Genomic DNA, 72,089 nt, shown 5'->3' with positions numbered 1-72,089 from the left:
AACACTATAGAGGCCACAATTATTGTCCAATCTTTATGAAACCTGGTCAGAAGATTCATCCCAATAATATATTGGACGAGTTCGAAAATGATGCTAGTTGGTTGAAAAACATGGCTGCCAGTGGACGTTTTTTTCCTTATATGGCTATAGTAAAACATTGTTAACACTCTAGAGGCCACATTTATTTTCCAAGCATCATAAAACTTGGTCTGAAGATTTGTCCCAATGATATATTGGACATGTTTGAAAATGGTTATGGTTGCTTAAAAAACATAGCCACCAGAGGGCGGGGCATTTTTCCTTATATGGCTGTATATGGCTATAGTAAAATCTTGTTAACACTCTACAGGCCACATTTATTGTCCAATCTTCATGAAACTTGGTTAGAAGATTAATCCCAATGCTATCTTGGATGAGTTCGAAAATGGTTTCGGTTGCACTAAAAACATGGCCGCCAGGTGGCGGGGCATTTTTCCTTATATGGCTATATATGGCTTAAGTAAAACCTTGTTAACACTATAGGAGTCACATTTATTGTCCAATCTTCATGAAATTTGATCAGAAGATTGGTCCCAATGATAGCTTGGATGAGCTTGAAAATGGTTACGTTTGCTTGAAAAACAGGGCTGCCAAGGGGCGGGGCATTTTTCCCTATATGGCTATATATGGCTATAGTAAAATCGTGTTAACATTCTAGAGGCCACATTTATTGTCAGATCTTCATGAAACTTGGTCAGATGATTCATCCAAATGATATCTTGGATGCGTTCGAAAATGGTTCAAGTTGGTGGGAAAACATGGCCGCCAAGGGTGCGTGGCATTTTTCCTTATATAGCTATTGTAAAACCTTGTTAACACTCTAGAAGCAACATTTATTTTCCGATCATCATGAAACTTGCTCAGAAGATTTGTCCCAATGATATATTGGACAATTTCGAAAATGGTTTCAGTTGCTTGAAATACATGGCCACCAGGGGGCGGTGCATTTTTCCTTATGTCTTCATGAATCTTCATGAAACTTTGTCAGAATATTTGTTTAAATGATATCTTGGATGTGTATTAAAATTGTTCAGGTCTGTTGAACAAAGTGGCTAAGAGGGTGTTCACTAGTCATGAAAGTTGGTAAGAACATGTGTTCTAATGACATCTATTGCTTCAAAGAACAGGTCAGTTCCTTTGAATCTCAGGTTAGCGACTTTGGGACTTCCAGGCCCTCTTGTTTTCTAAATGCTTGCAGATATTTACTTTATTTTAAATCTGTGAGTCTATGTACATGTCTCACACATCAAGTGTTAGTTTCGCTCCGGTTGAATGATTTTTACGAAGTTACGGCAATGGCCTTATTAATTTTCTTTAGAATATTTTTTTGCCTGGAAGTTTTGCCAAACACATTTAGATAGTTGGCTTATTTTGGGTGTGTGTGTGTCTACCTTCATGGCCTACAAATCAAGTTCGATTATTTGTTACGGTGCATTGATTTTTGATGAAGTAACTAGCCATGGACTTAACCAATTTAAAAAAAAAAAAAATGCTTTTCCGATTTTTTGGCGAAACGCTTTCAGATATTTACCTGATTTTGGTGGTTTATTATACCTTCTTGACTTTCAGAACTAGATTGATTTATTATACGTATATTGAGTTTGAAACAAAAGTTGACTAGGGGGGAGGGCGTCTGTGCCCAATGGACACATATCTTGTTCATATTTATATAATATACTTTACATGTGCTTTGCCCCTAGTGCTTTGTTTTAACTATACAATCTGTTTCGTTTTTATACATGTTTTTTTTACCAGTGCTTACTTTTCTTGAAATCTTTTAGTTTTACTTTTCATTTTCTTGATGTATTTATTAATGAAATGTATATGGTATTTTTATCACTCAAATCTTTTGATTAGTCATTTTTTATAGTTTAACATTTAACTTATATCCATTGCATTCATGTGTATAGAATATTGTTTCTTTGTTATCCGTTGAAAGATTGGCTATTATCAAGGTTGATGTAGTTAAATGATTGTCCTAATTATGTATGTTGTATCTAATTTCTTTCTATTTTCAATTACGTATTCTATGCATTATATTGGTGTTATTTGAAACACAGCCTTCTGACCATGGGATACAAGTAATTGTTTATATACATTCCATCCCTCATGACTTGCAACTTCAAAACAACTGTGCCTTAACATGACTAGATCGGAAATGATCGTCTATTTAGCGCTCTCATAAAAAATGCAAAAAAAGTGTTTAAGTGCATATTTTCATTCGCAGTGACGGAATAGTTTATGGGTTATTAAGATATATTGCCATACAGTCAGGGAAATAAGCTGATAGAGCGTTATAGTGGAACTAGTGCGGTGTGACGAACAAAGGCAAACAGTGTAATAGTGAAATAAATTTCTGTTTTGTTTTGCTCACACTATTTTTGCTCACCAAAGTTCAAGTGAAGGATATGTATTTTTGTTTAAAACGCTTAGCATCTTTCATTGTTTTAATTGTTAGTTCAACTTGATTGAAATTATATATTCCATCTGCATCCGACGCGGAAGCGCTCCGAATACGCTTATATCGGCATTCACCATGGAATATTGAAGTATTTTTGTATAGTGACATATTGATGTTGAACAAATATTTTGTTTACATATTAAGTTTACATATATATATTCTATATTGTGATAAGAAAATATGTTTTTGATATGCAACATTTATTTACGTAATATACTGTGATGGTTTTGGGTACAATTTGTTTTGTGTTAAACAAATTGTGCATGCATGTTCCATAGTTGAACACATTTTATTCATGGAGATCCAGTTAATTTTACTGAACACGACTTTGTATGGATTGTGGGTTAATCGACATTTATCCATGCAAGTTCTTGAACTTTTTCAATAATATATATAAATAAATTACCAAATAATTGAATAATTATATACGTTTTACGTTATACAGGCTTGTTTTCCTTACTAACATTAAGAAATCAATGCTATCGATGCGACATTCAAGTAAAAGCGAATTAAAATGAAATGTGATATTATGCAACGTATATGTGTAGATCGTAGTAAAAATGACTACGGCTGAAGTGTGTGTATATGTGGTAATTTTCCCCTTAAAGGGACCGTCAAACGCGAATGACGAAAAAAGAAAAGTTCTCACGACTGATATTTTAATCAATATAGACTAATAATTGTAAAAAATACGGTATTTTAGAACTTTTCTTTTTTCGTCATTCGTGGTTGACGTTCCCTTTAAAGTGAAATTGTGGGCATTTTTCACTGTTGAATTGAGCTGAAAAGAATGAACATGCAAACGAGTTAGTTAAAATGTGGTTACTGACCAATTATCTGCAACTCATCTTGCTACCAGTTGTTTATAAAAAATATATATTATATTCGATATTTTCATGACCGTCCCAGTCCTCTAAGCCGAGCGGAACTGTCTTTTTATTAAGATCGGAGTTAGTGTTCGTGTGTCGTATGAATATATATCGTTGCATGAAAGCTAACCATTTCTGTCTTCAGTTGTCAAACGAAAGTACGTTTGATATTCAAATGCATTATATTTCTCTTTCTGCGAAATTGTTTTAGTATGTTAATGCTGCATTAACAAATATATTTAAAGTGTTTATGAAGTGAAAACGCCAAAAAATAAACATCGGTTGCGATAGACACCTATAAACATAGCATATTCTGTTAGATGCGTCTAATGTCACTTTAATTAAAAGATTGTGGTAATTATGGATTAAGAAATTGCTAATAGCCACAAGACAACTAATTATATATGATTTATAGATTGGTTTGGAGTGACATGTTTTTATGATATATGATTTAGTTTGCAAAGATAATGCCTAACATTAGTCTTGTTTGAACTAATAATTTCTTAAATTGCATGTTGGTTTGACAGGCGCTCATTTGACTTCAAGTCAATTACTTCAACATTGCCGCCAGGAGTCGATGCAGTTTTCCTTATGTGGCTATAACAAAACATTGTTTTCACACTTGCAGTCGTACTTATGGTCCACTCTTCATGAAACGTGTTCAGAACATTTGTTCTTATGATATCTGGATAGAGCTCGAACATTGTTCCGGTCCTTTGAAAAACTTGACCGTCAGGAGGCGGGGCAGTTTTCCTTTTATTGCTAAAGTGAGACCTTGCCATATTGTTTGGCCAATCTTAATGAAACTTGGTAAGAACACTTGTCCCAATTAAATCTCGGCTGAGACAGAAACATGGTCATATGAGCTTAAAAACTAGGTCACCAGATCAAATAAAAACGCATTATTACACGTTGAAAGTCTTTTTTTATTTGATAAAAATGCATAAAAATTAAATATTTATATTTTTTCCAAAGTACTGTGTCCCCATTCTTAAAGACATAATAAAATATAATCGTTACGACGCTTGATTGCCAATGGAAATGAACATGTTGCATGACGTTTAAAGTGTTAATCATTAAATCATGAGTACTTGTGCTTAGTGTTTGTTAATAATTATGCTCTGTTTGTTGCTTATTGTGTCTAAAACATATTACATCTTTGTATCAAATTGTTTGTTTTGTTTAATCGGATTATATTTTATCAAAGATGATGACTTTCTTGTTGATTCCGAGTATGACCTTCCTCCAAATATTGATTTAATATAGCCCGCTGGCGTGATATAAATAATTATACCAGGCACCTTTATATAATTATCAATGTTGTTGTATGATAACAGATATTTTGTATCAAAAGTCTGGATAAATCGGTTTAATGCAAACACTATTTTATGGTTTAAGATTCGCGGCAAAATGAAAATGTTAAAATGATAGGAACGCATGTTAGACCCCAGCAATTAACCCATAATTTAAAAAAAGAAAGAGTTAAACAGAGTAAAACCTTTATGTGCGACGTTTGTATGATATAATAAGTTTCCCTGAACTTGTATTCCGTTTCGTTTATCATAAGCCCTTTTTATACGCCCGGTTTAAAAACGGGACGTATTATAAGATCACTCTTGGCGGGCGGCGGCGTCCACAGCAGTGTCCGCCCTCTAATTCAAATCGTTTTCATCCGATCTTCACCAAACTTGGTCAGAAGTTGTATCTAGACAATATATAGGTCAAGTTCGAATATGGGTCATGCCGGGTCAAAAACTAGGTCACAGGGTCACTTAGTGAATTTCAAACATTTGGCATCGTGTCCGATCTCTAATTGAAGTAGTTTTCATCCGATCTTCACCAAACTTGGTCAGAAGTTGTTTCTAGACAATATCTAGGTCAAGTTCGAATATGGGTCATGCCGGGTCAAAAACTAGATCACGGGGTCACTTAGTGCATTTCCATGATTTAGCATGGTGTCCACTGTCTAATTGAAGTAGTTTTCATCCGATCTTACCAAATTTGGTTAAAAGATGTGTCTAAATGATATCTAGGTCAAGTTGAAATATGAGTCATGCCGGGTCGAAAACTAGGTCACGAGGTCACTTAGTGCATTTCAAACAATTAGCATTGTGTCCGATCTCTTATTGAAGTAGCTTTTATCCGATCTTCACCAAATTTGGTCAGAAGTTGTGTCTAAGTGATATGTAGGTCAATTTCAAATATGGGTCATGCCGGGTCAAAAACTAGGTCACGAGGTCACTTGGTGCCTTTCAAGCATTTAGCATGGTGTCCGCTCTCTTATTGAAGTAGTTTTCATCCGATCTTCACCAAATGGGGTCAGAAGTTTAGTCAAGATGATATAAAGGTCAAGTTCAAGTTCAAATCATGCAGGGTCAAAAAATTATAATCGAAGATTTCAATGTGGATTTCATGACACAGACATCACAACAGACAGCACTTAAAAAATTTGCTGAAGAACACTCCTACCATCAACATATCAGTGAACCAACAACGGACTATAAGTCCACATAAGAACTGATATTCAGTAACTGCACAGATGTACAGACTGGTGTGCTCGAAGTGTACTTTTCTGACCACAAGGCTGTCTGGATCGGGATATAGTTTGTATGGTTAGTTATTCAGTTAAATTGTTTGTTATGTACTTGTTGCTTAATTTTCAAAAATATATCACTTTGCCTCTAAAATGTTTAGTTTTGACATACAAATATATAATTTTACCACTCAAATGGTAAAGTTATGTGTTGCTTAATTTTCAAAAATATATCATTTTCCACTCAAATGGTTAAGTTATCAAGTTGTCCGAAACCTTCAAACGGACGTATCTTGTGACAGTTTGGCACTATTATTCGGTTTAAATGAGGTACTTTACTTTCCTATGAAAACAACAACAAAAAAACAGCGGTAACTGTCTTTTAAAATCGAAAGTCTAATTTTCTTCTGATGTATACGATGGGATAAATTATCAGGAACCTATAAGTCACAAAACGGATCGCGTTGACACTCTTGTTGTTTTGAGTGTATGCTCAATATAGAATTCTTCTATTGTTGTCTATTCTTTTCTAAAGATCTGTATTTGGTTTTAAAAGCGTGACTTAAAAACATGCTCTCAAGTGAAATTATTCTGTATCTTTCTTTCACATATCGTAACTCATTGTATGCTGTAGGACATTAATATGCATATTGTTTCCTTCGTGATTGTGTGTTAAACGACATCAGTATCAATGTCTTAATAGGAATTTCCTGTTGCAAAGGAAACACATGTTTATAAGAATATACGAAAATCTATATCAGAAAATTCGAATTATATATTTTTTGTAGTTTTCATAGTCACAAAATGTATATGGTTAATTGGCTAATATGTAGTTTGTTCATTAGTTTTAATTTTGATTACATTTTGGGTAAGTAACCTTTTGAATAAAAAAATACATCACTTAAAGTAACCAATGATAAGTTTTGAAAATTGAAACATCGATACAATGTATTATACGTTTTTTATTCGTGCATAAAAAATGAATACTATAATATAAAACAAAAAATATACTAAATTGATACCTGAATTTTGTTTTAGGTCAGAGGCCAATCATACGTTTGAAACAAGAGGAATTACTTGCGCGGACAAACTCGGAGTTACTTTGTTCAAATCTAAGTATGGGAACAATACATTTTTTTCAAAATGAAACACCTCGTGCAGAAATATGGTATACAGGTAGAAGATGCAACATAAAACCAGATAATCTGCAATCAAACTTAAAATGCGAATGTAAAGATGTATCAACAGCTGCCTGCAATATTTCTGTTGAATTCTACGATAATAAATGCACAATGTGGAAGTGCGGATCTATACAACATGGTGAAATGACATACAGTGATTATGTGAACGTCTGTTACCAAGGTGTGTATGAAAACCTCTCTGTTCTGTAGTGGCTATTATTGTTAGTTTACTTATTCCGGACTTTTACGATTAACATAGTTTGATTTAAAATAAAATATTTCCCCATAATGCTACATTTTAAATAATAACTCAGGTTCGGACGGTAGTTAACATTATATTGTTTACGTGTATCAAGCTCATGTATCACTTTACCTAATTAACGTTTTCAAAGTCTAATCGTCATTGAACATGGACTACAAACATGACACGTCATCTATTAGCGATGCCATACACATTCTATATTGTTTAACTTAATTAATAATACAAACATATATTAAACGCATGTGATGACATATTGTTTAACTTTCATTATGAATATCAGTTAGCACCAGGTCTTTGACAACACCAAATCCTCACAGGAATTGCTCTTCTGTTTCTGCAACCGATGACATAGTACATTGGTCTGTAGATGGTGTCTCATTACAAAGTAACAATGCGCGTTTCATCGAACTGAGGGAATACAATGCAAAGAATATAAGTTTGCTTACGCAATCATTTTACAAAGAAGCAGATGGTTCGTTAGTTACATGTAAAGTTGAAGAACCACGAGGAAATGAATGGGCCATTAAGATACTGTGTTAGTATTTTTAATATATTTAATGAAAACTTCCCGGTACGGTTATTATTTATTCACGTTTCTATTCTGTATTAAATGATTCAGACGCTATGCTAGTATGAAAAAAATGACAGAACAATGATTGTTGTTAACTCATAACTTGTAACGTTTGTACGTATCATAAATTTCAGTTACAACTTTAAATATTATTCTTACTACTGTGTAAATTAACTTCTTTAAAATTTAAAAAATCTTTGCTATGTGAATTTTAACTAATATCAATTATATAATTGTCAAATGCATTTTCGTATATTGTAGATCCACCTTTAGTATGCAATCGTACAATGTTACAACTAGATGAATACACGACCTCTAGTGAAACATGTAAACTAAAGCACGGTAATCCAAACGTCACGGCCATAATAGTTCCAGCTTCAACTTGTCAACCAATTACAACAGTTTCCAAACCAAAAGTATATTTATCCCTATGTGAGGCCGTCAACAGAGTAGACTTAGGCGCTAGGCAATATGTCGGCAATGCGACAGGGCTATTCAAAGTAGAGGTTCTATGTAAGTTTTCGTAATAGAGACACGTGCATGTGCAAATAGAAAATGATGTCTTACCTTACAGAAGATAATGAAATACCGATTTAAATTAAAAACAAAGAGTTTTTTTTTATATTTTTAAAGTTTTTTTAATACAAACAATTTCCAAACAAGGTCACATACTAGTTAGTGATGCGTTTTACTTTCAAACATAGACATAAAATGACGTTTTCGAAACTAAATATCATTTTTAATTACATGTGAAGTTTGTAATGTATTAGAATTTGTGCTCAAAAGGTGTGTATATATTTGAAAAAAGTATAAATATATTTTTTTCAGTTTATTTTGTTTCAATTTTTGAATTTTAACAGAAAACATTCATTCTTATTTATCAGACCCTGCATTTATACGTGAATATTTCCTAAAAGACGTACAAGAGAACTCGTGGAACGCTACGTCCGACAAGGAACGTTATATTATGTTACATTGCTTTGGCGACGGCAACCCACCGCCAGTCATGACGTTACTAAAAGAGAAGACAGTTGTTTTTTCCTCAAGTGGATCTTTTCAACATACAATACCTTTTACAGGAAGGAAAGAATCGGGTGTATATACATGTATTGCTTCAAATGAACTTGGCAGTGATAATAAATCTATAGGTGTTAACCCTCAGAACATAGGTAAATATAACTTATATTTACACGAATACTTTATTTATACTACTATTATTATTTCTACTAATGTGACCATTATTATTATTATTATTATCCTTATTATTAATGTTCGTTGCCGTTGTCGTCGTCGTAGTAGTAGTAGAAGTAGTGGTAGTAGTAGTATCAGTAGAAGTAGTAGTAGTAATGGTGGTGGTGGTGGTGATGGTGGTGGTGGTGATGGTGGTTGTGGTGATGGTGGTGGTGGTTGTGGTGATGGTGATGGTGGTGGTGGTAGTGGTGGTGGTGGTGGTGGTGATGGTGGTGGTGGCAGTGGTGGTGGTGGTGGTGGTAGAAGAAGTAATAGAAGTAGTAGAAGTAGTAGTAGTAGTAGTAGTAGTAGTAGTAGAAGTAGTAGTAGATGTAGTAGTAGTAGTAGTAGTAGTAGTAGTAGTAGTAGTAGTAGTAGTAGTAGTAGTAGTAGTAGTAGTAGTAGTAGTAGTAGTAGTAGTAGTAGTAGTAGTCGTAGTAGCAGTAGTAGTAGTAGTAGTGGTAGTTGTAGTTGTGTAGTAGTAGTAGTAGTAGTAGTAGTAGTAGTAAAGGTAACAGTCGAAGAGTAGTAGTTACAGTACCACAAGTAGACGTAGTAGTATTTAAATTGGTATTAATATCTTTTTTTGTATAAATATATTATAATTTTTTATCTTAAGAATCGCACCCAGAAGACTTTCCGTTTGAGCCCAATCTGGTCGTCTACGTTGTCAGCGGGGTTGCCACCCTAGCACTCTTTACTCTTGGTGTACAATGCCTCTGTAGAATTGTGAGACGCTGGAGACCTTTACATCCTAATGGTTAGTTTTTAAATGATTTAAACAAAAGAGGCTTCACTTTGAGTATTGTACAGATGTGTATGTAAGGGGTCATGTCAAATGAATTGATGTTAGTTGTCAAAGAGCTAACTGTACTTTTTTTAAATACTTTATTTATGTATTGCTTGCTAGCCTATCAATCAAATATGAGTAGTAAACACATTAAAAAATAAGACTGAGAATAAAACAAGACACGTTGAAAAAAAGAAATGTAAATTGTTTTTTTTTTCCAGAAATAGTGAGCGTTCCGATGGAAATTCATAACGTATTAGATCCTGAGCTAATTGATCACAATATTCAGACGACAGCGGAAGAAACACCAGCCAGAAGAGCCAACAGCGTTCATGTTTACGAAAGCATTCCACCTTCCCCTATTGCAGATATATCGTTTAGTGGATTTGCTGATGATACTGGTAATATAAACGTTTCTGTGGGATACCGGGATTACATGATATTTAATTTACGATTGTGTTTGTCTGTTCATAGGACACTTACTTGATTTTACATCTAGCATAATTTGATAACTGTTGTATTGATATATTTTCAGAGTTTGATGCGGTTACAGATGAACCAATGTAAGATGATTAAATGTTAATCCTTTTTATACCAATATCAACAAAAAATCAACAAAAAATCAACATAAAATCAACACAAAATAAAAATTGATAAACATTTTGCGACCACTATCCCATATTCTGTTGATACATAATTAACTTTGTTCAATGCTGCTTGCAATTGATCTTCTGTATTACTAATTTAAAACAGAAATGTATTATGCACGTAATATTTACAGTGATGAAACGGAAATGTATTATGCACGTAATATTTACAGTGAGGACGCAGGTCGCTATGAAAATCTTGATCAAAACACTCGTGAAGGAATGGCATATAACATCAACTTTTTAGATCAAAACACTCGTGAAGACGTGATGAATACTATTTACTCGCATGGTCAACACACTGAAGATACAACACATTACATCAATTTGAACCTGTGACACAAATACTTCGAAAGACATGAAATCCAATGTTTAATTTTAAATACTCGAGAAGTCGTGATACATTATGTCAAAATTCAGATCAGATAGATGTACTCAGAAAGTTTTGTCTAATTTTCAATATCGACATATTCTGAACGTTATGACATCGTACATAAATGTGTTTATCTAAGCTAAGTAAGTGACTTATTATTTAGAGTATAACTGAATCGCTCAACGTTTGGTAGTTATGTATAAGCTAATCTAGTTAAAACAAACATCGACATGCATCACTTGTATTGGGTTTTCATTAATTCGTCGGCACTAGAGAGTGTGGACAAATCAACGCAGAATTTCAAGAACATTTATGAATACACAGAACACGGGCGATATAACTGTGTTAGTTTGAAGATCGGATAGAGCTTTTTGGACATAGATACAAACCTATATCAATGAGACGATCTGATTGGATATAATCGGGTGTATATATCAATGTTTAGGTATGATTGGAATATTTGTGAATATATGATAACGAAACCCCGTCAGGATTCATGTTCCCGCGGTAAATTTTAATCAATTTGAAGATCTGATCAAGGTAATGATACTCGTGAAGAAGCTTAAACTGACATTATTTTGAAGAATGGTCTGAATACTCATAAAGATACGACTTCCTTCAATTTTTGAAGATTTTATCTATATATATGTATTAAGTGAGAATCGATATACCTGCCATCGATTTGTAGATTTGATCAAAATACTCGAGACGATATGGCTTAATACATGTATATCGATTGGCAGATGTTGTAAGTTACTAAGTGATTACATCTCGTCTCTATATACTTTAGTTTTATAATTAATCGTTCCAAGCTTCCGTATATCAAAGAATACAACTTGGCGACAAACTACATATAGAATTGTTGCATTTAAAACATTACCCTTAGTTGAAGACAATTCATGTGTATAATAAGGCGTCGTTACCATCGGCTTATATAAAACAATTTTTGCATATTATTATACTTTTTTAACGTCTGTGAAAAAAGAAATGCAATAAACCGTATCGGGAAAAATAAGGAAGCTGTTATAAATGTAAGACATAATGGCCGTATGCTTGGCATTTATATTCCAAATATAATAAGCCGAAAAATACTTTTTTATTTTATACAATTTACGTTCATATGCAAACTTATTAATGAATGAGTGGTCATATAATGGGACACATTCAGATAAAAAAAAAATACAGTGGAGCCTCTCTAAACCGAACGCTCTTGTGAGCGCGGGTTATAATATCGATACAATATCGATGTACAGAATGTCAAGTATACAGTTCAACATATCTTTGAGTTTATCAATAATGATTTCCGTTTGCATTACACAGGAATAATTAAATGTCAATTTATTTGTCAAAACGAAAGCTTTTGTTGTATGAGTATTAAAGCAATATCGAACAATCGTTAGGATTTTTTTTATAACTTTGATTTGTCTAGCTGAGGCAATACATGCAGAATTAAAACTTGACTTTAAATACTTAAAACATCCCTACTTATACAGCCCTAAATTAGAAATTAATAAATAAAAGCGGAAATAAGCAGATTTGCGTAATTAATAATTAACATGGTTCTTTTCACAAAAAGTAAAACATACGAATATTAGTTTATAAGTGAAGGCGTGTTATGAGTAAACATGGTCAGAATTAGCACTTCAATTGACGGATAAATAACAAAGTATTTACTCTGGATCAGAAGACGATTTATTGCAAAAATCAATCTCTAGTATAATGATCGTCATTTTTAATGAAATACGTGTCTTCAGAGAAGATCTTGAGAACTCTCATCAAGTCCAGTGGACATCAAACGTCTTTTGATAGCTTACGGCAGACACCATATTACATATGCCAACACAACTTTTTTTATAATAAATGCACATAATAACTGATGATTCTGTAAAATTTACTTAGTGTCTTATTTACCACAAGAACACGTGTAACTTACATTTTGATACTGTCATCTGCATAAAACATGGTGTAAATACATGTGCTTCCAGCTAGCTCAATAACTGTCATTTAATTACAGTAACTATAATGTGTGTAAACCCTACAACACAAAAACGTATTGAACAATTCAAATCAACGTGCAATTCCGATTGTTTTTGTGAATTATAGGTTTTCAATTGAAATATGAAATCAGTCATGAAGTTCACTAAAGAATTATACAATTATGGGTCACACTATCAATGAGAAATTAAAAAAACAAACACCATTTCATCTCAAAATGATTCCAGCGAGTCACATTATAATGTGATTTTTACTGCCATTTTTACTAGGATATTATTTTTACATTGTATACAGAACTTGTATTTAAATCGAGCAACTCGCTTTGGACTGTCATTGGTGTTTCATAAGATGCGTTGATCTTGAACAAATTGCTCTTCCCTCTGTTAATGGTGAGGCTCATTCTTGCTAATTTACGGTGGCATGGAGGTGACATTCACTTCACTTTTTCATTCCTCTTTTTTTCTATCTCGTGGCCTCGACTTAGTAACTCGTGGTCACGAGTTAGCTATGGCATGGCCTCGAGTTACTAAGTCGAGGCCACGATATAGAAAAAAGAGGAATGTAAAACTAAATAAAAGAGGAGTGCAATGAAAAAAAGAGCGGTGCAGTAAATAAAGGAGGGGTGGATTAAACAAAACAGGGGAGAATTTTAGCTATCTCGAGGGAACGATTTAGTCAGCCAATCGAATTTTGCGTAACATGTGCAAATATTCTGTATATATATATATATATATATATATATATATATATATATATATATATATATATATATATATATAGCAGGCCAAAACGGGCTTTTATTGTGATGATTACAAATGACCGAAGAAGTGTTATTTGAACTATACATGCAGCAATATTCCAAGATCTATATATCGATTTGTGTAATTATAGAATTATGCACACCCATACATATATATATATGTTTATTATAATTGGTTCATACTTATATTATAAATACTTTTTATAACATTACGGTTGAAGCATTTCTAGCTTATAATAGGTTCCCAATTTTAGTAAGATTAAGCGACTTCCTATTGACGATAAACCGGTTTTCACGCAATTGATAACGAACAAATTAGGCACAAATAAAGCTCGCATTTCAACCAGTCTGGCATCAAGCAGCAGTTTTATCCAGCTGTTATTTGTTTTTGTTTTTAAGCGAGTTGCATAACGTAGCGTCATCAAACGGATATTATCAGATAAACCCACATGGAATCAAAGTGTGTTCCCATTTACAAAAATATGTATTTTATTATATATTGCCATATACAGTACAGATGGCTAAAATAAATTAAATTGATATCATGTTTTTATGGAGACTGTGGACGTTGATTCGGTGCTTTCACGAGGAAATGCACTGTTTCCTTGCCGGCTTCTTTTGGTATTAACTTTTACGCATCTCTGCTTAAAACTCAGCTCGAGCTCCACGCCACGCTGAAAATCTCCCTCAAATTGGAAAAGCATCACTGTAGAGACGAATTTTTTCTATGAATCGTTATTAGAAAGGTATACGGCAGAATGTAAGGACATCCAGCATAAATTATCTGTCTTCACGTGCGCGCGAACGATTCGCGTTGTACCAAAGTGCGTAAAATACACCTTTTGTTATGGAAAAATAAACAAATGTATAATTTTTACATAAAAATAACACATTTAAAAGACGGTTTTAGAGTTATGTGGACTGTTAATTTTTTTAAAAATCAATCTACATTTGTGAAATTGTCATTTAAAATTGTAAATGTCGCATTTTATTGTAATATACGACTTTTTTACTACTGATTGAGTTCATATGATTAGTAACAATGTATATTGACTGAAAAGTTGAAAAAAAAGTTTATTAAAAAAAGAGGCCTCTTGTTGCAGATAGGTGTGACATTAAAATTATAATGTTGTGAATGTTGTTTTAGGTAATAAACGTAAACGTATAAATACATTAAACATGCAAGTTTAGGTTCAGTATTTTATTCACTGCACCCTCAGATTCGTTTCTGATGTTTTTAATTACTGGATTTAACCTGGGAGTATATAACAAAAATCGTCGGTATTTTCTCATAAAAGAATTGTTTAATGATGCAGATGCTGAGATTTGTAGCAACCGTCCTTAGGATTTCTTGCTGAGACTAAATATGACAGTGGGCGACAAATGGAGCGCAACGTGGGGCCTTGGCACGAGAAATTATCCATATACGTTGCCAGTGGATTCGTCGAGATCGGGTTTACGATGTTCAATACTACTCTATATCCAAGTAAGGAATTTATTGGATAAACATTACAGAATTTCAGAGCACAGAGGATTCGAGGATACAATTCTAACTTGACTGAGGGAAATATGCGGTGCCGAAAGCAGTTATCAAAGATGTTCAAGCAGCAAGTAAAGCTCTCAGTCAATAGATCTGTGAGACTTGGGTTTGAACCCCGTTTCGAGGTCAGCTTATGGCTGATTAGCAAGCCCCCCTCCAACGCACAATAAATGAAATGCGTCCATGTATCATCATGCAGAGTGGTATGTCAACGTTTAGTTTTGAGTTGTGCTTGAAGAATAAGGGAATAAACAAAAATTAATCCTACCTTACAGGGTCCGTAAGCATTATACCCCGGACAATTTCGTTCTCTCTTCACCACCAGGCGACAGTGATATTGTTACACCATTAATATACAAATTTCAAGAAATATGAACCCATATTGATTGGTGGTGTTCCTAAATTGTAAAAGATGTTTCATGTTAGAATCATTTATATGCTATGAACAATATTTTGATGTTTTAAACATCACAATATTAACAATATTTTGAACATCCATTTATTAACTGATAAAAAATCGTATTCTTATTATATTGGCAATTTTGTTGTCTTCAAACTGTTGATTATTAATGATGCCGCATTGACCTCTCAATGCAATATCCCTTATATCTATAAAATATGTCCATCTCTTTGTTCATCTGATCACAATTGTCGAATAATTAATATCAAGTGGAATTAGTCCATTCTTCGGACTTTCTAATTTGTCGTAAAGTAAGCAACTTTTCAAATCTGTTCTTAAATAAACATTTCGTGCGAATACTCAATTGTATCTTCTCTTAATTTTGTTGCATAAATTAAGATACCAGAAAATAATCATAACACTTTAAATGTTGAAACTGTGCCATGATGGATTTATTATTATGTCACTATTTATTATTCTCTTTTTTCTTATTTTGTGCATTATCTTTTTTATGCAATAATTAAATCTAATAAATGTTTTGTTGTAATCATTTATGGTGTAAATAAATCGATTGATTATTATGTGTTTACGTTCCATTTGTCAAAACCTGTTTCAAAATGGTATCATATATAGGTGACTTGATGCAACAAAGGATTATCGTCTGATGATTCGTTGTAGCTTCAGACAAATTACTGTTTTTTCTGGTATTCTGGTATAATAAAAGGGAAAAATTGTTTTCAACTGTTTTGCTGTACGTTCTGTGCAAATTAACAGCTATTTCTGGAAGCTAAATTATCCGGACAGTACATCGGAGTTATTTACACGCCTTATTTCTTATTTAGAATACACATTTGCTGACGATTTGTCATCGGCCGAAAGCTCGTTTGTTAGCATATGATACTTGAACTAAGCAATACGTGTTTGTGAAGACAAACTTGATTGAAATACAAGGGTTAAAATTGGATATGTTGGAAAATGACTAGAACGAGGATGCATTATGCCATTGAATACTATAATTTGATTACCTGTCAGGTTTTACCATGGATAAGTTTACTTATCATTCACACTGAAATACCCGGGCTCAAGAACACTTTTGTTAAAAATGAATCATTTTTAAGTTTCATTAAAACCTGATCCGACATTAATTTGAGCTCGATTTAATTAAAATGGAACCGAGAAGTGTTACTAGTATACAAAAATGTTGTTTACATGTCTAATTCTTGTGTTTTATACGCATATCGCCATTAAGATATCAAAGCATATTGTAAATAGTATAGCTGAATCATGTTAAGTTATATGTTTTTATACATATCGTTGGCATAACAGTGTCCGTTTAATCTTTTTTATTGTCGTGCCCAAAATTGTCAACGTCCTGCTGAAAATGGAAACAATTGGGAGAGCAAAATTATACGGGCGTTCGCAAGCTTTCGGCAATTAGACTTTGGAAAGTTGAAGGTAAAAAACGAACGCTTATGAATATTATATTTGGAAAAAGGCCTATCCGTTAACACGATTCTTTGGAGTTTCTTTTAATTTTAAAGACTACCGGTTCTTTTTCTAAAAAGTGTGACAAGTTAACGCTATGTAACAACACTGCAGTTGCAGTCACATCATGGAGTCGAAGTCCAATCTGATATGGGCAATTCATTTTTTTAGTCACCATACTAAAACAAACGTATTTTAATACCTTTCTGATATGAATTTAACACCTACGGAGATGCGCAAATATCGCTAAAATAAGACTGATTTGGACATGGCGCATGTTCGATTTTACTTTCTTTTGTAAACTCAGATTGATATCGTTAATAGGGCAGAATAATTGCTGCGGATCGAATTGTTATATATATATATATACATATGTCTATTGATTTATACAGGTTTATACAGGTTTATGTAAAGGTATGTTCGTGCCATGTGCTCGTATAGCAAATTTTAAAAGCCAACGGGCACATTTTGCCAAAGGTGTGCATATACGGACCCATGACCCACCGACCCATTTTTTTTCTTATTCCATATTCTGATAGTAGTAAGTTTGATAATAACGTTGTCGCAAATTGCATACTAACAGTGTGGTAGTTTAAATAAAAAAACTATATAGTATTTGCGTTGTCAACTATATCTATATCAACTGGAAAGCAGCGTTATATATCCATAAAACGTAAACTGCATTATGCAGGCTGTATACGTATTTCAAAGTTAATGAAATCCTTCCGCGCCTGAGGCTACATTATATGCGGACCTGGAGTGTGTCCCAGCAGTCCTACCTAATTAACGTGCTAGTCTCACGAAATGTGAAACGAAAGGAATTTTAACTACCGGTATTTAATTGATGAACGATATTCAGTTTTAGTTTGGCTTTGTGCTGGGGGGGGGGGCGGAGGAAACCCCACTGGTTCGATATGGTGACCAACAGCCAAACCCAGATTGTCAATTTTGGTTTGGTATTGTGTTGTGATGTGTTGCCCGGGGTGCCCAGGGGAAATCACACCTGTCCGATATGGTCACCTACCAAGATCACATTGTTTTTTGTTTGTCTTTTGTTTGCAATTTTTGTCTTATGTTCCTAATTGTGCTTTAAATCAGTCATATCTATGTGCTTAAATTGTTCGTTTCTTGTGTGCTTTAAAATGTTTTAAACATGTATAAATGTGCTATATAGTTGCTATTCGTGGGCTTTAATATGCTTTTAAACATGCATTTATGTGCTTACTTGCTTTAATATATTAATTTTATTATAGGTCTGCTATGCTTTGTTTTAAGTGTTGTTTTAAGTGTTTAAATGTGTATAATATATGTGTTTATATTGAACCATGCAAGATAACTTTAATGTAGTTTTAGGTATATTACCCTTTTTCTTATATTTATGTGTTTGTAAACATGCAAAATATTATGCGCTTAATGTACATTTGTACTTAATTTGTGTTTTATGTGCTTTAACTATGTCTTTGTACTTTAAATGCTTAATCTTTCTTTTAGCTCATTTATACTTGTTATACCATACACATTTGTTTGTCGGGATATAGCTCATGAGATAATGTTTATTGTTGTTCATATCCGACGTAAAATAAAGATGCTTGCATCTTGTACATGCGGGTATCGAAACCGGGTCATCTAGGTGAGAAGTTCGTGTTACTGTACCAACCATTGCGCTAACCGGACGACCTGCATATTGTGTAGGTTGTGGGTATGTGTGTTTCGAATTTTATGAGGTCCTTCCGCTGCATATTTTGAGTCCCCAGAGTGTTTCCTATAGTCCATTCCTTATAAATTAAGTACAATCGCGAAGATTGGGACGTATTTCGAATTATAGCTGCAATTTCCATCTAAATCTTTTTTACTTTAATATTTTACTTTTTGTGTGGTCTTGTGCTGTGGTGGGGGTAGACCGAGTACCCGGAGGAAACCTACTTGGACAATATCACAGTGTATAAACCATTTGTATCATAACAGGATGTTGCGATGTGATTGCAATGTCGTAACGGCAATATTTACATAACTGTCTTAATTTTAATACAAAACAATGGATTAATACTGCAAAAAGTAAGTAAACTCTGAACTTTAGATGTCGTGGAGAATTAAGTTTCCCTTGAGAACGTATAAATCCGCTTCGAAAAAGTAGTTGTTTATGAAATCATTGAAAATCATCTAAGAAAACTGGAAAACACACGTGGCTCTATGCCCAAAATCCTTTTTTGTATAAAATCTGTTTCGAAATATACATATTTTTGTATGCAATATATTGCAATTGAAGTCAAATAACTGCAGTTAGCTAGGCCTAAATCGAAGGGCGCCGCGCCCTGCCCTACCGAACCTCCGCCCTGCCCCCCCCCCCGAACCTCCGCCCTGCCCCCCCCCCAAAAAAAAAACAATTTTTTTTTTTACATATGATTATTCATAAATCTCTTATTACATTGTAATTACTTTAATCCGCATTGTATACATTATATTTGAATGGTTTAATAATAATGGGAATAATACAATTATTTATAACATATAAATTAACATGCAATAGGAAGCATTCCAGAAACACCCGCGCGCTCATACGTGCCCTTTTCTCAAAATACTGCGCGTCGAAAGTGCCCTTTTGACAAAATACTGCGCGTCGAAAGTGCCCTTTTGAATAATAAGCCCCCCTGCCCTTTTCAAATCCTAGCTGGAGCACTGAACTGTTATGATACATACAATCTATCGGCATTTTGAATATACTTAGATATTGATTAAAATACACAAGATGTTTTTTAAAAAGACTGTATCATATATTGCATTGATGCTGTATCATTGACTGCGATTACATTATATGCATTCTGTATCAAATATTGCGATAAATCTATGCCGATTTTGCAGATTTTGTACCATTTATTGTGACTAACAATAATTGATTAAGTCTTGTATTGTGTCTGTTTTAGGCAAAACAGAAGCAATGCATTTATTTTGATTTTTTAACAAGCGTTTTCGGACAAACAATTTATCACTGCATATCAAAACCTGAAAGTAAAAACCTGAAAATAAAAATCTCAAAATACTGTGCTACCAACAAACAATTATTATCATATTCCAAAGACTTTCAAATCATACCAAAAGAGTTAAAATCTTCAAGTATTATTGCAAATAATGAAACAAAAACAATACGAATTTCAAAATGTAAACAAGAATCACCACTGAAAAAAATTCCAAAGCCAACAACACAAGTTAAATATGTGCACAAACCGCTTGAAGAAAATAGTGAAATTGGAGGCAATGATGAAGCTGATCTTAATGTTTACTTTGAAGACATGTCATTATTGGAAACATCGACTGCAGTGCAAACAGAAACATGTTTTGTGATTAAGACCGATGCAATTGAAGAACGTGACATTGAAACAGAATATTTATCCGGCGAAATTCCAGCGGTGTTGGAATACCTTAAATCAGAAAATCAAGTTGAAATATACGTGAAATTTACAACCATACTAGCTGAACGTAAGTTACCGTTGTCGAACATTGCATTTTTACTGTTCGTTGATGTTGTGGAATGGTTTTCATTAGAAAGCACCCGCGATATGCGATATTCCGAAGATGTGAAGCAGTTTGGGCGGATAGGACTTCAGCTTTTCAAAGGGAAATTTCTCAGGTTTATGTCTGGTTGGAAAAACTTAATATTAAAAGGGTCACCTTGATTTTGGATGATCTCGAATTTGCATTATTGTTCCAAAACATAGGCGCAGTTATATAATGTACCCATACGTGACTGAAATCCCGTATTACTATAGGCCATGCAACAGTGGCTTTATCATGAATGCATATTAATATATATTCTATAATCAAAGTTTCAGCTTAAATAAATTTGAAATATATAACGGACAGAAATACCTGCATATTATATTCCTTAAACCGAAAAGAGTATTACAAAATCTCCACAGTCTCTTCACTTTTATTAACCAACACATGTACGTATGCATGTGTGTGCCAGCTATCTATTTATAGATAACACATTATAACGTTGTTTCTTATCGAAACTAACCGCCAGTGTTAAAATAGGTAATCAATGAAATGAATGAAACTGTTTCGTAGGTGTATAAAACATTTAGGAGGACGAAATAATGTCATGTTAACTTCAATCACATATTTAAAATTCCAATAATTGATACATAATAATCGCTATAATCATACAAATGATTGAGTCAGTTTATGTAATAATTGATACAGAAGTAGAAGCACACGTGTGTAGTATTAAATGCATATATCTGATGTAAGAAAGAATCCCTAATAAAATACGTTGTACTGATCGAAAGTGCACATTCTTTATCTAACATCTGATGTATAAATAGTTCTTGTTATGTGTTAAAACGCCAGTACAACAAAGATTTCTAAACTAGATCATGACAATTTTACGAGATGTTCGGTGATCAGTAACGCATTTCATCCTTATTTCAATGTATAAAATGCATAACAGCATGCCCGAGAAATCTGCATTCACATCTGAATATTAATTACTGTTTGAATACCATCATAATGACAAAAATGGAAAATAGTTCACCTTTCTAGCAAAGCACATTTGCTAAATATCGGTTTCGCCAGTGCAATCACATCGCAACATCCTGTTATGATACAAATGGTTTATACACTGTGAATATAATAACTAACAACCAAGCAAACATTGTTCTAACCGGACAGGCCATAATGCAGGCTGCGTTAAAAGCCGCGCTTTAAACGTATCCCTCATCATGTGACAAAACGCATCGGGGAGATCACTTGTATGAACATTACTAGATGATGTTCTTTTTAGACTATACCTTTGTTTTAATTGCAATATAGAGGTAAAACAATATTGTGGTAGCCAGACTATCGTATTCCTTAGTCATTTGGAACAGTTTTTTTGTACATAACACGGACATTTAAGACTAAACAATTATATTGGGTTTTATGCGTTTGTTTCGGATTGTATAAAATTCGGAAGTTGATTCGATTAGAAATAGAAGTGTATTCATAATTGATTATTGGTGTTATTGTTAATCGATATTTGTAAATATATTTCAGGATACTTGATTGGACGTATATCACCACAGAAAATGGTGTTTTGCTACAATAATACCCACATTATTCATTGCATGTGCATAACAGCATTTACCTCACTTTGTTACGAAAATGTAAAGATGTTAAGAAGATCGATCATAAGTCGATGGTTTTGTTATTTAATCAGCTTGGATATTTAGAGGGCAACTGTACTAAAGCAGGGCACCATATAAGGTTCGTTTTAAGGATTTGCAACAGCATGCGACAGAAAACAATTTAAAATAAAAAATCAAAGACCAAATGTCCCGTGGACTTTAAATACTTTTGGGAATGCCTGTCATGTTTTCTTTAAAGTGCTTGGGTCAGACATTTTTAATATTGTTTAATTTCTTTGAATGGCACACCACCTTATTTATTTTGATTATATTTTTGGAGATTTACTTTTTATTGCTGAGTTTATTTGATTGTTTTAAAGAAATGATTTGGACAGTGCTTCTTATTTACCCTAATTTATAGGTTTTTGTATCTTAAATTCCAATTATTTAAAATGATATCAACTTCATGGATTGTTTCATTTGATGATGTATCAGATCTTTGTTGATTCATGTTTGATTTAATGTAATTGCTATCTCTCCAATTTACTGCCCAATTTGATAATAGATCAGATGAAGGACAGTGGTGTTGTGTTTATTGTTATTATTATAAAGGGTAAAATGTATGGTTTGTCATTGTACAAAAGTAATTCTGAAGTGAAGTAAAGTGAACTCAAATATGATTGTCTATTTAATATTGTATCCAATATATAAACATAGTGTTTAGATGCGAATGATAATTCTTTAGTGTTGCAAGAATACATGATTTCAGGCTGCTATTTTAAAGTCTGCCGTGTCACAACTTATAAAGGTTCTCATGACTCCAAATGGGTTGTGATTGCTGAACATTTGTGGGTGAATTTTTTTATTTGCTGAATCTCACTATAGAGAGAACGCTCGATCATGGTATATTGCAGAATGCTGTATGAGTTGTGTGACTTGTGTCCCTTTACAGGTTATTAGGTTAGTTGTAAGCTCTTGCACAAGCTATTAATAGGTACATTTGGAATACTTCCAAAGCTATTGCTGTGAGCGAACATGTACACTGTTTAAATGTAACAGCAAAAGTTAACAAGAACTGACAGACACTATTTAAGATAGATAAAAAATTATGTTAACATTATACCTCTGAAATACAATTTAACAAACATTCCTGCCACTATTTCAGGACGCCTCAATAAGCTCATTGCAAGCATGAAGTGTTGCAAATATGGAATCTCCCCTAGATACCACACAGTTGTGACATTCAGAGGGAAACTGTTATGGTCACTTCTACTCAATGCTACACTTGGAGTCATGATGCAAGGATTTAACTGGCGGATTACTACAGAGCCTTGTTGATTTATGGTGACAAGAACATGGTACGTAAACAAATTGGCTTTAACAGCATATTAAAGTATGTCATGACATCTGACATCCAACAAACCTCACATGAGACTGGTTATTGAACCCGTGTCCTATAAGTAAGTAGCCTTTATTATGAGCCTTATACAAACAGATTTATCAAAATAATCCACAAAAAGATTGTCTCAGTAAAATATTAACCTTTAAAAAAACTCACAACAATAAAGCAATAAAGACTCAATTGTTGTTTTAAAGCTGTTGTTTTAGTTTTATAAAATAATATCTTTTCTGTTTTTGGCACTTGGCAGATGATGAGAATAATAATATTCCCGAATAGCAATTAAAAATACTATTTGTTTTGCTTTTTATGCAGCCACTTTTTGACAGGAAATATTATAAGAACATCCTTGGTGGATGGATTGTCAGACGGCTTTCCGTTCTCTAAGTCTTACAGGTTTTATTGAACCTTCATTAAACTTACCCAAAATATGCTATTCACCTATAACTTGTATACATGTATATCCTAACAACCTATTGGGGTTTGGTGATTTCTAGTTTGATTGATTGTCTGTTCAATAAAGAATTTTGTTAAGGTTGATGCCACACATCCAGTTAACAAGTCTAAAAGATGAGCAGTTGCCAGTAATAAAAAATAATCGGTAACGTAAAATTCCATTTTATGTTAGTATTAATACACATCCTACAATTTGTGGAACATTCCTTTTGCATAGATTTTCCTATTTAAACATGAACACAAGCAAATCCCTTTTCCTTCGTTTTCAAGATGGGCCAGTATACAGCCTGCATGCCATGGGTTTCATTTTTAAGAAGGGATTATGATTCTGTCGATAACTGTGATTTACTAGTTCCAGCATTATTCTTTAAGTTACATTTGTGAAGAAGAAAATAACTTTGAGTGTTGTGTTTAACAAGAGGTATAAATGTTGTTTCCAGGCAGTAACATGCTTGGTCAGCAAATTTGCAGAAAGTTTTTTCTTTCAACAAGTACCTGTAAATACTTTGAATTGATAATGAATATTACATGACTGTGGTGTTCCAATTGTTTGTATAGCGCACGTTTATGGTGTCAGGATACAAACATTGTAACACCACAACAATAAAATATTCCATTTATTATGTACCTTCTTTGATGAAACACATTTAAACTAATCACTGCAACAAATGAGGTACATATTCTGAATGTAAAGCAAGCACTAAATTTTGTTACATGGTCTTGTTTATTTTATACCAAAATAACATAATGATTTCAGTAAAATTTTCTAGAGGTATAAACTAAATTGTTTTTTGCAGTAGTTCTCATGTGTTTGTAGCCAGTAATGCCTTGGTGAGCCTCTCAACTGAAGATGAGTTTATAATGTTCTCATGTGTTTACAGCCAGTAATGCCTTGGTGAGCCTTGCAACTGAAGACGAGTTTATAATGTTCTCATGTGTTTACAGCCAGTAATGCCCTGGTGAGCCTCCAAACTGAAGATGAGTTTATAATGTTCTCATGTGTTTACAGCCAGTAATGCCTTGGTGAGCCTTGCAACTGAAGACGAGTTTATAATGTTCTCATGTGTTTACAGCCAGTAATGCCTTGGTGAGTCTCGCAACTGAAGATAAGTTTATAATGTTCTCATGTGTTTACAGCCAGTAATGCCTTGGTGAGCCTTGCAACTGAAGATAAGTTTATAATGTTCTCATGTGTTTACAGCCAGTAATGCCTTGGTGAGCATCACAACTGAAGATGAGTTTATTATGTTCTCATGTGTTTACAGCTAGTAATGCCCTGGTGAGCCTTGCAACTGAAGATGAGTTTATAATGTTCTCATGTGTTTACAGCCAGTAATGCCCTGGTGAGTCTCGCAACTGAAGACAAGTTTATAATGTTCTCATGTGTTTACAGCCAGTAATGCCTTTGTGAACCTTGCAACTGAAGATGAGTTTATAATGTTCTCATGTGTTTACAGCCGCCAGTAATGCCTTGGTGAGCCTTGCAACTGAAGACGAGTTTGTAATGTTCTCATGTGTTTACAGGCAGTAATGCCTTGGTGAGTCTCGCAACTGAAGACAAATTTATAATGTTTTCATATGTTTACAGCCAGTAATGCCCTGTTGAGCCTTGCAACTGAAGATGAGTTTATAATGTTCTCATGTGTTTACAGCCAGTATTGCCCTTGTGAGCCTCGCAACTGAAGACGAGTTTATAATGTTCTCATGTGTTTACAGCCAGTAATGCCCTGGTGAGTCTTGCATCTGAAGACAAGTTTATAATGTTCTCATGTGTTTACAGCCAGTAATGCCCTGGTGAGCCTTGCAACTGAAGATGAGTTTATAATGTTCTCATGTATTTACTGGTGAGCCTTGCAACTGAAGATGAGTTTATAATGTTCTCATGTGTTAACAGCCAGTAATGCCCTGGTGAGCCTTGCAACTGAAGATGAGTTTATAATGTTCTCATGTGTTTACAGCCAGTAATGCCCTGGTGAGCCTTGCAACTGAAGATGAGTTTATAATGTTCTCATGTGTTAACAGCCAGTAATGCCCTGGTGAGCCTTGCAACTGAAGACGAGTTTATAATGTTCTCATGTGTTTACAGGCAGTAATGCCCTGGTGAGTCTCGCAACTGAAGACAAGTTTATAATGTTCTCATGTGTTTACAGCCAGTAATGCCTTGAAGAGCCTCGCAACTGAAGACGAGTTTATAATGTTCTCATGTGTTTACAGCCAGTTATGCCCTGGTGAGTCTCACAACTGAAGATGAGTTTATTATGTTCTCATGTGTTTACAGCCAGTAATGCCCTGGTGAGCCGCGCAACTGAAGTCAAGTTTATAATGTTCTCATGTGTTTACAGCCAGTAATGCCTTGGGGATCCCCGCAACTGAAGATGAATGTATAATGTTCTCATATGTTTACAGCCAGTAATGCCCTGGTGAGCCTCGCAACTGAAGACGAGTTTATAGATCATGGGAAGGAACTCTCACCAGATGAGGCGGAAATACAGAAGGCTGTATTATTTGGTATAATCAACACATAAGGAAAATATTTTTAATGTTTTATTAATAGTTTTAAATCCTTTTCATTTGCATCTCATGATATTTAAGATAATGGGGTATATCAGTTTGTTTATATTTATTTATTTAACAGTTAGAGGACAACTTATTTTTCTTTGATTCAGAACTTTCATGATAATTTATAAGCAAAGTATTATTAAAAACATATTCAGTGCTATTGTCTTCTTATCAAATGATTTGCATTGGAATTACATCTACTAAATGGCAGAGTTTTTGATCACCATATTGTTACCAATATCAATCACCCTGGCATTGATGATCAACAGTGCGTTCTTGTCAACCACTTAGATCCATTAATTGACTAAAAAAAGCTACACTTGAAAAGTGTGATTAGATTAACAGACTGCCGTGGTATGACTGAAGTACCACAATAGTGTTTGATTCTTTACCTGTGAATTGGTAGTATGTAAATAATTTTGCTCTTTAAATCTATGTATCCATTCTACAGCAGGTCCCTTAATGAACATCCACCTTTGTGAAGATCTGCGAATCTCTGCGACAACATGTTCGACTCAGGAAACATCTACTATGTTGACAAAAACAGCTCCTACCAGTTTGCATCAGCAAATCTTCAAGACATTTCAAAACAAGAGCTTCAGAAAGACCTCAAATGACAGGTTTTCAGCCCTTCAAAAGGGATACTCTTCGGATGAAAACTGGCATGATTTGTCTCCCTTGGGTACAAGTTTGCCATCGCCAGCTGCTGCAGAGAATCATGGGAAGGTAATAATGGGAAAGATTATCTTTCGCAAATGTCAGCAGTATCAGATGTTTCCATAACTACTGTAATCAGGACCCAAAATAAGAATTGGGCTCACTCTTTTGTGTTCTATTGTCCATTTTTAGTCGATTGGTGCATTCGTCCATACTTAAAAACAGGAATGCATTTTTATTCAGATCATCTGATTATGGATTAACCTGTTTTCAAAGTTATTCAAAGTGTTCTAGAGACTTATTTCATATTTTCCTATGCAAAATCCAACAGGAGTCCACACCTTGTTTGAAACGACTTAATAAATAGCAAAATGACTCCTCTTCTAATGAATAAGCCTAGGAGCTAAGCCTGGAACATAATTATGTAACATAATAAAGATTGTTCATTATAACCTTTGGTGTCAAATTAGAATTTCAGGAACTACTGAAAAAATCTCCACGCACAAACTAGAGATGATTACGATTGGCTGTAATACATAGAATATTGGCTTTTCACAAATTGTTCATAGTATAATGGCTCTGTGATTTAAACAAATATTTTCATTACTCATAAAGACAGATCGCAACATGATTTTGACAAAATTCTCCCCTGGCAAAAGCACAACCCCACAGCTTTGTATGCTATGTCACATCTTAAAAGAGAATTTCCACTTATTCCTATATGGTCAAATCTAGTCTATTACTTAAGTGTCGTATTCCTGTTATATTTCATGTCATATCAGGTCAGCATTGTTGGTTTTCTATATCCTCTTGTTTGCTGACCTATTGAATTATGATCATGTTGTGTGACATCAAAAAGTTTTGTTCAGAGACCTTTAAAAAACATTCTACGAAAATTATGACAAAAAGAGCCGTAGGCAATTGAGTACGATATTTTTTGGAGATACTCGGACAGTAACACATAACTAAAATCGTTTTAATACTATATGATTCAGTTTTTATTAATTTATTTGGTAGCTAATATCCTACATTTTCACCATTGGAATTTCACTCCTCACTAAGCTGCTTACAAGTTATAAATAAGAAACATTTGATACTTTTCTTTTATTATTGTTTAATTGATTTGCAATGCTATGAGGTTAAATTTTGTTTACACTTATATGTATCATGAATATTGCGGGGCCAAGTGTGAGGTTGAGCGTTTTAAACCAGTTTAAACCCCCAATCAATGCATTGCATCGACTGTTCCAATGCGACCCAGCTTTATTCTTCTACGTGTGTACATTGTTTCGTATTGTGCTGTTTTGGCAATTAGTCACGTGCCTTAATAAAGGACCAACAAATTGTATATAATTAATATGCAATACTGCTCCAGCAGCTGAAATTTCACTTCTTTATATTCTATTAACTATGTTGTTCACTACTATGTGTTAGTAAATTAAGTATTGTGTTAAAAACTTTTTATTTCTTACAATGTATTAATGTTGAATTGTGATGCATTCACCTCCTAATATTTGGTCCTCTTGTTTTGACACTACTTTCAAGTGAACTATAATATATTGCACTGGAAAGTAGTTTCAAAACAATATGTTTTTCCTAATGAAATGTCAATGTGAAATATAATAACACAACTGTCACATGAATCCTGTTTTTTTCTTTGTCATATAAATGGTATTTATCTGTTTATTATGTGCTTTGTATCTGTTAATGTTTTACTCACTTTTGATATTTATTCCTCTTTTTTAAGCATTTTGTTCAAGTTTTATTGGAAAATAATACTTATCGGATAGTGTAAGGAATAAATGTCGAATTATTGTTTTATGAAATAGGTATAGTGGGTTTTTGTTTGTGATAATTGTATATGCATTATGCTTTTAGTGACATTGCGTTATAACATGTTAGTTTTCTTCATTAGAATTGAGCATTATGTGCTTGGAAATTGTCTACATTATTTGAGCATAAGTTGCTCTGCCAATTTTAGGAATTATTGAGTGCAATATTGTATCACTTATGACGATTTTAGGGTCATTAATTCTAATAGAGCTTTTTAGATCCAATGATAACATTTATTAATATAAAGCATTTAATGACAAACTTCAAAACATGCCAAAATCTGTTGCAACGCTTCATAGTTTTCAGGTTTTTAAATCATCAAAAGATGCATATAATGGGTATTTTAGAGCATGATAAAGGTTCAGTATTACTGTTTCCTCACAAATATCATAACTAAAACGAAAACGTGCGAATCTGAAAGAACTTTTTTCAATTTTGTCAATTTACCCAAACGTGAAAAGGACCCTTTAATGTCAAATTAACAATTCTTGACTGAAAACCTATTTTATTGAGTGAGATGACAACATACTTATAATAAGTTAAACTTGTTATTTTGGCTTGTAAATATATGCCTAAGATTTAAGAATGTTTCTCATGCCTAGCCAGAATATACCAGGTTGTATTTATTTATTTAACATTGGTTTATAAAGTGATACATGATATTGTTTTACTGAAAGTTAAACTAAATGAGATAACGCTGCAAGTACATTACACATTTAAGATTTGTTTAATTATTATGTTCAAAGAAATCAGTGCAATGTGCATAAACTGAATTTGAATAAAAACTTATTTAGAGTATTTCAGCTGCTTAGGTATTAATTTCCTACAATGTTCAGGTAGAATTTGGAAATTAATATACATAATCATCCGAACTAAGTTTCAATTTATGTACAATGTACTTAGATTAAATGAATAGCATTACTAAGAAAATGGTTTAGAATATTTAATCTTCAAACAACTTGTCACTTCCACTAGGACTTGAACCTAGATCTTCCACTAAATCAGTGGACATGTTAGCCAGTTACACAATGGAAGTTAGACAGTCATATAACAGATTTACCCTTAATAAACAGTTTAATATGTATTATACAAACAGCTAGGTAAGTGAATAAATGTAAAGAAATTAATTAAATGGAAAGCATTACTCAGAAAGACATGTTGAAACATTCAAACTGCAAACAACTTGTCACGTCCACTAGGATTTGAACCTAGATCTTCCACTGAATCAGTGGACATGTTAGCCAGTTACAACTTGGAAGTTAGACAGTCATATAACAGATTTACCGTTAAGAAAAGTCAGACACGTATTTTACAATATATAACAATGATCAGATTAAGAAACCATTAACATTGATGGAAAAATACAACGGAAACAACTCTATTGATTAACTGTGATGTGTTGAAAAACCCAATTATTTGAGTGGGTTGTTAAACACAACTAATTGAGGTGCTTTGTTGACTTGCAAAGAGTTAAATTTTCCAAAAATAAATAAATACACCCAGCTGCAACTTTCTTTATTGCAGGGGGGGGGGATTTTTTTCAGAAGCAAATACAGAAATTTGGGGGGAAAGTAACATTTATAACTTTATAAAGAAGCAACAAATCACTGATATGTACAACAGGCAACTGATTAATGCTTAAATAGAGGAGACCACAAACTACACGAATTGAACAATGTGGCTTTTGCAGACCAAAATTGCATGTTCACAAGGCAAAATGTAATCATGAAAAATACACCTTCCAGGGTTGAAAGTTTTAACCTTCCAGGGTTGAAAGTTTTAACTGGAAGCCGCTTTGACCCCCAGGTGAGTCAAGGGAAAAGTCTATGTGATTTTTTATAGCTCACCTGATTGCTCAGGTGAGCTTTTGTGACCGGTCTTTGTCCGTCGTATGTCCGTCCGTCTTTCTGTCCGTCCATCCGTCCGTTAATATTTGCTCGTAAACACTCTAGAGGCCACATTTCTTGTCCCATCTTCATGAAACTTGGTCAGGAGCTTTGTCCCTATGAAATCTCGGCCAAGTTCGAAAGTGGGTTGTGCCGGGTCAAAAACTTGTTCACTAGGTAAAAAAAAGAAAAAACGTATAAACACTTTAGAAGTCACATTTCATGCCCAATCTTCATGTTTACTTTGTCAAAATGTTTGTCTTAATGATATCTTGGTTGAGTTCAAAAGTGGTTCCGTTCCGTTGAAAAACATGGCCGCCAGTGGGCTGAGCAGTTTTCCTTATTTGGCTATAGAGAAACCTTGTAAACACTCTAGAAGTCACAATTTTTGCCCAATCATCATGAAAGTTAGTCAAAACATTGGTTCAATTGATGTCTCGGACGAGTTCGAAAATGGTCGAGATCGGTGAAAAAACAAGGCCGCCTGTGGGCGGGGCATTTTTCTTTATATGTATATAGTGGTAGTTTTCCCTATTTGGCTATAGAGAAACCTTGTAAACACTCTAGAAGTCACAATTTTTGCCCATTCATCATTAAAGTTGGTCAAAACATTGGTTTTTTTATATCTCGGACGGGTTTGAAAATGGTCGGGATCGGTGAAAAAACATGGCCGCCAGTGGGCAGGGCATTTTTCTCTATATGTATATAGTGAAAACATGTGAACACAGTAGAAGTCACATTTTTGGCCCAATTTTCATGAAATTTGCTCAGAACATTTGTTTCCTTGATACAAGAGTTGAGTTCAAAAATGGTTCCGGTCAGTTGAATAACATGGCTGCTGGGAGGGGGAAGTTTTCTCATTATGCCCCCCCCCCTTTCGAAAAAGAGGGGGTATATTGTTTTGCTCATGTCGGTCCGTCCGTCCACCATATGGTTTCCGGATGATAACTCAAGAGCGCTTATGCCAAGGATCATGAAACTTCATAGGTATATTGATCATGACTCGCAGATGACCCCTATTGATTTTCAGGTCAAAGGTCAAGGTCTTGATGACCCGAAATAGTAAAATGGTTTCCGGATGATAACTAAAGAACGCTTATGCCTAGGATCATGAAACTTCATAGATATATTGATCATGACTCGCAGATGACCCCTATTGATTTTCAGGTCACTAGGTCAAAGGTCAAGGTCACAGTGACCCAAAGCAGTAAAATGGTTTCCGGAAGATATCTAAAGAACGCTTATGCCTAGGATCATGAAACTTCATAGATACATTGATCATGACTCGCAGATGACCCCTAATGATTTTCAGGTCACTAGGTCAAAGGTCAAGGTCACGATGACCGAAAATAGTAAAATGGTTTCCGGATGATAACTCAAGAAAGGTTAGGCCTAGGATCATGAAACTTCATAGGTACATTGATCATGACTCGCAGATGACCCCTTTTGATTTTCAGGTCACTAGGTCAAAGGTCACGGTGACCCGAAATAGTAAAATGGTTTTCAGATGATAACTCAAGAACGCTTATGCCTAGGATCATGAAACTTCATAGGTACATTGATCATGACTCGAAGATGACCTCTATTGATTTTCAGGTCACTAGGTCGAAGGTCAAGGTGACCTGAAATAGTAAAATGGTTTATGGATGATAACTCAAGAAAGCTTATGCCTAGGATAATGAAACCTCATAGGTACAATGATCATGACTCGCAGATGACCACTATTGATTTTCAGGTTACTAGGTCAAAGGTCACGGTGACCTGAAATAGTAAAATGGTTTCTGGATGATAGCTCAAGAAAGCTTATGTCTAGGTTCATGAAACTTCATAGGTATATTGATATTGACTCGCAGATGACCCCTATTGATTATCAGGTCACTAGATCAAAGGTCAAGGTCACAGTGCCATAAAACGTATTCACACAATGGCTGTAAAGGTCACGGTGACTAAACTTAGAAAAATGGTTTCCGGATGATAACTCAAGAATGCTTACGCCTAGGATCATGAAACTTCATAGGTACATTGATCATGACACGCAGATGAAATAATGATGAAACTTGACCAGGATGTTTGTCTGGACAATATCTAGGTCATGTTTGACATTTGGTAAAGATTGAATGAACCGACTCCTCTCAGGTGAGCGAACTAGGACCATCTTGGCCCTCTTGTTTCACAATAAAACTACTATAAACACAAATGTTAAGAAGAACACTTTTTTGCATGTGATAATCATCAAGGTACAATACTGAAATTGTGATAACAATAAACAAGAAGGCCATGATGGCCCTGTATCTCTCCACTGTTTTTTATGCGAAAAAAGAATGCAATGTGCATGGGTTGAAATGTACTCAAGCATGTGACTTTCTCTTTCTATCCCTCGTCCCACTGGGTGCTTAAAGTTGGAAGGGTGAGCATTTTTATATATGGACAACGTTACTACAGTGTTAACTAAACAGACTTAAAAGCCCGGGAATTGTCACACAGGTCCTTTGCTTATAACATAGGTACATTTATCTCTCCAAAAGATATTGTTGTTCTTTCTGTTTCACATATTTTTAGATGCTGAAGATCAAATTAACGCATGTTCTACAAGATTAATGAAAGTTCCTTCATTCAATCATGGTAGAGAACTATAAGATGTTACTACATACCAAATTTGGTAGCCCTAGGCCCAATGGTTATGGACAGGATTATTTTTAAAGTTTGCACAAAAGAGGCTTTATATAAGCATATGTTCAGTTTTGTGATCCCCAGGGCAGGGTAAAATTTGGGCCCAGGGGAATAATGTGAATAAATTTGGTAGAGGACTATTAGATGTCACTACATACCAAATTTATTAGGCCTAGGCTCTATAATTATGACCAAGATTTTTAAAGTTTGCACAAAATAGGCCAAATTTAAGCATATGTTCATTTGTGTGACCCCAGGGGCAGGGTCAAATTTGACCCCAGGGGCATAATTTGACCATAACTTGGTAGAGAACTTTAAGATTTTAATACATACCAAATTTGGTAGAAATAGGCCCAATGGTTATGGACAACAAGATTTTTAAAGTTTGCACAAAATAGGCCCGATATAAGCATATGTTCATTTCTGTGACCCTTGGGGAACTGTCAAATTTGATCCCAGGGGCTTTATTTGAACAAACTTGGAAGTTGACTATTAGATGTCACTACATACCAAATTTGGTAGCCCTATGCCATACGGTTATGGACAGCAAGACTTAGATTTGAACCAAATAGGCTTAATATAAGCATATGTTCATTTCGTGACCCCTGGGCAGGGTCAAATTTGACCCCAGGGGCATAATTTGAACAAAGAAGAGAACTATTAAATGTCACTACATACCAAATGTGGTAGCACTAGGCCCAATGGTTATGGACAAAAAAGATTTTTAAAGTTTGCACAAAATAGGCTTTATATAAGCATATGTTCAATTTATTGACCCCCGGGGCAGGGTCAAATTTGACCCCAGGGGCATAATTTGAACAAATTTGAAATAGTTTCACCCCAGGAACATTTGTGAGATGTTTTATCAGAATTGGACTTTTAGTTTAGGAGAAAAAGATGTTTAAAGAAAAAGTGAACGCACGCACGACGAACACAGGACCATGACATAAGCCCCGCTGGCCAGAGAGGCCAGCAGAGCTAAAAACAAGACAAATGCAATCTTACTGACAACATTGTTAATGTTATAAACGTTTACTTAATTTAAATAAATGATATTCAATAACAGCAAGCATGAAACAAGAGGGCCAAGATCATGATGGTCCTAGTTCGCTCACCTTTTTTTTACAAGGCCTTGCTCATTGCTTAATTGAAAATTAAGTAATCTAAAGCATATTAGATTGGTTCTCTTCTGTTTACGTTTGCAGTGTGAGCATCTGATTAATTCTGATTGAGTACTGTGTATTTGCATGTTTTTTTGCATGCAAACATTTGCAAGTAATGCTAGTTCTACATGTGTTTACAAGGTTTTTGTAAGTTTTGGACCTCCTGACCAAGATTTTGACCCCACATGACAAAATGCAAAGTTTATCAAGAAAAACATCCTGGTCAAGTATCATCATTATTGGACCAAAACTATGGCCTCTAGTGTGTTTACAAGGTATCATTAGGACAAATTTTCTGACCAAGTTTCTATAAGGTTGGACAAGAAATGTGCCCTCTAGTGTTTACAATGTATCTCTATAGCCAAATAAGGCAAACTGTCCCGCTCACTGGCGACCATGTTTTTCAACGGACCGGAACCACTTTTGAACTCAACCAAGATATCATTAGGACAAACATTTTGACAAAGTTATATAAAGATTGGGCATGAAATGTAACTTCTACAGTGTTTACAAGGTTTTTCTTTGTTTGTTTGACCTAGTGACCTAGCTTTTGACCCGGCACGACCCAGTTTCGAACTCGAACAAGATTTCATTGGGACAAAGCTTCTGACCAAGTTTCATGAAGATCGGACAAGAAATGTGGCCTGTAGAGTGTTTACAAACAAATGTGGACGGACGGACCGATCACAAAAGCTTACCTGAGCAATCAGGTGAGCTAAAAACAAACCAAACAAGAGATGTGTTCGTCAGAAACACAATGCCCCCTACTGTGCCGCTTTGAAATAATTTTTTTTTTACCTTTGACCTTGAACTTCCACCACTCAAAATGTGCATCTTCATGAGAGACACATGCATGCCAAATATCAAGTTGCTATCTTTAATATTTCAAAAGTTATGGCCAATGTTAAAGTGTTTTTTTCGGACGGACGGACAGACTGACTGACAGTTCAACTGCTATATGCCACCCTACCGGGGGTATAAAAACAGACTCGTCAGTATTTCTCGGACAAAAATAGTTATTTGATTTAAATACTGTGAAACCATTTATTTTCGTCGGCACAAAATTTCGCCCTTTTCATAAAAATGACTATTTCGTCCGCTCTTAAATTCGTCCATTTCTGGTTTTGAAAAAACAAAACAAAAAACGTCCGATTTGTTTGTAATACATGTAATACGCGGTTGCGAAAACATTGTGCTGGGGAAAGAGAGGTGCAGCACTTGGTAGTCACTTGCAGGAGGTGGGCCTTGTTTGGCATATGCCAATTAGCAAGTCTGTTATTTTAGGTGATAGTAACTGTCCCTTATCATTTTATGTCATTGACATGTTCTTTGTTATGATTAGCGGATAAGTTGGACTGAATAATCGTTAACAAGTGTTTTAAAAAACGAAGCCAATTGCCAATTAGTCTTTTTCCATTACTATCACGGTCAAACTGATTACAATCTTACCTTTATCGGCGCCAATTAGAGAAGGTGCGAACATTATGGGTTATAATTAGCGTAAGCAAATTATTTTGGTCATATTTCATTAAAGTTTCAAGCGTTTTGCATCGTAAATATTTGAAACCAAACAACCAAACACAAATCAAAATGTTCTTTATTAGTTTGTAACAAAGCGCATAATATATTTCACACATCGTCATATTTTAATTGCGTTTAATAGTATTGTCTTTAATCCGGATTCGCCGCGTGTAGGCTGTATAATCTGCAACACCCCTGAAAAACACAATACACACAATGGGTAATAAAGTTGTTAAAAATTAGCGCTAATCAACACTATTATACCTAAACGAAGTCGACGCATTCGATACAGCCTTATTGCATTCGCGTTTTACAGGAAATGTCAGTTGTCAGTACACTGTATAATGAACACCCCTTTGTGTCAAAACCGGATTTAACTTGAGTGTGAATAGTCGACTGTTTCATGTTCTTTGTATCAATACCATCTGTGTATCTGTATTATAAGTATACCAGTCAACAAACAAGTTGCGCGCATATGGGTATTCGGACGTTCAAAAAATTGACCTACGGTTTAGCGTTCACGCCGTCGAACGCATTAAAGCAATATAACTCGTTTTTTTTCACTATTTCTTTATATGCAAAAAATACTAGTGGCTTATAACTTACCTTGCAATCTTTTTTTCTCGCATTTTGCGAGTGTGCGAGTGTTAATTTCGAGCCGTGTGTATATGCGTGGATTACGCTGGATTTAAATGCCTCATGCCTATGGTAATTCAGTCTTATTTGTTTCAAATATGGGACATGATTGTTCGTTAGGATCTTGAATTCGTCCATCGGTCGAAGGACGAAAAACGCGAAAAAGAATGTCGGACGAATAATAATGGTTTCACAGTACTTCCTTAATGAAAATCAAGAAAGATGTATATCAACTGCAACGATGCAAGTGCACGTGCAACTTTTTCTGCAAATCTAGAGCAATAAAAAGTAGTTTTTTTGTAAACAAATCAAACTAATGTGTTTACACTAGTGAAGTCGTCTGCTTCACTTAGAAATTTTTGTGGAAATTTAATTGAGAGAACCAATAAAATGTATGGAATACAGATAAATTTGGAATATTTTAGTTTAAGTAGGATTTTGAAATGTGTGGTGTTTATACCGGTTAGCTCTTTGTGGGTTTCGTCTACCATTACTGCAACTGCTAGCAAAGACACTACATAAGGTACTCACATAGGCATCGACAGGATGGCACAAATCGTCTTAGACGCTTTAGAGGTAAAGGTGTTGTCTCAATGGTTACACGGAATGGCGTTACTCTTTCCGTGAATACACCTCCAGACAAGCGTGTATTCACATACAGTCACAGGCTAACATATAGTTACAAATCTTTCTGGTAATATTAATACTTACCTAAGGCAAACACGTCACTTCTATCAACAGCCTGTGCAAGAAGAGAACAAAGGACAAAAATTGTCACAAAACCAGGTTTTCAATGTGAAAAAAGTCAGATAAAGGGAGACAACTCAAACTGAACTGATTATTTATAATTAACCCCCTTTGAATCAAAATAAATCTATTTTTAGTTGTGGCGACCTTGATCTTGGAGATATTGATGTAATCTTTCATGTGACACACCATCCCATGATGGTGAACAAATATGGCAAATGATTTTATAATCTCACAATGAATGACATAGTTATGGCCCGGACAAGCTCATTTATGGCCATTTTTGACCTTTGAACTCAAAGTGTGACCTTGACCTTGGAAATATTGACGTAATTCTTTCGCGCGACAAACTGTCTAATGATGGTGAACAAATGTGTTAAATGATTTTAAAATCTCACAATGAACGACAAAGTTATGGCCCGGACAAGCTTGTTCTGCCCGACATTCGCCGATCTAATAACCAGTATTTTACTTTGGAAAACCTGGTTAACAAAAGAACTCGTGCTCTTTTCTGATTGGCCGCTGGTTCCCTATCCTGAGGCATATGCGTGTTTCCTAGGCAGGTCACCAGCACTACAAATGCAATTATACTTCATTTTTCATCATTTTGGTTTTGTTTGTTTATATTTTCAAGCGTAATATGTACATGAACTAAATACTCGGAGCGCATGGGAATGACATCATTAGGAGTGCCTCGTTCTTAATGTACAAAAAATGCTCGATTTGAGTAACAAAGACAGGCCAAATTTTCTCTTTCATTAAACTATCAAGTGTTATACATCATCGGAAAGGGTGTTTTTTTAGAAAAGTAATACTGTTCAAATTAGACTGTATCTTACCTCAGCAACAATATTTAGGATTGATTAAGATGTGGTCACCATTTTAGTGAAGTCAAATCTGATCCCTAAAATTTCACAGATGTAGAAAAAAATATAATTTTTGTATGTTTGCCATAAAATGCAACATTACTTTAATAAAATTATTTTTTTATGGTATTATAAATATTTAGCTACACCTTAATGTAATACAAGGTGGCGCTTTTTGCCACCAGTAAAACAAGGTGGTTTGGATATGACATCACATTTTTAGGCTACTTGGGAATATGCTGACATTGTTATTACGAGGGAAGCATACAATTATACTAACTTTATAGATTAGAATTTAGATAAGATGTAAATATTCTTTATGTCAAATTCAATTTCACACAACCAGCCATATCCCTGTTAATTTTAAGCATTTCATTCTCAGGGCCCTCAATCTATCAAATCTGCGGCCGAATTTCGGCCGCAGTCCCTCACCTGAAAAGTATACTTTTTTTTCCTTTTGGGGGGAAAAATTCCCCCTGAAATTAAACATGAGGGCCTGAAAGGCCCAAAGTCGCTCACCTGAGATAACAAGATAGTATTGGGACAAATCTTCTGACCAACTTTCATGAAGATCGGGAAATAAATTTGCCTCTAGAGTGTTAACAAGGTTTTACTATAGCCATATAAGGAAAAATGTCCCATCCCCTGGCGGCCATGTTTTCAACCAACCGGCATCATTTTCGAACTCGTCCAAGATATTATTGGGATGAATCTTCTGACCAAGTTTCATGAAGATTGGACAATAAATGTTGCCTCTAGAGTGTTAACAAGATTTTACTATCGCCATATAAGGAAAAATGCCCGCCCCTTGGCAGCCATGTTTTTCTACCAACCGGCATCATTTTCGAACTCATCCAAGATATTATTGGGATGAATCTTCTGACCAAGTTTCATGAAGATCAGACAATAAATGTGGTCTCTGGAGTGTTAACAGAATTTTACTATATCCATATTTAGCCATAAAAGGAAATATGCCCCGCCCCTTGGCAGCCATGCTTTTCAAGCAAACGTAACCATTTTTGAACTCTTCCAAGATATCATTGTGACCAATCTTCTGACCAAATTTCATGAAGATTGGACAATAAATGTGGCCTCTAGAGAGTTAACAAAGCAAATGTTGACGGCGCACGACGGACAAAAAGCAATCACAAAAGCTCACCATGAGCACGTTGTGCTCAGGTGAGCTATAAAAAAAAATCTATTTCAATTTAATCTTGTCAAACATACTAAATTACGAAAAAATAAATAAATATAGTGCAAACATGTACAAATGTAATAATGAGAGAATAAGTAACAAAATCCCCCCAAAAGCGAAACGCTGCGAAAATTCCCCCTCAGGAGGGTAGCGACCCGCTTCACCTAAAATGGATTGAGGGCCCTGAAATTCTCATTAATTTCTTCCATAAAAAGTAGCGTTTAACAGGACTTTGTATATTGCATTACAATAAATAAATTGCTCAACTCATCCAATGTTGTCAAATTTGTAAACGGTTTAAATGGGCCGCGAAAATATATGAAAAACAAGAGCACCGCCTTGCGGGTGCAGACCGCTCATCTATTTTCTTTTTAAATGTGAAGGGACTCTCAATTTCAATCACAAAGGAGGGAGGGGTGGAGTGAAGAGGGGTGTATAGTGTGGGGGTGTGGACATTTATTACATTATCTTCCAAAATTGCGAAAAAAATCGGGGGGGGGGGTGGGGGGGAGGTGATTCTTGGGTGCGATGGTTGGACGGTATTTCAAAAATAAAATAATCAAAATAAATAGTTTTGTTTTTTAACCGTTTCAAAAAAAAAATTGGGAGGGTGGGGGGGGGGGTAAAGTGTCAGGGTGTGGTGGTCATTTGTGAGATGATCTTAAAAAAAAATAGAGGGGGGGGGGAGGATTCGGTGGGGAGGGCACGGGGGATGGTTTGGGTGGAGTCTATTGTGGTATGTCAGGTAAGAGTAGTTTTGTCAAAGTATCAATCAAATCTAATCATAAATAAAGAAGTTATAACAATTTTAGCAAAATTTAATAATTTGACCTTGAGAGTCAAGGTCATTCAAAGGTCAAGGTAAAATTCAACTTGCCAGGTACAGTAACCTCATGATAGCATGAAAGAATTTGAAGTTTGAACGCAATAGCCTTGATACTTTACAAGTAAAGTGGATCAAAACACAAAATTTAACCATATATTGAAAGTTACTAAGTCAAAAAAGGGCCATAATTCCGTAAAAAGGACAACCAGAGTAATGCAACTTGTCCTTTTACTGTACCCTTATGATAGTTTGCGAGTGTTCCAAGTATGAAAGCAATATCTATGATACTTTAGGGGTAAAGTGGACCAAAACACAAAACTTAACCAAATTTTCAATTTTCTAAGTATAAAGGGCCCATAATTCCGTCCAAATGCCAGTCAGAGTTACATAACTTTGCCTGCACAGTCCCCTTATGATAGTTAATAAGTGTTGCAAGTATGAAAGCAATAGCTTTGATACTGTAGGAATAAAGTGGACCTAAACACAAAACTTAACCAAATTTTCAATTTTCTAAGTATAAAAAGGGCACATAATTCTGTCAAAATGCCAGTCAGAGTTACATAACTTTGCCTGCACAGTCCCCTTATGATAGTTAGTAAGTGTTGCAAGTATGAAAGCAATAGCTTTGATACTTAAGGAATAAAATGGACCTCAACGCAAAACTTAACCCAAATTTTCAATTTTCTAAGTATAACAAGATGTGTTTGTGAAACACAATATCCCCCTAAATGACGTTTGACCTTGAATGATGACCTTGACCTTGACCCTTCACCACTCAAAATGTGCAGCTCCATTAGATACACATGCATTTCAAATATAAAATTGCTAGCTTCAATATTGCAGAAGTGACATTACATGAGCAATTTTGACCCATATATTTGACCTTGAAGGATGACCTTGACCTTTCACCACTCAAAATGTGCAGCTTTATGAGATACACATGCATTCCAAATATCAAGTTGCTATCTTCAATTTTGCAAAAGTATTCATAAAATAAGCGATTTGGGCCACATACATTTGACCTCTGACCTTGAAGGATGACCTTGACCTTTCACCACTAAAAATGTGCAGCTCCATGAGATACACATGCATGCCAAATATCAAGTTGCTATCTTCAATATTGCAAAAGTATTCATAAAATAAGCTATTTGGGCCACATATATTTGACCTCTGACCTTGAAGGATGACCTTGACCTTTCACCACTCAAAATGTGCAGCTCCATGAGATACACCTGCATGCCAAATATCAAGTTGCTATCTTCAATATTGCAAAAGTATTCATAAAACGAGCGATTTTGGCCACATGTATTTGACCTCTGACCTTGAAGGATGACCTTGACCTTTCACCTCTCAAAATGTGCAACTCCATGAGATACACATGCATGCCAAATATCAAGTTGCTATCTTCAATATTGCAAAAGTATTCAGAAAATAAGCTATTTGGGCCACATATATTTGACCTCTGACCTTGAAGGATGACCTTGACCTTTCACCACTCAAAATGTGCAGCTCCATGAGATACACATGCATGCCAAATATCAAGATGCTATCTTCAATATTGCAAAAGTATTCATAAAATGAGCGATTTTGGCCACATATATTTGACCTCTGACCTTCAAGGATGACCTTGACCTTTCACCACTCAAAATGTGCAACTCCATGAGATACACATGCATGCCAAATATCAAGTTGCTATATTCAATATAGCAAAAGTTATTGCAAAATGTTAAAGTTGGCGCAAACAGACCAACCAACAGACCAACCAACCAACCAACCAACAGACAGGGCAAAAACAATATGTCCCCCACTACAATAGTGGGGGACATAAAAAGGGCACATAATTCTGTCAAAATGCACGCCAGAGTTATCTTACTTTGCCTGCCCAGTCCCCTCATGATAGTAAGTAAGTGTACCAAGTTTGAATGCAATAGCATTTATACTTTCTGAGAAAAGTGGACCTTAACGCAAAACTTAACCGGACGCCGACGCCAACGCCAAGGTGATGACAATAGCTCATTTTTTTTTTCAAAAAATAGATGAGCTAATAAAATAACCCTTCGCTGGCATATCAGTTAATCCGCCTTTCACTTTACACCTGTATTTATTGATATCACTACAGCCGGTTTATTATTCTAGTACTAAAGTAATAAAACTTTCACATTTAATGTGTCTTTACTTCTATACGAAATTACTTATTGGTTTGACGTAAACGATTATCTCCCTGTACTGATGCTTTCCATTGCTTTAACATGGCACCTGGTTACTTCGGCATCATGAAAACGTGCCAGTTCGCCATTCTCAATTTGTCACTTCGGCACTGGTGTATATCTCACATTTTATTGATGTTCAATCAGTTTAAAAAAGTTTATACACACACCGTGTTTGTCACTTGAAGTATGCGTGAAAAAAGAAGACTTTAAAGTTGGCCAGATCAAAGTTTAATAGCCATTTATTTTAAAGGCTAGTTAAATGATCAATAAAAGAGTTTGGAATAATTAGATATCAGCACTTTAATAAATTGACGATTACAATTTCTACATGGAACGAGTACTCTTACCAAGCATGTATTATATCCTCTTTACACCAATTCAAATTCCCATAGGACCCCGTCATGAAACGGCCTTTTGCCTGTCGTTCATTTAGCTACACCAGATTGTGCAAGCGTACTGTATTATTTACAGATGAGTCTGTCTCTTCCAAAATTGAAATAAACCAAGACATGTCATGCCACTCCAGAAAATCTCATTCGCCCAAGCACCCTCGGAAAACATGGTTTCGGCAGTGAGCTTGCGACAAATTAAAATTCTTTAATATACGCACCCCAAACATCACTTTCGCGCGTAATCCGCATAAAAATGCACTTATATGTTGCAAACACACGTTGGATTCAGTAAATGACCACTAAAAGCATGAGTGCGATTGCTAACATGCTTTTAAACCAGACGAAAAAGAGGCACTTTTTTTGAAGGTAAGGAACGAACGACAACTCGGTAGGGTACCTATCAACGCCGACCTGTTTTTCGGTCAACTCGTACCCGATGAACAGAAATGTACAGAATAATATGTAGGATGGTTAGTTAATAAATCCTAATCATTGAGATGATGTCTTCTTTTCTCTCAAAGTTTCCACTTGTATTATCTAAGCATAAGCTCTTGAGAATTAATGTCTCTTTTATACGCATGTTGTCCGCTACAAATACCTCACTTGTGGTCGGTGCGTTTTAATATTTAAAGGGTGGGAAAGGTGTCATATGCAGCACAGGTTAATTTATTGCCTAGAGTGCCTGAATAAAAGGTAATTGGTATTTTAATTAAAAAGTTTCACTTTAATACAAATGTTTAACACAAAAAATCATTTTTGATGTGTAATAATGTTTCTTGTGTCAATCAATTAAAAAAGGATACGAAGCGAATAAATGAACTCCAATGTCCTAAAATTCAACAATCAAATCACAAATAAAAGCATTTTGAAAAAAAAATGAATATTTTGAATAAGGAGCGAAATGACTATGGTTCGAGTTGACAAAAAGGAAACGACCTAGTTGACCAAGGTACGAGTTCACTATAGACAACTCTCGGTAAAGGAGATATTGCGGTTACTAGATTTACCGAAATCGCGCGCTTTCGGTATCGGTACCGAAAGCGAATTGTCAGTACCGAAAGCGCACTGTAAAATGTAAATTATGGAAATAATCAGTTTACCAGTTAAATTTTCAATTAAAGAATAATTGAAAACATGTTTATATATGCATTTTTCATGAAATATTTGTAGAAATTCGATCTTAAGCGCGTTAGATTATGTCAATTAACGCAAGCGCAATGTCAGTACCGAACCCGCATTGTATAATGTAAATTACGAAAAAAATCAATTAAATAATAACCAAAAACTTGTTTATTAATGCAGTTTTCATGGACTTGATCGTACAAATTCGATCGTAAGCGCTACATTGTGTCAATTAACGCTGTCGCCCACTAAAATAGCATGCCGCAATGATGGCGGTAATCAATTGCGTGACAATAAACACATTAATAAAGCAACGAACAAGTCTTTTTCTGATTATTTGATGTTTTGTTAACCAACCTACAACTGAATGCTCGAGTAAGCAAGCAAGTGCATAGAAATATAAATTGTATCAAGATTATCACTTTTGTTGAAAATATGATCAGTTTACGTCGTATTTGCTCAATCAGAATTTAATATTATAAGTCGTATAGTCTGTGCAATAGACGCCATCAACAATGCCACCACAACCGTTTAAGCGATTCTAATTGAGAGCGAATTATTAAACAAATTTGATTAGAAACCAACATTCGTTAAGTCATTAAAATCATTACTTGTAGTATTTAGCAAATTATTTTACAATTGCGCACTACGGTATGTTTAAAAAAGTAATAAGAAGCGTTTGAGATCGCAATACTAGTTAGCATCCGTAAAGGATTAAGATGATGATACATTATTTGTATTTCATTTCATTTTTTTTTCTCTCAAAAATTAAGAATACGGTCCGAACATAGCGCCGTTAACGATTTAACTGAATACGACAATGAAGTGATTTTCTGGAAAAAATACATCTTTAACAAAGTGATTATTGATTTTCGACCATTTCCTTAACAGTTTATGTATGGAACGCTTGAAGGCGCTATTATTATTGCGGACGGATGACACATTAAGTTATCAACGGCATAAGACACACATTTGTAACGAAATACCTGATATTATACAAAAAGCAATATACCGGCTGTGGGTAATTTGCAATCGCATTTACAACATCATTTTGCTTTTTTAAAGATATATGTTTAGGACTCATACTCGAAACGACGAAAATATGCGTAAACAGTATATTTTTACTTTCGTGTTCGGTTTAAGCAACTAAACATAAATCAAATTACTATTTTGTTACAAATATTGATATCGATTAAAACCAACAAATTTTCTATTCGCTCAGGGGTTTTTTACCTTATATAACAGACGCCGAATATCGGCGTCTTCCCCCACCAAACTATTTCAGAACCAAAAATTACCCCTAAAAAAAAAAAAAAATTTTTTTTTTATAGAAAGATGTGTCTCATGATTATCATATCTCAATTCTACTTCAATTTAATCTTGCAAAACGTAATAAATTATGAAAAAAACAATGAATATAGTGCAAACATGTACAAATGTATTGTAGTAATGAGAGAGTAAGTAAACAAATCCCCCCAAAAGGGGAACGCCGCGAAAATTCCGACGCGCACAATTTTTCCCCAAAGTGGAAAATCCCGCGTAAAATTTCCCCCACATAAGGGCCCCCACAACCCCAAAAAAAACCTGTCGCTTATACAAAATGTAACGCAAATGTATAACAGCGTCAGTAACGTAAGAACAAATAAGATAATAAATAACACTGTGGTAGAACATGTATTTACATTTATTAACATTTATTAACGCGGTTTTTAATGGTCATTACTGCGTTTTAGAAGTTTCAACGTTGAAATGTGACGTTTCGGAAAGCGAATCTAGCTTACCTATTATGAAATGACGTTTTTTTTGTTGACGTGTGTTTTAACAAATATAATTTTACGATCATTGCTTGATAGCATTGTAATTATTTTAGTGCAGCCAGACGTAATAGCCGCCGAAACGTACAACTACTACGTTTGTTAAGTGAAATGTCTGTGCGCCGTTATTTTGCTATATTTCGTATAACGTCTTCCTTATGAACTACATAATGCTACAACTTTGATAAAAATCTATAACACTCAATTCACCATTATTGTTGAGTTAATCATAACGCTAAAACGGACTAACTAATGTACATGGAGAAAGTAAATAAATAAAAAAATCTGGGGCAAGAAGTTGAAAAACAAAACATTACATATCAATTTTGACTTCCATGACAGCCAGATATTGCTCTTTATTAATTGAATGTTTGACAAATTCGTTAGATTTTGATCTCGAGGAGTTGTAAATAACTGAGGAAAAACCGGTATGACTGGTGCGGTATAAATCGCAACGTTTAGCTTTAATGTATTTTTATTTTATATATTATTTGATTGAAGGTATTTTGCCTTAAAATCGATTATTATTTTTAAGGTAATTAATCTTGTTCAATCTGAACGCTTTGGACAGTGAATTGTCCGAGGATTCCCGATTGTAATCTTGTTATTGAATCCTATGCAACTACTATTTTTAATAATTTTATAGATTTTTATAAGTAGGCTAGTTTTGTTATGTAGTCACGGTGATGGTCGAAACAAATCTATTGCTATTCCTGAATAAAAATAATTCTGTTTAAGGTTGCTAATTATAAATGGACACAACAATATAGCAATAAAGCAGTCATTACTATTTTGCACACGCACTGGCATATGCCGTAGATTGTACTGGCATACTGATGAACTGACTTTAGAATGATATGTTCTTTTCATTATTTCAATATCGTTGCCTTCAATTAATCCTTAACATATAGGCAGCGGTATTCTATGTCACTGACTCGCTGCAGAGTATCGATCTAGTGAAAAATACCGCATCACCGTTTATCGGTGAACTTAGCCCTCTGTTAGTTACCTTCACATGTATCCTTTACCTTCGTGAATACAAAAATATTTGGTGCGTAACAGTGTCAAAGATCATCCTCCGTGCACAGTAATTTTGTTATATTACACTCCCGATCCTTTTGGAATTTGAAATCGTACTCGTCACGGGATAAAACCCTCTGGTAGAATTGCCATTCTTTCGCTTTGATCTTTTATGTTTCATCTTGACCTTAGGAGCTTAAGGCACGGGTGTTTTGTGCGACACATGTCTCCACATGGTAATCATTTGTGTCAAGTTATTTTAAAATCGCAAAAACATCATGAACGAAACCAATTTCGAGTGATAAGGACATGCGTTTATATGCATATACATACAGGAGCAGTGATAAATACTGTTAAGTGTTCTACTAACATGATTCATCTAGCGGCAAAGTGCATTAATCTGTTTTACTGTTTAGTAAAACCATCACTTTTAAACTGATAACAAAAATAAAGAAATATCGTGTATTTTTTTGTTAAGTGTACGTGCTTGAATTAATATTGTATTACATGTGCCGCATTTACAGATACTACATCCGCACATCAGACCAAGATAGAAATATCTGACTTAAGACCACACTACAGTGAGGCGTTATGAGAGACAGTAACGATAAGGGTGATAGGTGACATTGACGCACAGACTGAACAAAGTTCATGTATTGTTATGTACGAACGAAAGGCCGCACGAACGTACGGACCGACGGACGAAGGAACGAAAGGACGGACGTACGAAGGAACGAACGAACGGACGGATTAGCGAATTGACGAATGAACAGACGGACGGATGAACGAACAAGGGACGGACGGACGAAGGAACAGACGGACGAACGAACAGACGCATGAACGGACAGACGAACACACGGACGGACGAACGAAAGAAGGGACGGACGAACGAAGGAACGGACTAACGAACGAACGGATGCACAGACGTGAGAACGAAGGAACGGACGGACCGACGGAGGAACGAACGAACGGAGAGACGAACGAAAGAAGGGACGGATGAACAAAGGAACGGACTAACGAACACACGGACGCACGAACGAAGGAACGACGGACGAACGCAGGAACGGACGGGCGCACTAACGAAGGGTCGAACAGACGGGCGAACGAACAGACGCACTGACGAACGAAGGAACGGACGGACGCACGCACGAACAAACGGACGGAAGAACAGACGAATTCCCCATCCAGATCAGCACTCAAGGCGACCGCGACCGCAGAAATGCCTGTGCCCATTGCATTAGCACCATTGGTGTGATTTGTGAATGTTTCCTTCCCCCCCCCCCCCCCTGTAACATTGCTTATGTTTCTTTCCATCAATTTTAGTGGACTTGTATATACGTTGCACTCTGTATTAAGTTTTTTGGACTTGTATGTTGCATTTTGCATCTTGTATCATCAATTTACTACGACTTCATGACATAATGTCATGCGTAAATATATTATCTATCGGGTTAGGGCTCCAATAAGGTTCGCCTTTCAGCCAAATCCTATGTCAGGTCATGTAACTTGTGAATATGTTACTATGTCGTTATAAATAAGTTTAAACCAAATAACGTCACGTTACATTCACAAGCACCATAGTGGCCAGAACAGAAATCAATTAGAAAGTGGTGTGTAATCTATATTTATATTGGATAATTACATATATGTATTGTCACGAGTAAAGATGAAGCATAAACAAAACAATAGTGCCCATCACACAAACATGATTATTATTAACAAGATTTGGGTAGGTTTGGGTATCCTTATTATTATTATCATCTGTTCTCTGGCGTTATAATTTGTTTACATCTTCGTGGATTGTTAATGGAGTTTTTAAAGGGGCCTTTTCACAGATTTTAGCATATTTGAAATTTGTCATAAAATGCTTTATATTGATAAATGTAAACATTGGATCTTAAAAGCTCCAGTAAAAAATCAAGAATAAAATTAAAAAAAGGAAAAACAAGTAGCCGCTACCAGGGCTCGAACCAGTGACGCCCGGAGTCCTGGAGTTAGTCTGAAGTAAAAACGCATTAACCCTCTCGGCTATTCTGCCGGTTATACACAGTATGAGTATTTTATACCTTATATAAGCAATCTTCGTAGTTTCGTAAATTTAAACGACAACAGAACTCTCCAAATTATTTAATCGTTTCGCGTTGCAACGCTTTATAATTTTTAGGTTTTCAAATCGTCAAAAGATACATATAATGGCTATATTGGACTCTGGTAAATGTTCAGTAATACTGTTTCCTCACAAATATCATAACTAAAACGAAAATTTGCGAATCTGAAACAACTTTTTTCAATTTTGTCAATTTACCAAACCGTGAAAAGATCCCTTTAACACTCCAATAATCGATTTTTGTGTTCTTATCATTGGTTCTGTATTGTTAAATGTTACATGTTGCAATGTTGACATCGAAATGATATTAAAGACAACTAAAACTATTTATAGCGTTTTCCTGTAATACATATTTCAACTGAAGTAAATAATGAATACCATGGCATGATGGAACAACATTTATAAATCAAATAAAAAGTTTGCATTTCAATAAATTTCAACAATATAGCAAATGTATCTCAAAATATCAACAATTCAAATTTTAATATGTGGCTTGAAACATTTGTATTAACAGTATGTATCTAATTTTCCTTATATTGTATACATAACGCATATATCCAATGCGCTTTCGGTAATTCTATTGCGCTTTCGGTACCAATACCGAAAGCGCGCTTTCGGTAAATCTAGTAACCCTAGATGGGTTATTGCCCGTAATTGCATCATTGTGTACACACCGGTCTTACTGTAACGAAGTGACGTCACCATCTAGGTAAAGAATGGTAATTGTCTGAGCTGCCCCAGGTGAATCTGAGAGGAAATACAAACTTCGCTGATTGTTTAAATTTACAATTATCTAAAAAGACATATAGGTGAGCAGAAGGTTATCTGACCATTGACTTTCAGGTACATGTGTACTTGAAGTTCAATTGTGGCAACTTTATTTCAATCTCAATCAAAGTTTTTGCAGACTTTTCAAATGAACAATAGGAAATTGCAAGCACTTAGCTTAATATGTGTGACTGCTGTATCAATGCCTTTGACATAAATACAAGCGTTACAACCTTAATAATCACATCATTGTTTCATATATGACTAGATTACAAATTTTGGCCTGAAATGTAATTGTCAACAAGAGTGCCAAACTGTCACAAGATTCGCCTGTTCGAAGGTTTTGGACAACTTGATAAGCAAACCATATTTGAAATTGACCTACAAATCATCTAGACACAACTTCTGACCAAATTTGGTCAAGATCGGATGAAAACTACTTCAATTAGAGAGTGGACACCATGCTAAATGCTTGAAATGCACTAAGTGCCCTCATGACCTAGTTTTTGACCCCGCATGACCCATATTTGAACTTGACCTGGATATCATTTAGACAAAACTTCTGACCAAATTTGGTGAAGATGGGATGAAAACTACTTAAATTAGAGAGCGGACATCATGCTAAATCCTTGAAATGCACTAAGTGACCCCGTGACCTAGTTTTTGACCCTGCATGACCTATATTCGAACTTGACCTCGATAGTGTCTAGATACAACTTCTGAGCAAGTTTGGTGAAGATGGGATGAAAACTACTTTAATTAGAGAGCGGACACCATGCTTGAAATGCACAAAGTGACCCGTGACCTAGTTTTTGACCCGGCATGACCCATATTCGAACTTAACCTAGATATTGTCTAGATGCAACTACTGACCAAGTTTGGTGAAGATCGGATGAAAACTACTTCAATTAGAGAGCAGACACTGCTGTGGACGCAGCCTCCCGCCAAGGGTGATCTTATAATACACCCTGTTTTGAAAACGGGCGTATAAAAAGGACACAGACTTTCTATGTTTACAAGTTATATTATACTCTTCATCATATACTAGATGGTTTTATCATTACCAGATTAAGTGTGTTCAGGGGTTTACAATTCACCTAGCCCGCTTGAAACAACAACTACAATTTTGGTAATTTACAGTCCAGTGAACACCCGGGTTGTTGAATTATCAAGTAAGTCATAGGCAACGCGAACCAATATGATAACTGAAATACTTGCCCCCATTTTCAGATCGGGTTTATTTTAAAACAGGTTCATGTCTGGTGTGAAGTTAATTATGAAACTGTGTCGATGCTTGCTACTATACAATTTATTTATCTGTTTCTGTTTGTTACAATGACACATCTATTTGTGTGCCCATGGGATATTTTTATCGAATTGAGCAATTAAATAGGAGGAAAATCATGTCTGGCAATGGGTACCTCTTAAAAAGTGAAATTCAATGTGACTACCTAGTAAGTAAGGGCCGCCTAACATTGTCAGCTGGTAGCCCTGCAGGGCCCGTGACTTTGAACAGCTTTTTATGCCACCAGTGTTTCAATCACTGAAATTAATAAAATGACATGACTTCTAAGTTTTGATTTCAAGTGTTTTGACCAAGAGTTAGTGAGAAAGGCCAGCATTATTCAGGACCCCATAAAGGTAAAATAATGCTTACTCAATCATTTTCTCTATCTTCACCAGGTAGAATATTCTGATTGTTTGCTATGACCAGCAACAAGATACGATGTACAAGGTCAAAGTCAAATAAGGATCAAACAAAAGTCTATGATATTATCCTTTCAAGCGTGAATACCATAATGACGACTATACATACACATATAATCAAATAACAAATTAAACATAAAAACAATCTGTTCATATGTTATTGAAAAAGTACAGAGCCCATTTGGGATATGAAATCCTTTACTACATAAATTGGACTAATGTGTTCTTACTGACTTAAGGTTCCTCCAAAACATTAATGTTCATATTTTACTCACCTTCAATACTTTAAATCCAATCGTTCAAGTATTTTTATCCAAAAATATCTAACAATCAGCACAAATAATTTGACATTGAAAACCCATTTTTTCGATTTGACACAAATAACAGCAACTAATCCTTCACAGGTATGTCATATCAGGAAAATTTTGGTAACACATTTAATCCTCTTTAAAAAAACAACTGCAACTACGTATGCGATATTTGTTGATGGGAAAATATTCTCCAACATGGCTGCAAAGTAACCGTCTTTCTGAAAAGGAAATATTTGATATTCTTGTCAGAGTTTACACCTTTTTCAATAATATTTCAGTCATATCCAAGAAGTCAGTTCACCTTTTCCCACTTATTTTTGGCACACTTAGCCTATCTTAGTGTTACAAAGCTTACATATTCATGTTATTTGATTGCAGTAAATGCAACAAGAGCTAAGAGGAGAACAGCAGTCTTCGCCATCGATCTAGTCGGTTGCTTTGTTTGTCGGTAGATCAGTGCATCTGTTTCTTTGTTTCTGATCCAAGTTACAAGTCCAAACAGGTACATTTAGAAGCACATTCAACATTAAGTAAATCTTCATTGAGCAATCATTGAAAATACGCTTTCTGAACAGTATTTTAGATCTATCATGCCAGAGGCTTGAACTTATATTCTAAAACTCAATTGTGAACTGGCCAAAAGTCTTTTTTTGTAATGATGATGAAGCGTGGGGATATTGTGGTTAACTCCGCCGTCCGTCTGTCTGTCAGTCCGTCCTGGCCACTATCTCCTCCTACACTATAAGCACTAGAACCTTGAAACTTACACACATGGTACATGTAGCTATGAGCATATGTGCGACACTGCACTATTTGGAATTTTGATCTGACCCCAGGGTCAAAAGATATGTGGGTTGGGGTGGGGCTGGGTCAGAGATTTTTACTCATTTTTTTAGGTTATTTTACTATAATTTCTTCATTTCTACACAGATTGTCTTCAAATTGATACTGAACCTCTCTTATGACAATACGGTCAATCTCAACTATGCATGGCCCCATTACCAACCCTGGGGCGCCCCACCCACATAGGCCACGCCCACCCAAAATTGCCTTTTGCTATAACTTCTTCATTTCTATACCGATTTACTTCAAATTGATACTGAACCTCTCTTTTGACAATACGGTTAATCTCAACTATGCATGGCCCCATGACCAACCCTGGGGCGCCCCGCCCACAAAGGCCACGCCCACCGAAAATTGCCTTTACTATAATTTCTTCATTTCTACACCCATTTACTTCAAATTGATACTGAACCTCTCTTATGACAATACGGTCAATCTCAACTATGTATGGCCCCATTACCAACCCTGGGGCGCCCCGCCCACATAGGCCACGCCTACCTAAAATTGCCTTTTACTATAATTTCTTCATTTCTACACCAATTCACTTCTAATTGATACTGAACTTCTCTTATGACAATACTGTCGACTCAACTATGCATGGCCCCATTACCAACCCTGGGGCGCCCATGGGTCAAACATGCGGCGTGGGGATACCGTCGGCCTCTGCCGCGCCATTTCTAGTTGAAGTTATTTTGATAAGTTGGCGATGAAGACAATCATGGTACAAATTATGACAGAGAAAATATAGCATTATTTACAGACAACTTATGTTTATTATAACTATATATTTCATTTAATTTTCAGAATTGTGTATGTTTATAAGAAATAACAAATCCTTATTTCACTTAATATATCACAAACCTAATTCATGATATGATTTCTGCGACCAAGCTAATAGTGCCAAAAGACAAATGCATGGAAACTGTAACTAAGGAAGAGAAGAACACTGCGAGCCATTCGGAACTTCTAATTCAGGAATAGCATTAAGACAGAAAATAAGAAGTACATATAGGAATAAAAACCAATTAAATATTGGTCCCTTGAATAGAGTTTGAGCCAAAAAGACATTCTGTTATAACAACCAATTTAGGCATACTGAATGGACTTTATCTTTCTAAATGCTATTTGTAGATTGATAAATTCAAATTATACAAGTATGTAGTAAATTGATACCAAAGTTATGGTATGGTCACTTTTGAGGACAAGGGCATGGTTTAATAAAATACAAATTGTTGAGGACAACAGTAAAATATTATATACCAAATATTACAATCTTGTTCCCTAAAAAAATACTTAAAATGTTTACTTATACATATTGAAGTCTACTCCCAGTGCATAAAAAAGCCATAAATCATGAAAATCTAGGGGCATGATGTGAACAAATCATGTTGAGGACCCCAATCAATTTTACATAAACATTACACTTTTTGGCCTTGTTGTTTCAGATGATTTTTTTGTTTAATTATTGAACCCTATTGTGGCAGAGGAGTTTCTTTGCTAATAGTTTATTCTTATTATCAAGAAGTCATATAATGTCAAATGACTTGAAAAGGGGGGCATTACTTTAAGGATTACATGGCAAGTTGTGTTATAAAAAAAATGTTTTGTTTCAATTTTGTGAAAGATTAAATGATGTATGTAAGAAAAATAACAGTATTTTGTATTTCTAAAATATCTCAATAAGTCTGCAAGTTAAATCTAGAAATGGCGCGGCAGAGGCCGATGCGTATCCCCATGCCACATGTTTGACCCAGGGGCGCCCCAGGGTTGGTAATGGGGCCATGCATAGTTGAGATTGACGGTATTGTCATAGGAGAAGTTCAGTATCAATTAAAAGTGAATTGGTGTAGAAATGAAGAAATTATAGTAAAAGGCAATTTTGGATGGGCGTGGCCTATGTGGGCGGGGCGCCCCAGGGTTGGTTATGGGGCCATACATAGTTGAGATCGACCATATTGTCATAATAGAGGTTCAGTATCAATTTGAAGTAAATCAGTGTAGAAATGAAGAAATTATAGAAAAAGGCAATTTTGGGTGGGCATGGCCTATATGGGCGGGGCGCCCCAGGGTTGGTAATGGGGCCATGCATAGTTGAGATTCACTGTATTGTCATAAAAGAGGTTCAGTATCAATTTGAAGTGAATCAGTGTAGAGATGAAGAAATTATAGTAAAAGGCAATTTTGGGTGGGTGTGGCCTATTTGGGCGGGGCACCCCAGGGTTGGTAATGGGGCCATGCATAGTTGAGATTAACCGTATTGTCATAAAAGAGGTTCAGTATCAATTTGAAGTAAATGGGTGTAGAAATGAAGAAATTATAGTAAAAGGCAATTTTGGGTGGGCGTGGCCTATGTGGGCGGGGTGCCCCAGAGTTGGTAATGGGGCAATGCATAGCTGAGATTGACCTTATTGTCATAAGAAAGGTTCAGTATCAATTGGAAGTGAATCAATTTAGAAATGAAGAAATTATAGTAAAACTGCAATTTTGGGTGGGCGTGGCCTATGTGGGCGGGGCACCTTAGGGTTGGTAATGGGGCCATGCATAGTTGAGATTGACCATATTGTCATAAGAGAGGTTCGGTATCAATTTGAAGACTATCGGTGTAGAAATGAAGAAATTATAGTAAAATAACCTAAAAAAATGAGTAAAAATTTCAAATAGTGCAGGGTCGCACATATGCTCATAGCTACCATGTGTGTAAGTTTCAAGGTTCTAGTGCTTATAGTGTAGGAAGAGATAGTGGCCAGGACGGACAGACAGACGGACGGCGGAGATAACCACATCCCCACGCTTTTCAAAAAGCTTGGGGATAATTATCGGTATAATTAAATTCTTATTTGGTATTAATTCCGCACTTTAATCATTATTAGTGTAAGTACTAAGTGGAGTTTACTGGTAATTCTTTTTCTGCGAAAATCTTATTGGCTGAGCTTTAAATATATTTTTTTAAATTTCAGATTGATCAGAAGTATCCAAACCGACTGACTAAAAGGGTGATAATAAAAAAGAGACTAGGAGTAAGTACTGACATTTTTCTTATATACTGGCAATACTGGCAAGGGAAGTTGTCAAAGTAGCTGCTGTAGGCAGGTTACTGATATAGCCAGATGACCACTTCTTTTTGTATGGATGGTCAACTGATAATATTATTCTCATTCAAGAAAACAAACTCCAAAGTACCAGTAAGCAATCATTTAATGAGCAATTTATACTAATAACATGTTCCATACTAAGATCAAATTGATTCTGCAGTTTTCCCTGTAACTTAAGCATTGAAAGGGATGTTTATATCATTATTGTTTTTATATATTTTATTACGGACAAAAATCGGCTCCAACTTATTTCAAGCGAAGAAGTTTAGTGGCAACAACTTTTTTTTGACACAGTAATACCCCTAACTTGGATGTTTGGGAATTATCCTTATATATACCTAGTGATAGAGAAAAGTGTCTATTGTTATTTTGAAATTGAAGCGAGTGACGTTGTCATTGCAAAGTCGTCTTGATATAATGAGAAATTGTGCCAATTTGTTCCGTAAACCCCACATTGTTAATCAAAATATGAGGCGGACACAAAACGTCCCACCTCAACATAGAAACACTGACATTGACAGGGTTAACACTGTATGCCATTCTGCCATAATCATAGTGGGGCATTCAAATTGATGGTCATATTTGTAACAAAAAGGAATTCCTTGTTTCCTGTGTTTTTCCTAGTTTTACCTTGAACTGATTCTGGTTATAGATGTTTTCATGATGTTAACCTGCAGATATATGCTTCTGTTTTAGAGCTCACAGGAACACTTGATTGGTTGGCACTGAAACATATAATTGAATCAAGTAAACATATTAATCCTCCAACTAGATTCCCATGGCATATTTAGAGCTCAATTAAAACAATCCCACATCAAGAAACATATATATAGTCTATATATATATATATATATATTTCTTGATATGTTTCTTGATGTGGGCTTGTATTAAATGAGCTTTTAATATGCCATAGGAATTAAAGATATTATACTCTCACAAAATAATAGGTGCCCAAATATTATTCACTTTTATGTTAAGTGTCAGTGATATTATGACTCATGCTGAAAAAATTGCTACTTGCATATTGTAGAATAAATTGTGTTGCCTAGCCTGTCCTAAAAGCTTGATTATACAGAATATGGTTTTACTAATTAATACTAGATTAGCCATGATTAATAAACTTTATCTAATAAAAGAGGTCCAAAGTCTGCCTTCCTTAGGTTTTGGTAAATGTTTGGCATAAATAACCACCATGTAAGTTGTTAACTGATGAAAACTGACCTGACCTAGTTTCACAAATTCACATACATGTAGATTTTGGGAAATAATAGTAATAAAAGTGACTTTGAGAGGATTTACAAGATTTTCTTTGCCATATGACAAAGTTAGCTAGTTTCTAAGACCACATGATCCAGTCCAATCTATACCTAGATATAGTGAACTCTTCTACCCTTAATTGACATGACGCCTTATCAGTGATCGCTCCGCCCACTTAATCACGTGGCTCAGCGGGAAGAAAACCGAGACAAGCTAACACCAAAATGGCTTCTTTGCCTATAGACTGCATATAGATTTACGCGATATTCCGGATGATTTTATGGACTTGTTTAACACCATATTACACTTGTAAAGGGGTTGATGCCATTTAGTTATTCTGCAAATGCAAAAAATATAGGATTAAAGAGAACATCAGCTATTTATAACGGGTAAATCGGTACATTAAACACGCTCTCAAACGCTTGCGCGCTTACCGAAATCGAACCCGTTATTACGTGTAATGGTGGTATTTGCAATAAATTAACACTTAATTGGTATTTACCCGTATTATTAACAAAAATTTTACCGAAACATTCCCCCCTACCCGTGTATTTGACACGAAATAGCGCTTTATAACTGGGAATTCGGTGAAGTTTTACGCGCTTTCTGACGCCCGGTGGGTACCTCAATCCCACATGTTATTGCGTATAAAAGTGATATTAATCATATTAAACATTGCTTATGGGACATTTATCAATCACTATAATTTAAAGCGCAAAAACAACACAGTAAGTTTGGACATTGTCTGATATAAATTAGCGTTGTACGAAATGGAATACGGTCAGGCTATTATAAATTAATAAGGCTACCAATATCAGACGCTCGCGCAGGTACCGACTTCCCCGAAGTTACCGCATTTATTGGTTAACTAATATCAGTAATAATAACTCTTTTACAATAGCATTTATCGATACGCCTTTATTAAAATAATAACAAAATGGTTTTCACTTGTTTCTGACACACACAGAAACGCGATTTTTAACGGGGATTTTGTAAAGTTACACGAATTGGGTACCAAAATTCTCAATTATTTTACATGCACACGTGACATAATACATACATAATAATGCTTAGTTATTGCTTATATGACATTTCAAGTTTGTGAAATAAATTAATGTTCTATAAAGAGGATCTCGGTAATTCTTGAAGCTTCCACTCGCTCTTGTCAAGACCGCATTGCCGCGTTGGAAATGGTATAAATTTAATTCATCTAACTTATCTTTCTGGATACCAAATGTCAGAGTTGCATTAACCCTTTTTACACCGTTTTTGCCATATTTCATTTCTGTTTTTTAATCCGAACAAAATAAACGAAACTCGTTTAAAAAAATGAGATCTAGGCATTCGAGCTCCTAGTGTGGATTAAAAGCGTTTATTGGTGACACCACATGACTACAAATGTGTAGATACCGTTAATAAGATAATATATCACATGTCACCTTCAAATAACATGTATGATGTCAATTAAGTGCATTACTATCAGAGTAATAAAACACAGCACGAATTAGGCTTCATGCTGGGTTTTATTTCTCTTTAAGTAATGCAGATGAACCTCGCTTCTGTATATTAATGACCTAGTAACTGATAAAACTATTTAAAAAAACGTGAAATACTATGTGATAATCAGATCGATAACATAAACTATTTAAACCTGCTAGTATATCCGATAAAAATATATTATAATTGTCTTTGACAGTGTTGACGTTCAGTTGTTCGTGGTGACAACCGCATGCATTTATAAATCTCTTACACTTCTCAAGATATCTTTTCGGCTTTGGAAACAATATAAATTCAATGTCACCAACTAATCTTTCAGGATATTGATTGTCCAAGTTACATTATCCCCATTCACACCGTTTAACCATTTTTAATCGTTTTTTAAAGAGGAAAACAAAAGAAACTCGTTGGAATAAAAGTGAACCTAAACATGAAGCTTGTCTAGAAAATGGCGGACAGGTCGTTGCTAAAGAGTGCGCCCGATAAATCCAATTGCTGATTGGTGGATCAATTCTAGTGGGCGGAGCGATCATAGATAAGGCGTCATGTCAATTAAGATTGGGCAAATAAATATGACCTTTATATGAAAAGATAAATAATACATAAACAGGATGCTGTGTCAGGCTCGTTTAGCTTCCCTTCTCTGCCATTTTGAACTGGTCAACACAAAAAGTGTCAAACTCTTTTGAAATTCAACGTTTTGCATTTTTTTAGCAAATTATTATATACTATCACCACAATGGTCCTGCTTTCTGCCAGTTACTTTTAAGCAGCACCCAGTGACTTGCGAGCCTAGTTTTTTCACTTCTCCAGAATGTTAACAAGATAGATATTGAATCAAAACAGACAAAAGCTGATCACAAAAGCTGTTTGTATTGTTAGAGCTAATAGCATAAGTTGTTATTGCTCAGAGCTTCTGAATTTTTTTTAAACAAAGGGTGTTCACTGAAGAAATGTTGCTTTAATGCGTAAAAATATAATGACCAAGGTTTCATGGACTGAGTTGACCTACTCTCCCCCAGCTGAATGATAGCACTTGTTGGATTTGTACACACTCCTGGAATGGCCATTAGGACTTGGGGAGGGTTGAAGTTCACACTTATGACACCAACACTGCCATCGCTCCTACTATCCATATTGACGAAGAATTCAACTAAAAATATAACACAAATGTCAAAGAAATACGTTCTTACAGAGAAAATAATAATGCAGATTATGAAGTAATGATTTTTCTTGCAGCTTACAACTCATACAACCTAAATTTTGTACAGAGAAGGGGGAAAACACTAAAGCACGATAGAAACTTAACATGATACCCACTTCAAACTGTCAGACACCTTTGTAGTGTTTTTTAAACGTTAATATATGGCAATGGTAACAAAATATGCTCACCAGACTTTGTCAAACTGTTCTTCCCGAAATCATCCATGATCAGTTCTTGCACAATCAGCATATGTCTGCTTAACACAGCATCAGGCTCCAACATGCCCTTTTCTACTGTACTGGTTTACAGCATGCCAGAACCAGTTCCAACTCAGACTGGCATTCGCAAGCACTGTCATAATGTAGACTGCTTCCAGGCACCACAGCAATCTTAAAGATAAAACATTGGGATAGTTAATTTGTTGTTTTTTTGCTAATAACATTATATTTTACTATTTACATAGGTATGTAATTTACTTCAGGACTTTCATTTGACCCAGAACCTGGGGTTTAGACTAAGAATATTTTTGTCTCAGCTTTTTGGGCAAATTTTAATTTCACTTTGAATGCGTCCTTTTGACCTGCAATAGTTGTGGCAGAGTTAATAGAACTTCATCACATATCCATATTTGCATAAGGAGGATATTTCAGCCAATATGAAAGCAGCAAGTTCAATAGCTACAGCATGGTTTAACAAACAACGAGACACTATGGTGTATACTATAACTATGTGCATGCCTTTTTATTGACGGATAAATTTTATACCAACTGGATTTTGGATCAAATTATTATGCTATTTATACAGGGTTCTAATTGAGGCTAGATTGGTCAATGTCGGCTTGAGTACTACTTACATGTACCCTGGGTACTCTTAAGTATACTTACATGTACCCCGGGTACGGTAAATATACTTAATTGTACCCGGTCGATATTAGACTGTACCCAAGTTATATTCCCGCACAAAATCCTAAAACGCGCTACCGATTATCTTAAACAAACTTCTCTTTTAAAAAAACTGCATCAACATGCTTTTTGAGTAAGTTTCGATAATATAGTGGCCATTTTACAGAAAAATGACATAAATGTAAATATAATTAATTAAAAAAAATATCCGACAACAACCGATTTAGCGTTCCTGGGTACCTTTATGTATATTTACCGTACCCGGGGTACATGTTTTTTTAAGAGTACACGGGGGCCGGGGTACATGTAAGTAGTAACGAGCGAACAATGACCAATCAAGGCTTGAAGCCTAATTGAGTGTAGAGATTAAAAGTAGTATAATCAGGTAAAAAGTTGTCCAAATCAAAATGGCAGTGTGACTATCCAGAGATTCTTACTTAAATTTTTGAACAGTGGAGAAATTGACCTAGGGTAAACAAGATCCTTTCTTTTTTATAAGTTTATTACAAATATCTTTGTTACTAGATAAATATGCATGTAAGCAAAATACAGTCTATGTGCCTGTTTTAAGCCGAAAATTGTTAGTTCAATAACAGATGCTTTAATTACCATATGATACAACACCACTCTGCTAACAAGTGACAATTCTTTTGCTCCTTTTATCATAAAACAAAGTATCTTTTTTAAGTACTTCCTATTGACTGAATTTTATTTTCTTTAAGATTGCAAATTAAACTAGACGGCTTTGTTACTCTCTGAGTGCAGTGAACACTCCCCTTTGGGTTCACTAGAGCTATGTTATTATTAATGTTGATAAGTGTAAACAATAATTTCATACTGACACAAATATTGGAAAAAACAGTACTTAAATACCGACAGGTATATTTACAAAACTTCTGACAAGTATATTATTGACTTTTCTTCAGTTGAACAGGACAACTGGTTTAAGTTAACGTGGCGCGCATTTTTAAAGCGGCCAATTTTAAATATTCGATATTAATACATATTCTCTTGTCGAAATGTAACATTATACCAGTCTTAAGACGTATAGCTTTTTATTACACGAGCATTTTCATTAGGTCAATCCCTAACTTTAAGTACACTATTAACAATAGATTCTCAACTTTGCCAATAAATCAATTAAAGATAAGCAGAAAACCTTTTACAAAAAGTAAATCATATAATTGTCAAATTTTATGGCTTTATTTATTATTTCATATAGGGATCATCTGAAATTATTTACAGAAAGTTAGCACAAGCGGGTAGATACTTTGGCCAAATCTAAAGAAAATACAAAAACAAGTAGTCCTAGAGCTATTAAAAATGTATGTTAAAAATACAACTCGTTACTTAAAGCTTATTAATAAATGGATGTTCGAAATCCATCACTCAAAAGACAGTTTTCAATCATAAACACATTTGAAATCGTGTCATGTGCAACTTGAGACTCGAAGATTGTTTTTAAATGTAATTATTAATTGAAAACGAAATCGCATTGAATTAGGCTTTTTTTATTAGCACAAGGAAACTGTGCACTACGGCTGTATAACACAAGTGTTTTCTGGTTTAATATGTAAGTCAACAACAAACCACGAAGATATGTGCTGGTTTTGATGTAGCCAGTTGTCAGCATAAAAACATAAATTAACTTTAGTCGTTACTCGAACAAGATGGCGTTACCCTCCGACGGTCAGTTGGAAGTTACATTCCACTAAATCTTCCAATTTAAACGCCATAAACTTAGCAATCGGACCAAATCATTTTTTGTGGTTATTTTTGTGTATAATGTATCTTTGCAACATTAAGAGGCATGTTATTGCGAATGACGTTGAAAGATTAACGTTTGGGTTGCTTTTAAATAAGTCCGACTCCGTGCAGCTTTGTCGAAAATGCACCCGAGAGGGCAGTACATTGGAAGAAGAAATGTAATGATATAACCTGCGTTTCGGATTTTCTTAGAAGTTGCATGCCATATCTGTTTTATTCAGATTTTTGTAAGAAGACATGTTCATCTTAAATTTTTGATAGACACACACAAATTGCACTCAAGAAAATGCATCGACAGTTGGCCGTTAAAATATCGTTTCCCACGGGAATCGGATTTAGTGTAAACTCACCGAGATTGTACTTTGTTCATGTAAGGAAACTGAGTATTTAATGTAAGCTAGACCACTATCAAGTAAAATACACTTTCAACATACCTTTTTTATGTGTTAAATATATGGTAGAATAATATTTTAACTTTATTACTTAAATTAGTAATTATGTTTTTCAATCCATATACTGTATATCACTTTCTTTTATTAAAACACTCATGGCTTAATTTTAAAACTACATAATAATCTCTTCATCTTTTTTATTTAGCATGTCAGTTGTTTTTTTTACTTATGAGTGCAAGCTCCTTGTTTTTTTACTAGAATATGTAGTATCTTATATGTGTATATAGATCTATTATTTATTTATATATACCTATTAATTATTAGCATGTGGATTTTTACTAACACCAAATATGATTTGTATTTATAAATGCCTTGTACAGAACCATAGTGCCTTTGATTGTGTCGGTAAATAGCTATACATACCTAATGTTGAAATGTTACTACTGTAAACCGACTTTAAATTAAACTTTGTATCTTGTATCTTGCATCACCTAGATCACGTTCGCAACGTTCGCCCTATATCCAATACGCACCGGTCATTTCATGATTGTATTTAATAATTTTTATTTCGTTACTCGACGGCAACATTAAAAATATATATTTGTACAGTATAAATAAATAAACACTAGTATATGTAAATTATATATATATCAGCCGAGGTATGTGAAAATGATGTAGGTTCTTCTTCCTATCAATACTTTGAAATTTTGCATTGACCGTTCCAAGGCGGTGACCCCAGCTTTATTCATATTTTGTGTTTATGTTGGTTTGTATTGTGCTGTTTTGTACTGTTTGGACAATCGGTCACTTGCCTTAAATAAAGGACCAACTAATTGTTTTTAATGAAAATTCAATACTGCTCCAGCAGCTGGAGTTTCACTTCTTTATATTGTAGCAGATTTTTTTTGTTTACTTTATTGATACCAAACGGTTATATGTAGCGTCCACGATTCCGATAATTTAGGTATAAAATGTAGTTTAAATGGCCTTTAAAACGCACCAGAGACGTTCTAGGTATAAAAAAAAATTCAGGGGGTGCATGCCCCCGGACTCCCCTAGAAAGACCTAAGATACTGCCTCGGCTTACATTTGGGTCTGGCTACGACACTGCTATAGTAATAGAAATGTTCTAGTATTCGAACGAGACCAGTCGCAAAGGTGTAGAAATACGGTTCAATAACTATATAGTGGTAACACCGGACTTGAATTGATATGATGGTTGATGTGATGCCAGCCAGGTGACGGATGATATCGCTAAAAGCAGGCTTGGTGGTTACACGATGGTCAAATGCGTGTAAGACGGCCAGTGCGTCATATCGGAGCACAGGAGAAAAAGCTGTACGCGTATTGCGCATGACAATACAATCGCCTGTAAGAAGGCATCATGGATTCGGAAAAAAGTAGAGGCAAACTGTACTTGAAAAGTTGCACATATCAGCATTTCTTTTGCAATGGCAACTATGTCGCATGTTTCATTGTGCAAAGGCAAAGCTCAATTTAAGGGAAGGCAAAGGACGTTCTCGAAGGGCCGCTTTGTCATGGTACTGATGCACACACAATATAATTTCTTCGAGGTTTGGTTACCTGAGGCGAAAAGGGCGGATGACTGGTCATGACAGCGACGTCATTTGCGAGAACATATTGTAAGCATGTCCGATAGAATGACTCGAGACAATAGCATATGCATAGACAATGGACAATTGCATCATTTTTCGTTCAAATTCTTGAACTTTGATAATCACTGTTGCATCACGAACAACGATGACCGATTGCACATTATTTTACGCTGAGAACTAGAACTAGAGTACCTTTTGTACGACCTCTAGGAGTACATGCCATATCTAATAAGATCACAGACGTCTTGTATAAACCGCTTCAGCTTCATACGTATGCGAATCAACTAGTATAACGTAGGGAGTTTAACGGATTGTGTGACATCTACACAAAAGAAAAACGTCTTGAAGATTCTTGACTTGGTTCTCGTCATCAAAGGAAATCAAGCTGGCGTTCAGAATCTTAAAGACCGTCTGTGAGGACGTCACGGAGAACTGCACAACCAGGGCATGATAAAGTAACAGTCACCTGGGTCTTCTCGTATGTGTTCACGGGCTCGTGGCGATTTTTGTTTGTTGTTTAAATTACGGTACTGCAAGAAGTAGTTTTCCTGTAAATCAGCAAGGCCCCCGCTCTCCGATTCTGTGAATAATGTAGAAATGAATGACAATTACAATTGAATGTTATTGCAATGGTTTGTAAGTAAATATAGACGAATATATCATTGTTTGTTATTATTCATTGAATCAGAATCGCGAAAGCAATTTTTTTTTGCGTTTTTTTTAAAGCACACTTTTTACATACCTTTTGATCATATTATGAAGAAGAAACATGGTGTCATACGGTCGAGGGATGTTGGGTATTTATAATGCATTTGACGGAATCATACGGTGCATTTCAGATGAACTTAACTACTATCCTCCGTACTTATTCTTATCGGTCGGGGATCTCTGCTTATGTTTGTTCAGTGTAGAACTCTGTCTATGGGTCTTCGCACTTGTGCCTCATCTTATCAACGGTTCTTCTCCTTTCGATGATATGTCTTCATCTCCAAATACACAGACCAACTGTCAACCGACTCCTCACGTGTTTATGCTTTCACGGAGTTCAAGTGAGTAAGAAGCCAGAAATATTGTAAAAGTTTAATCTATATAAGCCTTAGGTTTGTTCGAAAAAAAGCAAAGTTTTATACTTTGGTGCATGATTATTTATACTGGAATCATATATTCCAATTGAAATACCTACAATCACATTACGCGTAATGTGTGCATACTATCGTTTTAGTTGCGAAGAAATGATAAATTAATACATTTAGATTGTTAAACGGAGATATATTCAGATTTTTCCGAATAACTTCGTGATTAAGAAGTGAAATAATACATCATAGCACATTTACGTCAAAAAGTTAAAGGATCGGATAAAATCCAGCTGATGAAGATTTATTCCAAATCAAGTGTACTCACGGCGGATATCGGCGAAATATATTTAAAACGGCAATAATATCCTGCAAAGTTTCTCTGATCCTACAATATCCCACCATTTGTAAAGTTATCGAACTAGCGAACACGGAAGCAATCAGAAGTTTTGGGTTTTCTTTAGTTTTACTTCCCTTTTCAGTTTTTCGCGTTTCAATGATTGTTCAAAATGTTCAAATACCGGAAAAATTAAGAACAATTTTACTAGTATTTTGGCTTGAGTTATTATCCCCCGCCAGAGGCGGAGGGATATTGTTTTGGCGTTGTCCGTCCTTCCGGTTGTCCGTCCGTCCGTCCGTCCATCCGTCCGTCCGGCACTTTTGTGTCCGGAGCCATATCTTGGAAGTGCTTTGGCGGATTTCATTGAAACTTCGTATGAGTATATATTTGCATAAGAGGATGATGCACGCCAAATGGCATTGTACACCATCTGTTAAAAACAGAGTTATGGCCCTTTGTATCTTGAAAAAATGCTTTTTACTATAGGCTTTTTTGTGTCCGGAGCCATATCTTGGAAGTGCTTCGGCGGATTTCATTGAAACTTGGTATGAGTATATATATGCATAAGAGGATGATGCACGCCAAATGGCATTGTACACCATCTGTTAAAAACAGAGTTATGGCCCTTTGTATCTTGAAAAAATGCTTTTTACTATAGGCATTTTTGTGTCCGGAGTCATATCTTGGAAGTGCTTTGGCGGATTTCATTGAAACTTGGTATGAGTATATATATGCATAAGAGTATGATGCACGCCAAATGGCATTGTACACCATCTGTTAAAAACAGAGTTATGGCCCTTTGTATCTTGAAAAAATGCTGTTTACTAAAGGCACTTTTGTGTCCGGAGCCATATGTTGGAAGTGCTTTGGCGGATTTCATTGAAACTTGGTATGAGTATATATCCCCCGCCAGAGGCGGAGGGATATTGTTTTGGCGCTGTCCGTCCGGCTGTCCGTCCGTCCGTCCGTCCGTCACTTTTGTGTCCGGAGCCATATTTTGGAAGTGCTTTTGCGGATTTCATTGAAACTTGGTATGAGTATATATATGGATAATAGGATGATGCACGCCAAATGGCATTGTACACCCTCTGATAATAACAGAGTTATGGCCCTTTGTATCTTCAAAAAAAAATGCTTTTTTTTGTGTCAAATATAACACTTTTGTGTCCAGAAGTATATAGGCGGGGGATATCAATTCAACGAATTTGCTTGTTTCAAAATAGGTCTAGCAACTCTTTATCCCATATTCGTGTTTTTCTTGGTACTGGTGATATTGCTACGACACTGCATGTGTAAATATCTCATATTGAGACTTTACATTTGGAATGGATTCGGTCAATTTCACTCGTACCAAAATTGAAAATGGTTTTCGCAAGCTAACTTTGGTACAACTTTTGAAAGTGTGATAACATATTTATACCTTATGCGACGACATCGCTTTATGTTGATTGCATTTTTATTTGTTCGTTAAAGACCAGGAATACATGCATGTCTTAAATAATTAAAAATGAACAAAAATAACACCAAACATAGATACCTTTTTTGGGAGCTCTCTTTGAATTATATATTGGACTGGTGGGATTTTCATGTCAATGGCACCATTTCTGAAAAACAAACACCTCTAACAATTGTGCTGATCTATTCATTGAGTTCAAGCAATTTAGTTTTTGTCAGCGTTTGACCGTCTGACGTGTCTTTTATGAACATGACGGCTATATTTCTATTTTAACTTAACAGTGCATCAATGTAAATATGTAAAGGCTAGCGCTTAATATATAAAACTCAAATACTATTATTTGTTGTAACAGTGTGAAGCAAATCTATTGATTAATTTGTTTTATTTTTAAAATAATGTTTTACCTTCGACTTTGAACATTTACAAAGGAGCCCGGGTATTGTTCGACTTATACAGAATAATACTGAACAAAATATATAAACATTTGGACAACGTTAGGACAAAGAAATGTTTTACTTTTTTATATGGGATATTTCATATTGAACGGCGCTCTTAACGTTTGACATAGTGGTCTGTTGATTGCGCGTGGCATTCTTGCCAAACCATGCATGCCACGTACTGTAAAGCTATGTTAAGTCCCTCAATGCCGAACAAATGATATGAAAAGAGTTTTTCCCCTTTACATTAAACACCTTGGACGGAGGGACATGCTATAGTACATTAATCGACTTCTTCCAAGATATTATCAAGCTACGCTTGACACAATTATGTTTCGGAAATATTTTAGTAGTTGAGCAATATATTTGATCTAAAAGTGTAACCGTGGCCTTGTATCGAGGTGCTTTTATTCGACTCCGACTTCTATCTATTGTGAGCTGAGCCCGGCTTAAAAAGATCCATCCAGGTTGTACGACGTGTTTGTGGTTAATTTCTTATGGTTAACATTTAAATTGTGACCTTGAACCTAAAGACTTGGTTCTTTCACTAGACATGATGTATTACTCATCCATTCCTTTACGTTGTTTAATAATTCATCCATGCTGGACACATTTATTATCTCGACAATTTGCAAAGGGATAATGTTCTGATTTTGACATTGGACTTAATATCAAAATTACTCGATGCTGGAGAACACATGCTCAGAAAAAATCGTGCTTGCGTGCTTTTCTTCAAGTGACATCGAATCTTGAACTAGATCTAGAGAGCTAGTTATTAAGTAACACACTGTTGATAATCTTTTGCCAAGCAATTTAAAAGTTTATCTATGCTGAACAAAGTAATGTCTCGGACATTAAGTTTTTCATTTAGATAGACTACATTTGAAATTCAACATTGAATTGTTGCATATTAAACTTTGACCTAGGGGTTAGGCTCTTGAGCGCGACAATCCGTCTCATCAGGATAATCACATCCAACAAGTTATCAAAATATTCATCCATGTTGTACTTTTTATGCTCCGTACAAATATTTCCTGTCAGTCATCCCCGCCTGCTCGCCCGCCCGCACGATTTTGATCGGTTTTCTAGAAAACTAAGTTTCTTTTTAAAAGGGACCATTACAAGTATTAACGTTTATTCAATATTCAGAATATTTCCCAAATGACTATGGTTTGTTGGTCTTGTAAATGGTGGAAAAGCATAGGCGTATTTTTTGGTTCTTATCTCTCGTTTAAAAACGTCTTTGGCCATTGAACACTCGAGCTAATATCGGATATGACTTCTGCGTCAGCTAAAGTCAAGCATTTTGTTCATTCATTTACCCAAACTATGTAAGTTGAACAATTTAATTGTCCGATGCATGTTAAGTCTTAAAACTGTAAAAAAAACTTACGAGAAGTCAGTTAATATAATTTAAAGCCAATATTTGTACTTTTAATACAAAATTCTAGTCTTTTAGCAAAAAAAACCTCAACTATTTGTCTTAGGTAAGGTAGAAACAAAAATGCACAATCGGTTACTCGTTTTACGCTGATTTCATATTGTCAGGAGGAGGTAATACTGTGTTATTTGTAAAGTGTATTCATTTAATTACAATTCACTTACGTGATCGCATTTGTGAACATATGCAGACAAAATAGAGTTACTCTATCACGAACTAGCAGCGAATGATCTTTTCAGTACTTTTTATAATCAATAGAACACATTTTACTTGAATAAAATCCAAATGTACGTATTTATTGTTTGTTTTATTCCATACACACTGTATGATCGATAAGTTATGTCGTCCATTTTTCAAACTGAACAAAGCTAAACTGCATTAACAAAAGAGAAGTATTATTCACAGAACGTTTTCTAAACTAATTTTCAATTGAAACTTGTTTTAATACATACACACTGTCCACATTTCCCAAATCGGTCCAGGGATTTTTTGTTTCGGCGATCTTAAAGTAGCGTCGTTGGCAACCAATAGTCGATGTATAATCAATGCATATGTCAATGCAGACGATCACCCGCAGACGATCACCCGCAGACGATCTAGCTATACAACATAGTGACGTCATCCTCTATTTATTGATTGGATGTATGATAAACATCGTGGGATCCCATAATCACATAAAGACTTACGCTAAGCGGATTGTTGAAGGATTGATATTGAAGTATTGTTAACCTGAATGTTTTAATAAGTAGTACTGACAAAATGATATTGCGTTTGAAATGCCATTGCTTATTTCATTTGGTTTAGTCAAGAATATTGCGTAAACGGTTAAGTAAACAGGGGCGTAGCTACCATTTTTGGAGCTGTAGGCCCGGATTTGATACATAAACACGGGGTCCGGATGTCCTCCACCTGAATCTTTTTTTAATCCTATAACGCCTGTGGTGAGATAAAAAGCATATCTAAACAAATAATGAGATAAGAAAATATGAGACTTTGGTCTGTTTTTCTTTGATACTTTACTGTTTTATCTCAATGTCAGAGAACTAAATTTTAAAACAATATGAAACAGAGAAACATTTAAAAGTGTAACACTCCACTTTTTCACAAGTCAAACCATGGGAATTATTTCCAATAATACTGTCTGCATGTCTACAACGGCACGTTTTTGTTCGGCATCAAGGGACCGAACCGACCCGGATTCAGTCAATGGATCGGGATACTGGGGCAAGTGCCCCATTTTAATTTTCCGCGGTCACAAACATCATTCAGGATGTTTCTTAAAAATCCAACGATAATCCATTACAACGTACTGTAGTGTTGAAGGAGAGACAAGTAGATGTACATGGAGATCTATGTAAACTTGTAACAGCAAGTCACGTGAAAAAAATAGAGCTAGAATCTATGCACATAGAAATAAATAGAGTTGATAATTGGAAGATATGTCCTTTGAACACGACCAGAATCAATTTTGTCTGAGGATTATGTCGATATGAAATGAAGATTTCTAATACCTCATCCCCCTCTGGGTCAACATTTTAATGCGTTTTTCGAAGTTGAAACATTTTTATTTGTTTCATGTTAAAAAAAATGTAGGCCCGGGCCTGCTGTGCCTAATAGCAGCTACGCCCCTGGTAAACGTGTATATATATGATGACATCAACGAATATAGACTGGTCAAAATCGAATGCTTTTAAATTATACTAATCGCATTGTAATACCAAGTATTTTAATTAAATCTTCAACTGAGCAGATATAGAAGTATAATGCACAACGTTTTTGCTGTTTTGGAGTTAAACTATGACCGACTTCTTACGTCATTATTAATCATCTATGAGAATGGATTCAATTGTTACAATAATATAATCTAGGATTGAGTTAATTATTAGCTTTTTCCCGTTTCAATTTAGACCGCAAACGAATCATTTATAAAATGCCCAATTATTTAAGATATTGCAGATAGTAAAATAGGAAATAATCTAAATTCGTGTTTCTTTTAATTGTTGATAGGTGACGTAAATTATTATCAATATCATATAACGAAGGTTACGGTTGCGGGGATTTCGTATGGTTAGATGCATGATCGCTTTTTTGCGACCACTGAAAATATTCAATAGTTAGAACAATATCTCATAAACTTTTAAATGCTGTTAACAAATGTCACATGATGCATTTGTTTGAGTAATTATTTTAAATAGTGTTCGAATCGGTTTGGTTCGTTTCAAATGTGGGTAACATGGGAAAAATAAAATATAAAATCATAGTCAAATCTTTTAGATTTTGTGAAGGCATATTGTATTCCACTAATTTTATGGGGGAGCTATTAGTAGAAGAAAGCGTCCGTCATCCTTCTTTCTGTACCAGCTCGCCCCATCATGCTATTTCTTCTATCAAACCACTCGATGGACTAACACAACGTTACTGGAATGTTCATTGAATGGTCCTTCACCAAATTGTTTACATGGAAAATTACATTTTTTTAAACTATGGTTCCCATGACAATCGAAATCTGAAAAATCCAAAGAACCACACCAGCAATGTTGTTGTTTTGGAATCTATTGAAGATTTCCCACGTATTAATTCCCTGCCAATTAGGGTTCCCCACTACTATTTACCCTTGCCGATGATTTGGATTGCATGTCAGTTTTCTTCTCATGGCCATTGAGGATACG

The 72,089-nt window shown here is 35.1% G+C and overlaps 1 protein-coding gene and 2 long non-coding RNA genes across 6 annotated transcripts; 2 read left to right on the top strand and 1 right to left on the bottom strand.

Moving 5' to 3' along the window:
- The first annotated feature begins 6,627 nt into the window (after positions 1 to 6,627).
- On the top strand, positions 6,628 to 11,687 carry LOC127867206 (uncharacterized). The gene is made up of 9 exons (XM_052408250.1): positions 6,628 to 6,770; positions 6,941 to 7,264; positions 7,626 to 7,880; positions 8,178 to 8,429; positions 8,801 to 9,085; positions 9,766 to 9,906; positions 10,158 to 10,337; positions 10,472 to 10,499; positions 10,757 to 11,687. The coding sequence occupies exons 1-9, from the start codon at positions 6,707 to 6,709 to the stop codon at positions 10,920 to 10,922; spliced, it is 1,695 nt and encodes a 564-aa protein (XP_052264210.1). The 5' UTR covers positions 6,628 to 6,706; the 3' UTR covers positions 10,923 to 11,687.
- A 10,183-nt stretch (positions 11,688 to 21,870) lies between these two features.
- LOC127867241 (uncharacterized) lies at positions 21,871 to 30,019 on the top strand. The gene is made up of 4 exons (XR_008043393.1): positions 21,871 to 21,947; positions 23,404 to 23,596; positions 26,500 to 26,601; positions 27,104 to 30,019. It is a non-coding gene; the product is annotated as an uncharacterized LOC127867241 (long non-coding RNA).
- Positions 30,020 to 48,810: 18,791 nt separating this feature from the next.
- On the bottom strand, positions 48,811 to 69,989 carry LOC127867226 (uncharacterized). 4 transcript variants are annotated; one of them, XR_008043374.1, is made up of 7 exons: positions 69,873 to 69,989; positions 67,624 to 67,690; positions 60,185 to 60,385; positions 59,805 to 59,945; positions 56,669 to 56,763; positions 52,068 to 52,321; positions 48,811 to 50,064 (listed from the first exon to the last, which is right to left on the bottom strand). It is a non-coding gene; the product is annotated as an uncharacterized LOC127867226 (long non-coding RNA). The 4 variants fall into 4 exon arrangements; XR_008043372.1 differs by having other exon boundaries at positions 48,811 to 52,321; positions 59,777 to 59,945; XR_008043371.1 differs by having other exon boundaries at positions 48,811 to 52,321.
- Positions 69,990 to 72,089: the final 2,100 nt, after the last annotated feature.

The sequence above is a fragment of the Dreissena polymorpha genome, chromosome 2 (genome assembly GCF_020536995.1).
Source record: "Dreissena polymorpha isolate Duluth1 chromosome 2, UMN_Dpol_1.0, whole genome shotgun sequence".
Lineage (NCBI taxonomy): Eukaryota > Metazoa > Mollusca > Bivalvia > Myida > Dreissenidae > Dreissena > Dreissena polymorpha.
The sequence above is the reverse complement of the archived record's forward strand: the minus strand, read 5'-3'. Positions and strand labels throughout refer to the sequence as shown.

Excerpts from the sequence above, each read along its gene's own strand:
- LOC127867206 (XM_052408250.1), top strand. The coding sequence starts at position 6,707 with ATGTATATGGTTAATTGGCTAATATGTAGTTTGTTCATTAGTTTTAAT. Across the intron at positions 7,881-8,177 it reads ATGGGCCATTAAGATACTGT|ATCCACCTTTAGTATGCAAT; the intron begins GTTAGTATTTTT and ends CGTATATTGTAG. Across the intron at positions 9,086-9,765 it reads TGTTAACCCTCAGAACATAG|AATCGCACCCAGAAGACTTT; the intron begins GTAAATATAACT and ends TTTTATCTTAAG.